The 72089-nt window shown below is 43.4% G+C and overlaps 2 protein-coding genes across 4 annotated transcripts; both read right to left on the bottom strand.

Moving 5' to 3' along the window:
* Positions 1–16187: 16187 nt before the first annotated feature.
* Positions 16188–22275, bottom strand: BCDIN3D (BCDIN3 domain containing RNA methyltransferase). Its single transcript, XM_072134573.1, has 2 exons — positions 22002–22275; positions 16188–19880 (listed from the first exon to the last, which is right to left on the bottom strand). The coding sequence occupies exons 1-2, from the start codon at positions 22194–22196 to the stop codon at positions 19308–19310; spliced, it is 768 nt and encodes a 255-aa protein (XP_071990674.1). The 5' UTR covers positions 22197–22275; the 3' UTR covers positions 16188–19307.
* A 1853-nt stretch (positions 22276–24128) lies between these two features.
* On the bottom strand, positions 24129–43999 carry FAIM2 (Fas apoptotic inhibitory molecule 2). 3 transcript variants are annotated; one of them, XM_072134581.1, is made up of 15 exons: positions 43867–43999; positions 43387–43541; positions 38895–39078; positions 36277–36380; positions 36018–36082; positions 34537–34590; positions 34353–34403; positions 31657–31696; positions 30551–30588; positions 29607–29694; positions 28947–29141; positions 27707–27802; positions 27555–27608; positions 25140–25298; positions 24129–24429 (listed from the first exon to the last, which is right to left on the bottom strand). In XM_072134581.1, the coding sequence occupies exons 2-14, from the start codon at positions 43399–43401 to the stop codon at positions 25149–25151; spliced, it is 1134 nt and encodes a 377-aa protein (XP_071990682.1). In that variant the 5' UTR covers positions 43402–43541; positions 43867–43999; the 3' UTR covers positions 24129–24429; positions 25140–25148. The 3 variants fall into 3 exon arrangements, with proteins under 3 accessions (XP_071990682.1, XP_071990681.1, XP_071990683.1); XM_072134580.1 differs by having other exon boundaries at positions 24129–25298; XM_072134582.1 differs by lacking the exon at positions 28947–29141 and having other exon boundaries at positions 24129–25298.
* Between the last annotated feature and the right edge of the window lie 28090 nt (positions 44000–72089).

Here is a 72089-nt window from a genome sequence, read left to right as displayed (position 1 = left end):
CACTGCTATTTATTGCTGATAAACTCAGTTATTATTATTTTTCTCAAAATCAACCTCAATCTCTGTCCATTTCTTTGAAAACCATAGCTGCCCTAATCGGTTTGCTCCCGAACCAGCACTTCGACTTCCGGGTAAAATCCACATCAAAGCTCTTTTCCGCCAGCTGTGACTTAAGCTGATGAATGAAAATCAATTATTATTCCTTTAATAGTCTCAAAATTAACCACAATCTCCGTCCGTCTCTTTGGAAACCATAGCTGCCCAAAGTGGTTTGCTCAGCCAAACTCCCAAACCAGCACTTCGACTTCCGGGCAAAATCCACATTAACCTTCATTTGCGTCAGCTGTGACTTGAGATGATCACTGATAAACTGAAAACATCAGAACACAAAAACCAAGTAACAATAGGGAGGGACAGCTTGAAGATGGCACGGGCAAGAGGAAGTGCACACCCAGTGCCTGCCCTTTAATGGGAGGGGTTTAGCAGCAGCAGGGAGGAGAAATGGAGCAAATACCTATTTAAAGTGCAAACATCCCATGTAATAAATTACAACACCAGGACACCCCAGTCCGTGGACACCCTCCTTATACAATCGGGGGCACCCTTCAGGACATGTGTCATAGCACAGAGAAATCATAATGGGACACATTTACTTACCCGGTCCTGTCGCGATCCCCGATCCGTACTGTCCGATGAGGATGAAGTCCGGCGCGATTCACCAAGATCGTGCGCCCGAGATCCTGCATGTGTCGCTTCCCCGCTCAGGTCCGCCAGAGTTCACCTTCTTCCCGGTGTATGTGAGTGCATGTCTTGCGAAACAATTTGACATGTTAAATCCCGCGCATTGTCCGAATCCGTCCACGAATTGTGTGGCGTGAAAGCCGGCGCCGATGCGCCAAAATCCGATCGCGTGTGCCAAAAAGCCCTTCTAAAAGCGGCGCACATCAGAAATTGTCGGATACCCCACCGATAGTGTGCTCCGCGGACCCTTAGTAAATGAGTCCCAATGTGTCTGCTTAGAAAGTCCCCACTCAATAAGTTAAATAAAAGCAATAAAACAGCAAAAGTAAAATTGTAAAGTAAGGGGTTAAAAATTATCTTTATTGTGTAAACATCATTTGGGGATTAAAATTTGAGAACTTTCTTTCAAACCCCTTTAAGACCAGCAGTAACAACTTGTGTACCGGAGTATTGCCTGCTGGTAACCTGTAGGTCAAAGTAAGACTGTACTAAACATTAGAAACATAGATGGAAGAGCCATGAGGCTGAGAGGTAACTTTTACCGTTGCCATGTCATTCTGCAAATTACTCATGAAAAGCAGAAGTGTCTGAAATGAAATTTCCCTATTATACGTGTGCTCTGAAAGAAAATGTCCACATTGCTGCATAACAATTCTGTACAGCACTAGAAAAGTGAGACAGGTTTTATACTTAAAGGGAACCTGTCATCATTTAACACTGAAGTCAGGGTGGGGAGCTCTGAACGCCTCCTCCGCTGGGAATGACATTGTGCATCAGACTTCAGGGTTAGTGATGTCTCTGGATACAGGACCATCAATTACAGTGCAGGGGTTTTCTGAGGAAGAGAGAGCTTGACTTCTGTGTTAAAGTCTCCACCTCCTTGACTTCACTTCAAAGTTGATTTTCTGGATGAAGCCGGGGTCATGAAAGAGACACAATCTGGAAGGAGTTAAGCTGCTTGGCAACTTACTGGTAGTGGTTTATAAGGTTAATTTCTGCTGACAGCTTCCCTTTGAACAAAATCTACCATGATAATTTAGGCACAACTACTCCTAGATCCAGGCCCCATGACAGTGGTAATCTTTTTATATTTGTTATCCATAGCCCCCTTCCTTGATGATGCCTGAGGGGCTCTGGGGCGTTACTAGAGCCCCTCAGTGCTGTAACTTCAAAGGCTGTTACAATGAGTAGAACATGTCTCTCTCATCCATGTGCCTGTGTAATCTAGCAGCAGCACAAAGTGCAGGGGGAGACCTGCTCTACTCATTGTATCAGCCAGTGAAGCTACAGCACTGAGGGGCTCTGGTAACAGTTGATTTATAAGGAAAGAAGCCATGGATAAGAAATATAATCAGATCACCACAGTCACGGTACCTGGATCTATAAGTAAGTGACCCTGGCTTATCATAGCTTGATTTTAAAGGTAGATTTCCTTTCACTACATAACAAAACTCTACACAGAACTGGCTATTCACAACTGCTTCCACAAATAAACAAGACATTCAGACATTCCCCGGAGCAGACAAACTATCTATGAATCTAGTCATCACGCCCTCGCCCCGAGTCATGAGCTCTTTTGTCACTTTTCATGCTCGGTGCGATAAGTTGCAGAGCACACAACATATTTTAGGGTACAGTCATACACACATCAGTGGTGGGAACCATCATATCACACTCTAACATCAAGGCGTACAAACAATGGTATCCAAATACTGATCTGCAGTACCAGACTCACCCCCCAGCAGCCATGTTCTTATGGCCAAGGTGTATAAGCCATACAGCACATATAGCTCTAGCCCATTGGTTTTGTAGACATCTACCAAAAGTTTAAAGGGAACCTGTCACCAGGAGACCCATTTTTAGCACTCCCCCAGTCCCCACAGAGCATAGTACATACACTGCCAAAGTGTTTTTGTATAAAAAATAGGTTTTACAGAAAAAAAGATATGTTATATTGTACCTTGCTGTGTGACTAGGCAGTTGCCAATTGGGAGGGGCTGGAAAGGAGCAGTTCCCCCCCCACCCTTGGGAAACATGTGACCTCTTCAAATATATGAATAACTCCCCTCACTCGGGATTGGCTGTAGAGGAGCAGGGGGCGTCGCTAAGCCAAGTGATGGGTGTTTTCATATATTTGAAAAGGTCACATGGAGAAGCTGTTCCCCAAGGGTGGGGGGGGGGACTGCTCCTTTCCAGCTCCTCCCAAAAGGCAACTGCCTAGTCACACAGCAGATGCTAATGAAAGGTACTATATAACATATCTTTTTTTCTGTAAAACCAATTTTTAATACAAAAACACTTTGGCAGTGTATGTACTATGCTCTGTGGGGACTGGGGGAGTGCTAAAAATGGGTCTCCTGGTGACGGGTTCCCTTTAAGACTTGTGCAAGGTAGTTGTCCTGGTAGTAGGAGCAGGTGGATTATAATATTCAACATTATATAAAGGACTGGATGGTTGTAGCTGGAAAAGGTAACAGAACTGCAAGAACAATAACAAAACGTTTAGCAAAATTGTTGCAAATTTAATGCAGTGGGTGGTGTAAACATCTAAAAAAAAAAAGCTGGGTTAAATTTCACCTCTGGCCAATCATAGCCATGGCTAGTTAAGGGGAGTCAATTTGCCAGATGGGCTGTTCAGCCACTAATTCGGCAATATGGCCCAGTCTAGCTGCCGAACTTGAACGTTTCGATCCACTCATCTATAATTTTGATGTAGCAAACCGGCACAATTTGTAGATGCTTAATTTTTCCCCTAGAGTCTGCTACAGTAATTGAGCTTTTGTGGATTTTATTTTCCTTTGCAGGTTTTTTTTTTTTTTTTTGGGGGGGGGGGGGGGGGGTTTGCAGCCTGTAGATAGGATTTGCATAAAACCAATCCAAAAGATAAATCTCTGTGGGTTAGTTGCTGGCAACTCGGCTGTGGCTAATCCCAGTGTGGGTGTTTAGGGGAGGCAAATTGGGCGTTTGCCCAGGGGCCCCTGTCCTAAAGGGGCCCCCTGCATGTGGACTTTTGTGGGCAGAGGCTATATTGTTCCTTTAATTTCCCTTGGTGGAATCCCCATGTGAAGATGCTTATCGTCTATCTCCAGTCTATATATCTATCATCCATCCGTCTAGTTATCTATCACCTATAATTTGTCTATTTCTTATCTATATATCTGCCTATCTATTATCTATCCATCTTTCAATCGATCAATCTTCAATCTCTCTTCTACTGTATCTATCTCTCATATCTGTCTATCCTCCATCATTTTTCTATGTATAATCTACTTTACATTTATGCAAGTTATCTATCCCCACTTTTAGTTTTGCCCACTTTGTCTGAAACCGGCCCTGGCTAATCCACAATGATCTTTCAGCATTTGTTCACAGACTTGGGGTTTACTCATAAGAACGTGCTCAGTCATGAAACAAGAACTATGATGTGGCCATGTGTGACAGATAAACACTGCTCTGGGAATGGGGCTCCAAGAATCATAATTTATATGATGCAAGGAGTCCCTAGAGAACCACCACTCGGTATTGTAATCATTTTCTCAGTACAGCCATCTCGTTCCCAGAGCAGTGTTAGGTCCATGGATAGCGGCCACTACAAGGACCGTGTTTCACTGACCAGGTACGTTTTAATGGATCAGTGCCCAGAGTCATGACTATAATGGACCATGCGTTTGATCTATTAGGATGTAGAGCATATCCTAGTCAGATGCGTTTTTTCAAGGATCACTCATATAGTTCATGAGGATCCATAAAAAACGGATGCCACGCTGATACATATCAGAAGTGAAAATAAAGAAAATGTCTCTTTTTCCCAGCTAATATTCGACACATTCATGTGCAGGTAGCCGAGGCTATGCTCATACGCCCGAATAATTTGGACGTATACTAGCCATTGTTTATATGGTAAGTGCACAACCCTAGGCTCTTCTATGGGCTCATGCACACAACCCTGTGTATGAGCGGGTCCTATTGGTGTCCAAGTTTGCAGCTAGGGCAATCTTTTATTATTATTGTCCTCGGTTGTGGCGGTGCTCACATGCCGATTATTGTCAAACCATAAACTAAGGACCAAGGGATCAATGTTAGTGGCCCCAGACACGCACATGTTTGCATGCAGGTAGGCAGAGGCTGCGTTCACATGTTCTATCTGAATTGCGCTTCAATACGCAATCCAGACAGAACAGGAGGGTCTCAGCCTGATCACATGGTAACATGTTACCGATCACATGCGTTTCTTTTGAAACGCTTCATACCAAGCCTCTCCACCTGGATTGCGTTCCAAAAATGCGTGAACGCAGCTGAAGACTACTCCATTCACTTGCCGCCAAGCAGTTCATGAGTACTGAATGAGTTAGGCCCGTTCCACACTTGCGAGTGTGATGCGATGAACTCGCATCACACTCGCAACGCATGCTGCCGGGAACGCACGGCCCGAACGCTGCACACCGGGAGTGAACTGACATGCAAGTGTGGAACGGGCCTAACTTGTGATCTTCCCACAAATGACAGGATCAGACAACAGAAAAACAATCTCTAAATGTCCTTATCCTGACATTTACCATTAAAATGGAGACGGGAGGGACCCTATACATTTTATATATGAGGCTGAACCCACCAGGATCAGCATGCGCATTATTTACAGTATATATTGTGGTGAAACAACAGCAATGAACTATGCATACTGTACCATCAGGAATACAAGGCTTTAATGGTGATATACCTTTAAAACCATGTTTGTTCTAATAAATCTCCCACAGGTGACTCACTGTGCTGCAGCAGAGGTAATCGTGTGTACAGAAAGGGCCCGATGAAAGAATGAAAGATGAGCACAGGGTGCGGCCAGTGCTGAAAGAAGGAAGTCCTACCTAGCCGGATCAAAGTACTGCTGACTAGAAGCGTGGGAGGAATGGAAGAGTAATGTGTCAGCTCTGCAGAATAAAGATGTCTCCAAATGACACAGAAAGCCTTGAATGTTAGGATACAGGGTAATAACAATGGTCCTGTAGAAGCAAAGAGACAGTGAATAAAATATTCTACACACTGGCTCAGATTTATCGAAGCCCATGCGCCAGTTTTCTGTGGGAGTTTGCGTCTTCTTTTCAGTGCAAACTGCTTGCACAGGTATTTAAGAAGCTGAATTACGCCTGACGCAACACAAAACTCTGCACTGAAAGGGTCGGACCGTGCGCCACATTTATCATCCAGTGTCCGACAGAATTGTGTCTGTGTTAATGGTGCACCAAAAAAAAAGTTGGTGCACTCTGTTGGAGCAGTGCAGGGGGCGCCAGATTCATGGAGAAGGTGCGCCTCAATTCATGAATTTGGCGCCCTCTGCACACTACATGAAGTGCAGTTGCTTTTCATAAAGGAGTTGCTGCAAGTCTCCAGCACCTTGAATTCTGGGGTGATACCCACAGTAATAAGTGACAGGTTTTAGTTGCAGCCTGTGCATGATGCTTGTAAAACTGTATTGCCAAACAGCTTATCAGTGGATACCAAGCCAGATACCAAACCTAAACTGATCACCGGCTCAGCCCCTGAGGGTGAAGACACACATGGCGTTTTTGGGGCGTTTTTGGGGCGTTTTTACTAAGTGCGTTTTCAGAACGTTAAAAACGCATGCGTTAAAAAACGCATGCGTTTTTTGAAAACGCATGCGGTTTTGTCCGTTTTTCCGAAATTGCGCAATGAAAACGGACAAAAACGCATGCGTTTTTAACGATCTGAAAACACACTTAGTAAAAACGGCCCAAAAACGGCCCAAAAACGTCATGTGTGTCTTCACCCTAAGGCCGCGGTCACACGTACCGCTAGATGTCCGTTCATAACGCGACGCTAGCGCACAGGGGGAGGTCTTCGGCCGGAACGCACATGCGTTTCCAGGGAAACGCATGCGATTGTTAAGCCGATCGCATGCGTTTCTTTGGAAACGCATGTGCATTCGGGCCGAGGACCTCCCCCTGTGCGCTAGCGTGGCATTATGAACGGACGTCTAGCGGTACGTGTGACCGCGGCCTAAGGGCACGTTCACACCGTGCATTTTGGTTGCATTTTGAAATGCATTAGAACAGCTGAGGTGATTTGCCTAATTACATTGTTGTTAACACTTGCGTTTACAAAACACATCGTAAAGGTGATGTTATTGCATGCGATGTGAACGCACACTATGACCTCCTGCAATGTTTTTCCTACGTCCTCAAAAAATGGCTCTATTGGCCATGTTTTAGGACTGTGTGTCAACATTATTTCTTGTGTGGCCGCAAAGTAGGCACATGTGCATTGCGATCGGGTTATCGATCGCATGTGTTTCTCTGGAAATGCATATGCGAGGGGGGCCTCGTCCCGCGCCCTGTGCACTAGCGTCGCATTATGAACACAACACTAGCGGAACAAGTGACCACGCCCTTAGGGTGCGTTCACATGTGGCATCAACATATGGATTTTCAAACACATCACAAAAGCTGAGAAGAAGAGATATTCCTTTTACAAAATGTGTGTGTTAACGCACTTGTTAACACAGGTGTTGACATTGCATAAACACAATGTTGACAGCAATGTAATTAGGCATATCTCCTCTTCTCAGCTGTTGTGATGTGTTTAAAAACACATGTGTTAATGCAAACTAAGCGTAACGCGTGAATGCAGCCTCAGGGCGCATTCACATCATGCGTTGCGTCACGGTTTTTGATGCATTCAAAAGACTGCATTTCCACTGCATTTGCTAAAACGCAATCAAGACTGAAGCTTTTTGAATGCTTAAAAAATGCATCAAAAAACGTGACGCAATGCATGATGTGAATGTGCCCTCAGGGATAATAATCTGATTGGTGGAGGTCTGATAACTGGATCCCCAACTGATCATTCTCACTAACTGCGGGAGCGGCAGGTCAAGCATGCCTCCTGCTGTTACATTCAATACTATGGTAGCATCGAAAATTGTAGAGAATAGCACTTTCTTACAGACAGTGAAAATATGTGTCACACATAGTCAAGCGCTGTGCTCAGCAACATCAGTATAATGTAAATGAAACAGCAAGACACGTGCTTAACCAGCAGCTCTGCCCCTGCGTGAGAAATGGACCTTCGTTCCTATGATCGGTCAGAAGAACCGTGGAAGAACAGGCGTTCTTATGGGTCCGCCCCTGTTTTTCTACCCCTAAAACGTTTTTAAGGCTTTTGCAGCATCATTTATTTTTGTGAACCTTTGCGTAGCAGAAGGTAACTTTGTAGTAGTAGCCTACAGCATAAACCACATACTGCAGCCTGAAAATCTACATTTTGATGGGATTTTTTTAAAAATGATTTTGTCACTTTGCTACTGATCATAGCGGTGGATAAGCTATAAATTAAAATTATGTTTGTGCCCCTGGCAATCATTCCTGTTATAATGGCTGACTGGTGGCTACGGGCAGCAAAACAAAGGCTCTATAAATCGTGATAACAGTGCGGCGGAGAAGAAGGGACAATTTCGTCGTCCTGTCCTCTACATTGTTTTTCTATCTGTGAAATCTGGCCATCGCACGGGTTGTCATTCATGGACTGACCGCGGTCATGTGATGCTGTAGAAAAAGGAGCCAACTACCAAAGAGATAAGGCACAGCCCCGAATTGTCTGGAATTCCCTCCATACATGCGCTGAGCTCTACACGTTCCCACAAGACTGGACGGCACAGCTGCCTCCCCGTCCTCCCCAGCATCGTTGTGACTCATAAAGCTGAACCTCCGCTGATATTTTTCCTGCTGTTACCTTGGATTCATAACAAGAATCTCTTCCCTGACAATCCTTGTCCCTCACTGTGACCCCTCACACCTCACAGCCACAGGCTAATATCACTGACCAAACCAGTTACCCACCCCACCCCATTCCATGGCTACTACAGATATCAGCCATACTTCACATTCACCCCGGGGGCACATACAACAAACATTACACACATATGTAAGCTTTCCCAGGACTTGCATGACTTGTAGGCCAATGCTACACATAGGGTGGGTTCACACTTCTAGTTTTGGATACGTCAGAACGCGTTCGTCAAAGCGTTTTTAAATGTTGCAATGCTATTCTGAAAGCGTTTCTCTTTATTGCCTGAAGTGTAGGCAGGTGTGAAAATGTTATCACAGCTGCTTACACTTACAGCAATGAAGAAAAACACTTCTATAGTAGCAAAACACATTGTAGCATTTAAAAACGCATGCGTTCTGATGTACGCGTTTTAACGCATCCAAAACACCAAGTGTGAACACACCCATAGAGGGAGATTTATCAGAAGTGTCTGAGGTAAAACTGTTCTAGTTGCCCATGGAAACCAATCAGAGCTCAGCTTTAGTTTTATAAACAGCTGTGGGGAAATAAAAGCTGAGCTCTGATTGGAGCATTTTTGCTCTTCGACACTTCAACACTCAGGTAATAAGACATTCAGGGCGCGTTCACACGTTCCACTATCGTCGCGTTTATAATGCGACGCTAGCGCACAGTGGGTGGGGCTCGGACCGATCGCATATGCGTTTCCCGGGAAACGCATGCGATTAATAACCCGATCGCATGCGTTTCTCTGGAAACGCATATGCGATCGCCCCAAACTCTGCCCCCTGTGTGCTAGTGTCGCGTTATGAACGCGGCGCTAGCGGAACGTGTGAACGCGCCCTCAATGTTCTTGTGAAGGGATTGTTTACACACTGGGAATTAGTTGCACACACTTCTAAAAAACCAGAGGGTTGTTTGCAGCAGGTAAATGTTATAGATTCTGAAACAGATATGTGTGAACAAACCCTTAGGGTGAAGACACACATGGCGTTTTTAGGCCGTTTTTGGGCCGTTTTTCAGATCGTTAAAAACGCATGCGTTTTTTGAAAACGCATGCGTTTTTGACAGGTTTGAGCAATTATCTTAATTCAAACATGCATTTTTAACGATCTGAAAACGCACTAACTAAAAACGGCCCAAAAACGGCCTAAAAACGCCATGTGTGTCTTCACCCTTAGGCCGGCGCCACACGTAGCGCTTTGTCTGCGCTTGCAAAGCAGACAAAGTCGCGCCCACCGGGGCGGGCCCTCGGCCCGATCGCATCGGCGTTTCTATGGAAATGCCTGCGATCGGGAACGAGCCGCTGGTGTTTCGCTCTAAATTAACGCAAAACACCAGCGGCTCGTTCCCGATTGCAGGCGTTACCATAGAAACGCCGATGCGATCGGGCCGAGGTCCACCCCGGTGGGCACAACTTTGTCTGCGTTTGCAAGCGCAGACAAAGCACCACGTGTGGCGCCGGCCTTAGGGCGCATTAACACGTTCCGCTAGCGTCGCGTACGTAGCCCGATGCTAGCGCACAGGGGGCGGGGCTCGGGTGATCGCATATGCGTTTCCAGAGAAACACAAGATGCGTTGCGTCACGTTTATTGATGTGTTTTTGACGCATTCAAAAGGCTTCAGCCTTAATCACATGTTGAAGTAACATTGCGTTTTAGCAAATGCAATGGAAAAGCAATGTTATTGCAACATGTGATCAAGGTTGAAGCCTTTGGAATGCGTCAAAAAAAACACTTAGGGCGCAGTCAACGAGTATGGGACTGTGAAAGTCACATGCGTTTTCACTGAAATACATGCAGTGTAAGGAATAGCAGATCCGAACCACAATGATCGGCTCACCTCCGCTGGTGTCAACCCTGTAAATGCTGCTAGTACAATTTATATTGTAATCCATTTTTGTCTGGTTTTCCCAATTATCTTAATTAAAAACAGACAAAAACGGATGCATTGTCAAAAGCGCATGCATTTTTTAATGGACTGATAACGGGTAATGGGTGCTAGTTACCGATTTACATGTGTAATATTTATAACATCAGCTGCGATGCAACATTACTGTGAATTTTTGCATTCATATTATTCCAGAAATTAGCGTGAATCACCCATCTTCTTGATATGGCCTGTTGTTCCCATGCTCTCTTCCCCGTGTAGTTCTGGGATTTTAGAACAATGATATCATGGTAGCACCACGCTGATTTATACTGGAGTCAGCACCTTCTCTCTGTAATTGTCTGGGGTGTCCCTACAAGATGAGGCAGGTCTGATGGGCTGTGTAGGGAATGTGAAGAATACGTGTGTACTAGGCCTGCTCAGACAGGATCTGACTGCTGAAAGAGGCCAAAGGATCTCCTAAATGGTTTCCATTTTTCAATGCAGAGTAAACTAGTTCCATCCTTCCTTCATTGTAATGCAAAGCTTACAGCGGCAACAATCCAAAACCCAAACGCTAAAAAGAAATGGCCTCCCTAACCATCTAAGCAGTTCACATTTAGGTGACATTTACATCTTGTTTTATAACTATACTATACAGATATACTGGCAGAAAGAGTCCATTTTTTTGCCTCCATCTGCCTACTATACGTTGGATCTCGCAGGAAAGACAGGATGGAAAGACGAAGAAGCTATTTTTTTTGATCCAACTGAGCAACATGTGCGCTCAGTGGAGGCCATAATTTGTTAAAGGGAAGAGATGCAACAGCATAGCATCCAATCCCCACCTCTGCTGAGCATAGTTATGGGAGGTCCCCAGTGATGAGACTGTCAATATAAGGACAGTGGGGGAGATTTATCAGAAGTGTCTGAGGTAAAACTGCTCCAGTTGCAAATGGAAACAGATCTCAGCTCTAATTTTAGAAACAGCTGTGGGAAAATGAAAGCTGAGCTCTATTGGTTGCAATTGGTAACTAGAACAGTTGTGCTCTCAGACACTTTTGATAAATCTCCCCCAGTGACATTACTGGGGAAGCACCCTGAGCATCGGCAGCAGCCAGTCACTGGCTTCTGCCTATGTTCACTCCTTCTTCTGGTTTCAGGGGGGAAGAGGTGGTGGCGGACAACATATCCCACTGTAAGAGCATACAGTGAGATATGTCCTAGCCTTCCATTTCCAGGACTCTGCCCAAGGGTACCTGAGGGTGCAGCCACACGTTCAGTTTTTCAAATGTAGTTTTCGAGCCAAAAGCAGGTGTGGAATATAATGGGTTGAGGCAACTAATTGAAATGTGCTGCTCCTCCTCCTACTTTTACTCCATTTCAAGTTTGGGCATCAAAAACTGCATCTGAAAAACTGAACGTGTGGTCACACCCTGAGGGCGCCCTCCCACGTGGCATTTTTCTTGCGTTTTTAAGACAAAAGTGGGAGTGTGGTCTATCTGAAATGCATCCGTTTCATTGCAAACGCTTATGTGCTTTGGTCAAACCCCCTCCCACTTTAGTTTTGGATGTGTTTAAAAACGCGAGAAGGACGCCACGTGGGAAGGCGCCCTGAGGGAGATCAATCAAAGGAGCAATGTAGAAGAAGTGGATCATTTCTCCAGATCAACCAACCACATTGTCAAACTTAGAAGCCATTTTTAAGATTGTATTGGTTCTATTGCACATGGCAATAATCAGGGCAGCAATTAAAGTAAAAGCGGCTTTCCAGGCAAATATTTTGATGGCCTCTATCTAATTGGAGCGGGGCTGACCCCAACAGCAAGCCAAAGGGAACCAACAACAAAGCAACAGGGTGAGCAGGATTGTAGTCAGTCAATGGCCGCACATACAATGCATGGAAGGGTCAGAGATACAAGAGAAGCTCTTAGGGTGATGCCACACATGGCGTTTTGAACCCGTTTTTGGTCCGTTTTTAAGCAGTCTGTCCAAAAACGCATAAGTTTGACCAGTTGCGTTTGACCAATTTTAATTAAGATAGTTGGTAAAACCTGTGTGTGGCATCACCCTTAGAGGGGAGTTGTCTCCATGAGATGGTCCTTTTAACATGTACAGTGTATATATGTATGTGCGTTATTTGTCTATTGGAACTTTTCTCATGCAATTGTAGACACTTGTTTTTAGAGTGACTTTGTCTTCATTGCAGCAAGAATGTAGTGATATTTAGTGCTTACTGGTGCAAATATAAAGCAAATGCTTTGAAGTACCGGTCCTTCTGCAGAATTACTCAGATTCCTCAGAGTTTTTTTGCATTTTTAGTTACCATATTTATAACCGGGTCCTCCTGCCTCTCACCTACGCCCTTTGTGCCTCTGCAGGTACCATGAAATTCTTGTTTACCCTGTCCTTGAAATGTTTGTCCATAAAACCCCGACCCTCAGGGATAGGGCTCCCTTTCTTTCATGCAGGTGACAAGACAATGAAAATTGTGTTCATGTTTATCTAAGCAAAGCGTGAAGACATTGTAAGGTCTGCACATATGATTTATTGCGGGGACAGCTGACGTTCTGGTGAATGCTTGTCAATTGTCCCTGCACATCCCATATAAACAAATGGCCTTAAATATATGGCAAGAAACAACCTTACTATTTTATTGTATACATGTCCAGCCCATTATGTGGAAGAAACTACGGTAATAATGTGAATATGTGTGTATGTATTGCAGGGGGGCGGAGGATAGCATCCTTGTGTTATACTAAAACTCACATATAATAAAGGCCAAGATCTCCAGACAGTTCTTGTTTTTATACCAGTTTTTAAAGTTTTCTCTGGAAAAACTGTTTAAGTTTACCTAATATTTCATCCTAGTGTAGGATTATGAAACACTTATCCTATTATTGTGCATGTGCCGTGGGTATAGCACCAGTGCAACGGAGCTGGATGTACTAGAGCATATACTAAAGACAGTCATCAGGTCACACCAAAATGAGTGGGTTTGGGTAGCTTTTCTCTTATGCCAATTGTCGCCTCTATAATAATTTCCTTTAGTGGTCCAATGATAACCACATAACATGTGTAAGGCTATGGTTAGGTTCACATTACGTCTTTTGTATACGTTCAGCATTTACCGCCGGAAAGCTCCTGGTATATTTTTAGCCTGCATCATATACAGTGGAAAACAAATTATGGAAAGATGCAGCAAGCTTAGTCTTTCCATTCTGCTCCCTCCTGCTAAGCAACATATACGATCAGCGGAGGCTGTTCGAGGCACAAAGGCACGGATGCAATGATTTACATCTCTCCACTGGCATTTACTGACTATATGCTCAGGGAGGTCCAGAGTAATGTCTCTCTACATATAAAGACAGTGACATCACTGGGGGGGGGATACGTCGCAGATCAGCAGCAGGCCAATCGCTGGCTGCTACTACTGTTCACTCCTCCTCCTCTAGGTTTAGTTGGGGAGGGGAGGGGGGGCAAGGAGCATTATGACATATCCATCCAGCGTATCCTTACAACAGGGGGCAAAAATGTGATTTGAACCCAGCCTTAGGGTGATGTCACACATGGCATTTTTAGGCCGTTTTTAGTAAGTGCGTTTTCAGATCGTAAAAACCGCATGCGTTTTGTCCGGTTTTCTGAATTTGCGCAATTAAAAACTGACAAACGCATGCGTTTTCAAAACCGCATGCGTTTTCAAAAATCGGATGCATTTTTCAACCCATGCGTTTTTTATGATCTAAAAACGGCCTAAAAACTCCCTAAGGCCCTAAGGGTGCAGTCACGAATTCCATTTCTATTGCACTTTGAAACGCAATGCAACCGGGATGAGAGGGGCTTGTCCCCATCATATCTCCTGAAACTAATGTGATTGGTAACTAACCCCATGTGTTTTCCATGTAAACAATGCAAAACACGAGGTACTGTTACCGGGCCCATACATTTCAGTGCCATTTGGGCCAGCCACCTCCCATGCAGATTGTATTGCGTTTTGAAATGGAATTCAACCTGAACATGTGACTGTACCTTTAGTAAGTAATATGAGCTCATTTTCTCTGCTTTCCCTTTAAAGATGTTTACAATTTTAATCTGTTTCTGTGTTCTGTATGTACATCAGTTTATCCCGAATGCCCCTTGACAAAATAGAAACCACATAGAAGTGATTGGAGCGCGGTCATACATGTTCATGGGTGCTTCATTCACCTGGCACATATGGACAAAATCTTGCATAATCTATTAAAGGAATTGTCCCACCGAAGACACCGTGGATAGTGGCTAAGTGTCAGATAAAAGGGGGTCAGGCCTTTAGGACTTCTTGTGAACAGGACCCATATTTGTCCCTATGCGCCAGGTGAATGAAGCACCCACTATATAATGGATAGGCTCCAATCACTTTTATGTGGTTTCTGCGATAGGGATCTCCAGCATCTCTACACAAATGAATGAGGTTCCAGTCAAGCGCACACACTGGCACTTGAATCACAAAGTCCTGCATGGAAACTGCATCTGCCATCACGATGATATGGGTAGGGGTTGGAATGTGGGCAATCCTTGTCAATAATCACAACACAACAGAGTTAACCGATACATGAATTGACTGCTTTACCTGGAATACATGAGAACGTAGCATTGCTTCAGTGATCGCTGTATGGCCACTATTACAGGTCACCTCGGAACCTTATTTGCATCCTGCCCATTTCTGTCCTTCAAACAAGGTATGGCTTGCAGCAAGCCAAATATATACAAATGAGTTTATTTGCAAGGATTATCTATCTCTATTAAGAAGAAAGAATGCAGTGTGCGTTTGGCTTGGATTCACCGTCAGTATCTACCCTGAAATAAACCTTCCCGTGCCAAATACTTGGGATATTTCTCATCACACCAATCCTCCTCCTTGCATAACCTTAGTTTGGGAGCAGTAACTAGGACGAAGGAGAGAGGCCTCATGCTGTGCCTAGGAGGGCATTACTTGGACATTCACGCCGTCCTGTGGTCATACTTGGTATTACAATCACCAGTTGTGAAAGTTTAAAGGAATCTACCTCCTACCCAAGTGTTAAAATCTTCTGGCAGGATGTTGTAGAGAAATGCACTGGGATTTCAAAAACCAAGTTTTATGACTTCTGTCCATTATACCGTTAATGAGAAATTGACAATTTAATATATATGCGAATGAGGCAGTTGGTGCACTCGGGCGTGTCCTTAGCACCCAGAGCTCTGCTATTCCTGCCTGGAATACATCTCTGTCGGATTAGTAGGAGATTGTCCTGCGAGAAGCATTGGGCAGCTCTGAATTACACAAGAACAGCAACGCTCTGAATGCTGGGGATGTGCCCCGGGTACACCAACTACCTTATCACAGTACATCTGTATATGCTCTTTGGACCATGTGTGAATTATACTCAAGACGCTGTGCTGTAATGAACCATGTGGCTTCTGCAACCTTTCATTTGATATGAATATAGGGTTAAGGAGATTTGTAAATCTCATTGTCAAGCCTACTGTAGAGTATTACGGTATTGTATTGTATTATAACCATGAGTAAATTATTTTGCCCCATTCATAACCACACAGGTCAGTGAGTACAACTCATGCAATGAAGGTATGCACTGCTTTTACTACATAGCTTGATAAAGCCAAAGGCGTGGAGGGGAAATATAATCCACGGCTGGCAAAGCAGCAACCATAATCCTGTTTGTATGGCCCAGCCTCACCTGCAGAACACGCTGGACTTGTTCTAGAACACTGGAGTAATACCGCCACCTGGTGCACATAGCTGTAGCATACACTCCTGTGACACGAGAAGGCGTTCACAGGAATAATAATTCTTTATTTATATAGTGCACACAGATTATGCAGCGCTGCACAGAGCTTGTCACATCAGTCCCTGTCCCCAATGGGACTCACAATCTAATCACCCTACCAGTATGTTTTGGAGTGTGGGAGGAAACCAGAGGGCCCAGCTGAAACACACGCAAACACAGAGAGAACATACAGACTGTTTTGCAGATGTTGACCTGGGTGGGACTTGAACCCAAAAGTGCAGCATCTGCTTTTCTATACTTGAATACCACTCAGCAGTGCCCATCTGGTTTGCTCATCAAAGTACGGTAGCAGCCTCTGGGAATCTATCTACCACTTCAAAGGGAGGTTCATATTGATTTACTACATGTGGTTCTATGAAATATCATAATACAGGGGTTGTCCACAAATTTTAAGGCGATCAATATTTGGTGAGCGAGGGACATGTAGAGATCGATGCTCTGGGTAGTAGCAATTCACCATTCGCTTCAATAGATGCCATGGCTGTGGTTGCGGCTGTAGGCCACTACACAAATTCATCTGCGTCTAGGTCCAAGCTCACGCTAGCTAGAAAAGGCGATGGTGTGGGGGGCACCTGATAAGATATTGATGCCCCCAGCCTGGAAACAGCCATTGGAGTGGAAGAACGGTAAATACACTTTATTTTTGTTTGTCAACCCCCGTCCAGACCCACAGGGAGAATCCATGTAAAATGTATGCGTATTTGGGTATTTCATTGTCGATATGACACAGACCAATCTTCAAATTTAATTTGGTAACAACAAGTGTTGTCTGAACTGCAAAGTTCGTGTCTGTAACTTTGCAAGTCTGTGCCCCAAAACCGAACTTCACAAAGGTCCGACTCAACACAAGGGCTAATAACAGTGATCGGAGCTCATGGTGACATCCTGGGGGAGTGCCGATCCACCACACATTAAAGGGATTGGACCATCCATCACCAGGGGACAGTGAGTGAACCCCAAACATTGGCTGGTCCGCTCTGCCATTGAAATTGATGGCTACAGTTTATACATATCACATGTATGTTACACTTACTGGAAACCTCGCAGATGATCTCTTTATACAATAAGCTTAGCTACAGCTTTCCTGACTTGAACCGGATGTGGTCACAGTAAAGGAAGTTATAAGCAACAGTCGGATGCCCTCCACCATGATACAAAACGATACAGAACATCTACCACCAGGATGAATTGTAAAACCAGCACACTGACATACTGGTGTGTATGAGCCTGTCTCATACACACCAGGCTCCACAAAACCGGGCTCCATAGGTTTTAATGGAGCCCCACAGGGTCATTTGCATAATTTTAACATTTTGTTCTTAAAAACAAGGGCAAAAAAAGCTTAAATAAAAGTGCCAGAGAGGACAAACCAATATGTCAGTTTGCTTGGTTTACAATCCTTCACCCTGGTGGTAGATGTCCTTTAATACTGTCTCCTATGGGGACAGTTTTTTGCCCGGTTGCTCATGTTTTGATGCCAGACATCTCCCTCCACTGGATGGAAATAAACGTTATATGCTTCTGCTGTGTCCTTATCAATGGAATAGGAGTCATCAAGCTAATAAAGTAAGGGGGATCTGCAAACCCCCACACACTGATCTGGCTGCACAAGTGTCATAGATCCTTCCCGGTGCTCTCTGCAATGGGAGTTATAAAATATAAGGTGTGTGATATGACTTCCCTTAGGAGATCATTAATTCTTTAATGCCAAAAGTAGTAGCAGATCACCATAAGGTAAAAGAGAATGTGAATAAGAATGCAGCTGCAAGAGTTACAGTCACAGATTCACTAAATTTTTTCAAAAGATTTGGGTCAGAACCGGGAGGTCTTGGGATCCATGACCAACCATCAGGAGCTCTTTACAGTATACAGTACAGTATCCTGGCACCATGGCCCAGTGCTGACAAAATATCTGCAAAGACCAGGGCTTGCCGTGGCTCTCTGGTTCCTCCTGGTGGTGGAGAGAAAGAGCTGCAGTTCCCATAAAACATCCTGGAAACTTGTATTTACTTGTATAATGTATTTAGCAGTTTTCCCTGCACAGCACATATTCCTAATTCCCAGTTCTGTCCAAGTTGCTGGACATGGACCTAACGACTGTGACTCCATCTCCCCCCTCCAAAGACTTGTAGGTGCTCTTTGCTATCTCGGAGATTCTTTCTTCTTGGCAAGATAGAAATCAGTTAAAACTTCAGAAACAAACACTTTTAAAGGAAATCCATCAAAATAAACCAGGGACGCTCACTCATAGATCCAGACACTGTGACTTCTAAAATCAACTTATATTATACTAATAAGCCAGAGAGGCTCTGGGGGCATAATCGCGCCCCTGGATGCTGCAGATTTGTAGGCTGTTACACTGTTCACAAGCACTTCCTCCTCCCACAGTGTGCTGCACAGAGATTACATCAGGCAAAGGGCAGGGGTAGGAAGATGTGCTGAGGCAGCAGCGAGGGTGAAACGGTGTAGCAGTTTGTGAATCTACAGTACTCAGGGGCTCTGGTTATTCCCCCCAGAGTCTTTCAGGATCATTAGCATAATTGTAAATTTGCTTTTTCCTGAAATTTTGGTTTTACAATTTATTAAATAACTTTTATACATTTCAGATACGGTGGACAAAAATGGGGGAGAGGGGGTTGTTTTACCCAAAAAAAAGTGCAGAATAGATTTTAGATTTAAAATCCCCCCCCCCCCTCTTTTAATGTGTTCCTCCTTTATTACTAGGGGGCAGCTTTAGCTCTTAGGGTATACGCACACATTGCTGACTATCTATGGCTTTGCAGTACATTGTTGTATATGGAATCAATGACTATCCCACACACAATGCTGGAAATTAAAATATGCAGCGTAAACGCCTTTCCGATTTTTCATCCCTTATTGCTGCGGATCGTGGTGCGAGAAGCATAGCTTATATAGTGGAATATTAGCCGAGTGGGACCTTTTCCGCACAAAAACTGCGCTACATATGATCAGCACTAACCCCAATATTGGAGTTATAGTATACAAACAAGCCAAACCCATAATAAAGACACTTCATGGAAGTAAAAAAAAAAAAATAAAATCATAATAAAATTATATTGAATGCTTCATCGTTCTCCTGACTTTAAAAAGTAAAAGACTTCTGTCCCAGTCCGTTTCCCCAAACTGGTGAATGAGCTCCGCGGTGCCATCTTTGGTCATGATCTTGGTTATTTCCTCTGCCATGTCCCCCCGGATGGATAGAGTATGGAAGTGATCAAAGTTTTGTTTGCCTAGCTTGCGTAGTCGGCGAGCCGCTGACCGATAACACTTCCATGGCTGAGGCTCAACCAGTAAATAGTCACACAATGTTTTCAGCAGATTCAGAAATTCTACTAATCCCTCGTCCCCGTGGTTTAAGTGGATCCACATGGTTATGGACATACAGAATCCAACGTGAAAGGAGGACTGGCCAAAGCGGTCCAAGAAACTGCCCAATGTGCCGCGTGATGAGGCGTCAGTGATGTCCAGTGTAGTAAATGTGATGGAATTAGGGCAGGGGTTTGCTGCCTGAGCTCTGGTGATCAGGTCACGGTCGATATCACAGCACAAGAAGTGGACATTTCTCAGGGCGTCCGGACATAACCCTGGCTGCAGGAGATGGTTATACAGAGCAACGCTCAATTCCTGCAAAACACAAAAAAGTGGTAAGAAAACTATGGCGTCTCTAAGTGACTTTCTGGTAGTACTTGCTATACACAGTGAAGCCAACAAGGGCGCAAAGAAGCAACACCTTATACACCTCACGCATAGCTCTCACTCCAAAGAAGCTATGATTACACGGCTACAGCAGGGTCTGTAAAAAGACGCATTGCTTTAATCCCACCAGGGTGAAGCCAGAAAGACAGCAGCGTTGTCCCCGACACGTTACAGCCAGGAAAGCGTCTGTGACAGAAATAAAGTCTTCCCTTTCAACATGGTGCCTTATAGTTCAGGAAATGGTGACATCTCGATCATTGGGAAGGATTCATCAGTGCTTGTAGAGCAGTTCTCTAGTGTACAAGACTATTTCGCCAGGTTGGAAGTGAAGGGAGAGGTGTGAATGGGGCCGGTCACGGTGTGGGTTGCATGCCCTGCGCACTAGGCAGGTGGTTGGAGCATATCACACACCGGCACATGATAATTCCCACTCCTGTGTAGGTGACTTAAACATTGGCCTTAAAAATCGTGTGGACCTATAGCATGTAGCCGTTGGGATCCGCACTGATTCAGTGGTCACTTGTTTTACCACATTTATTAGCGGTTTAGACCATTTTTAGGCAATTTTTTCTGACCCATTCAGTATCAGACACAGTGAGAAACATGGCGCTACTCTGCACTGGTGTAATGTGAATTGATGAATTTTTTGGCCAAAAACTGCCACCTTCCCCCATTTTTAGACTTATGGGTAGGGTCTCACGTGGTGCGCATGTTGCGTTTGCAAAGGCAAGTGCCTGGGGACAGGTCTTGGTCCGATCGAGTTTTCATGGAAACACATGCAACCAGTAGCCAGCACCCGGTGTCTCGCTTGGTTTCAATGCAAGACAGCGGGTGGCGATTGCCGATTGCATGCGTTTCCATGGAAACTATGCAATCAGACGAAGGCCCGACCCTGGGTGCTAGCGTTTATAAATGTAACACAAGCACCACGTGTGACCACACCTTAAATAGGACCTTCACCTATAAAGAAAAGAGGCAGTAGGTGCTTTAGTAAGCAGCTACTAACGGTACAACAGATGCAGCAGTGTTACACTGATAGCATTATCAGAACCCTCCGATAACGCTAGCAGACACTGCCGCGCTGTACACTAGAAATGCAGGACCGCACTCAAAGCGGTCCTGTGTATTCATGAGGGGGCGGGGCTAGAGTGCATAAAGCTTGGCAGTCACCGCTGACCTATGGAGCGGGAGGGGCGGTACATGGCAGAAGCAGAGCCTCGGACCACCCTCATATATACGCAGGACCACCTTGAGCATGGTCCAGCATTTCTATTGTACAGCGCAGCAGTGTCTGCTAGCGTTATCGGAGGGTTCCGATAAAGCAAAGAAGTGTAACGCTGCTGCATCTGTTGTAGCACTAGGAGCTGCTTACTTTAGTAATCAGCTCCTAGTTCCTTTTATATGGGTGACAGGTCCTCTTTAAGTCAACCTCTATAAACATGACCATCATGTTCTCCATGCAGTTCAAGACACGGGTGACAGGACCTCTCCCTGTCTATGAGAAAGCAACAAATTTGAACTGGCCTACTGGGTCATCAGACCCAGGGGTGCACCATCCATGAAGTGAATTGAGCCTGTTGCCTCAGGCAGCTACTATAAAGAAGGGTCTGACACCTAAAAATAGTGTCTCTTTACTACTGATGTCACCATGGATGTGAGAAAGGTGCACGGAGAACCCACTTTTCTGTGATGGTGCCAGAGTTTTTGAGAAAAGAAGCATCTGACGTGCACCCGGTAACATATTTCCTGAGGCCACGTCCTCTATAGCGAAGGCACATCCAAGGACCCCACTGTGACATCACACCATCTAAGCTGATGACATCACACCATCTAAGCTGATGACATCACACATGTTTCATGTGAATGCTGATAATGCAGGATGGAAGACCAAAAAATCTGAGAAATAAGTCCTAAAGTAGAGGAACACACATGGAATACATATTTCTATGTAGTCTGACTCTTCAATCACCTGTAACACACGCTTGTTGGTATAGAGCAGCCCCGGGCCCCTACACATCCCCACGTGTCAGCTGCCCTCCCGCCACTCACCCCTGTGTTACACCCCACATCCAGCGCCAGCAGCGTCTCCCTCACACCCCCATGTCTCCGCAGGAGCTCCAGCAGCAGGCCCGGGGGTAAGAGGCTTAGGCGGGTCTCGGGCGGGTGGAAGCTGTAATAATTGGGGAAGTTTCCATACTGCGCGGCTCCCGGCTCTTGCCGCTGATCGTCCCCGGAATTATCCATCTTTGCCGAACACAGCTCCGCGCCGCACTGTCTACTTCCGGTCCCCGGCCATCTTGCTACTCCCAACACGTGAATTATGAGCTAGCTGCCATGTTTCTACACCACCAAGGCTTCCCTTGATTACTTTTTACAAGTTTAACTTTCATTTAAAATTTGAGATCCCAGCCTATTTTAGGACCCAATAATTTTTTAAAAGAGGTTTATCCTTTGCTATAATTGTTTTATTTTGTACATTATTTATAATGCAGTGAAAATAACAACTTTATTTTTTTCTAGGAGTGAGCGTTAAAGGAAACCTACCACTTTATAACGGTAGTCACCGAGCTCTCGGGCACACTCGCCCCGGCGCAAATTCCCATGCGAAGCCGGCCGTACAAAGTTGCGCAGGTGCGAGTGTGCCGGCAATTCCTAATCAGGCACACGAGCGGTCGTGCGCATGGTAGCCAAGCCGTATCATTGTGCGCCGAAGCGTGCTAAGAATGTAAAGTATAAACAGTTTAATAAAGGAATCGGCGGTTTCTGGATTTAATGAAGATATGCTCCGGCACCAGCTCACCCTGAGCTGGTGCGAGGTATTTGAGGGTTAGAACTGCCATTATAAAGTGGTAGGTTTCCTTTAATGGGGGCAATACCCACAGCTTCCAACTTGCAGGGTTCAAAAGTGCTGAGCAAAAGAATTTTGTGCTGCAAGACACACCCATTGCCCTGCCCCTTTTTGCCTTCCCTCAATATTTCCACACTTGTGATGGGAATTCCGGCTCTGATGGCTCCTGAACAGCTCCCAATTAAATATATGAGGGTGATGTCAGACGTGCCATTTTGTCTGCGTTTGCGAACGCAGACCAAACCGCACCCACCGGGGCGGGCCGTGGCCCGATCGCATCAGCGTTTCTATGGAAACGTCTGCGATCGGGAACGAGCCACCGGTGTTTTGCATTAAATTAACGAAAACACCAGCGGCTCGCTCACGATCACAGGTGTTAGCATAGAAACGTTGATGCGATCGTGCCGCGGGCCGCCCCAGTGGGTGCGGCTTGGTCTGCGTTTGCATTTGCAAACGCAGACAAAACAGCACGTGTGCCACCACCCTAGGGAGCCTCAGTCCAGCCAGTCCCCCACTCTACACCACTTTTTTATCCGGTTGAAGAGGGCGTGGTGAGACAATCGGGGCGGGGTTAAGTGAACCATTGGCTCCCCGCATCAAGCTTTCATGCGACAGAAAATTGGGGGGCGGCCATCGGATGAGCCGCCATATTCGGACTGAGCACAGGATTTAACTTTCAAATTGTGTCACAAGACCAAGCAATTTCATACACCAGGAAGAAGAAGGTGAAATCTGTCTGACCTGAGCAGGGAAGTGACACATGCAGGATATCGGGCGAACGATCTTAGTGAATCGCGGCATTATCATAGGCCAATGCACTTTAGGTGAACTCAGTTGGACGGGTAAGTAAATCTCCCCTATTGTGATCCATCTAGTTCTGTGAGCTGACAATGTGCTTAGATTATCAGGTTTATATACAATTTCATCTGGCTTCTGACATTGTACTAGTATCTGACACAGAAAGAGAGACGAGACAGATCAGAGATACCTGCTGCACCCTAATGTTTCTCACACCTTTCTGTGGTCGGCTGGCCCCACTGCGCTGCCGGCTGGCATAAAGAGGATAACAGTCACAATGCCAGTTGGTTAACCAATGAGTTTGATGGTGGAAATATATCAGGACTTGTACGCCAGGTTTCTGGAACTGAAGCCATGAAATAATTGCAATTACTAGTGAACCAGGCCTGGGCCTGGCATAGTATTATATGTGAGTGGAAGCCGCCCACCAGAAACACGAGGGGCGCCAGCGTGAAGTAAATGCCTCTCAATAAGTTACCTACATGGTGGGTTATAACTAGTAGGTTAAAGAATGACACAATACAGAAAACTCAGAAGAATATAAGTCTTTATTGTACCAATCTGCATGTCAGCTAGTTATTCACCATCACTACAGCTCAGATGGGATACAAAAATAGATATCATGCACAATACTGATCTCACATGTGATCGTGCTGGTGTGATAGCTTATGCTGATGACAAGAAATACATAAGAAACTAAATAACCTACAAAGCAACAATAAATAGCAGTTAAAAGGGTTGTATGAGATAAAGGTGACATCTATACGAGTAATGGCACCGCTCTTGTCCATGCTCTGTGCTCCATTTTGCATTTCAACTCCATTCACGTCACTATGGTGGAACCAAAAACAGCTATTAATAGCCGTTTTTCAAATGTAATTTGCATAAAAATGTCACCAAACTGCAACTCTGTACAAAACCCGTGGACAACAATGGCGCTAATTCTGTTAGAAAGCAGACAAATTTTTGTAATCTTGTACAGACCCTTTTAGGATGATGGCACACGTGGCGTTTTGAACAAGTTGTTGGCCCATTTTCAAGCAGTCCGTAAAAAACCGCATGCGTTTTTGACCAGTTTCAATTAAGAAAGGGTGCGGTCACATGATGCATTCTTGGTGTGTTTTTAAACGCACTGTAAATGCCTGCACGTTTGGCTGGTTTAAAATGTTAAAATATCTGCTTACACTTCCAGAAATTAATGAAAACTGATTCAAACCAGCCAAATGCATGATAAACATGCAAAAACGTATCCGTTTTTTAGTGTGTTTAAAAACTCACCAAGAACGGACCAAGAACAGCCCAAGAACGCACTGTGTGACCACACCCACATTGCTCATTTACATAACGCTTTACTGGGTCTCCAGATCATATAGAGTATTTGGTGGTGCTGTGTTGGAAGTGTATGGCCGGCGGGTAGGTTACATTTATGTGTGTGCCTGTATGTTGTCGTATAGTTAGGCCTCAGTGTCTAGTGCCATGTTTCTAGGCAGAATGAATGAGATCTTAGCAGGCACAATTTTAGTATGTAATTATCCATTTACTGCAAATCTTCAGTTTTGGGATGTGCCAAACAACTGGAGCAAGAAAGTAAAGATGTAGATGATGTCCAGGTAGATATTTAGTGCTCCAAAAATGTACTCTTCAGGACTGAGTGCGTTTCGCCGGTTTCCGATCAACATCTGAGTGTCGAAAGCCAAAAACTAGAAGAGGGGAAAAAGGAAGAGAAACTTAAAATTGTTCACCACTCAGGTCCCGTCTCTATGACCTAGCGTGCCACTGTGATAGTACCACTGTGGGGGACATATGTAGTAACAGTACTAACAGCTAGTGGAAAGCGAGAGCATCTGATCAGGGTTATCTTTTATTTAGTTGTTTAGGCCTCGTTCACACATGGGTGCTCATTACTGATCACATCCATATCTATGGCCGATTTTTAACCCTTTATTTCCACATCAGTTTTTTTATCAGTTCCTAAGTTCTTGTTTTTTGTGGGGTTGAAATACAGCTTTTAATAGCACAATTTGGGGAATTCCTACGCTCTACTGGCGAACTTTTATTTACATGACCTTCCTTTGCATAATTAAATACTTTTTGGAGGAAATAAAATCATTTTGCATAGCCACTTTCCAAGCGCCATAACTTTTCAAATTTTTTTGTCAATACGGCAACACGGTCCATGTATGACCAAGGTGTTTAATTGGTTAAACACCCAGGATTGGAACTTTTCTAATCCCAGGTGTTATTTCCGGGGCAGAGCTGTGATACTACGGCCCGGCACTTGCATGAGTGGATGTCCTGAAATATTCTTCTGACGTGCGCCAAAGAAGGGAAAGAAGGCGCGTCAGAATAAATAGCCTTAATTACCGCCATGGAACGATAAAGCAGTTATCAAGGCATTAAGTAAACACAATGTTAATGTACTGTTAACACAATGCAATAGGCAAATCAACTCTCCACAGCTGTTGAATTAAAATGTGAATGCAATGTCTGACAATACCCTAAAATAAATCTAACGTCTATTTCATACCTTATAAATTAGGGTCACTGACTGGGTCCACAGAATCTGGCCTTGTAATTGTTTTTTATTGTCTCCTTTTCGTAAAAGAGATGCTTTCAAATATGAAAATGAGCTGCAAGGGCTTCTGGGGGCATCACTAAAGCCATTCAGGCTGCGGCTACACAGACAATGACACAGCCTCATGAAGCACTTGCATCTCATTAGCATATTTGAAAACCATAAAACACACAAGGCCCAGATCCTGCGGCAGATTCAGTCAGTGACGCTGCTTTATAAGGTGTAAGATCTCCTTTCATAATGAAAAATTGTCAAAAAAAAACATTTTCTTCCCAAAACATTTTCCTAGTTTTAGCCATCTAGGATGTCTTCCATCCACATAACATTTCCTGTAAACTTTTTTTGTAAATGGACTTCCTTGGAGAACAGCTCCTCTTAGAGGTCCTGTTACAAAGTGACTGCATGGAAGTCATGGGGTTTGCCTTGCTTATCTGAACCTTGTCTGTATTCAAATAGCTGATCGGTGGGAGAAATTTCCAAACATACAGGGTGATCTATAGTTACTGTCCTCTGTTATTGATAATTCTAATTTGGAAGTTAACCACTAATTTGATACAGCCAATTCAATATACCTTGCAGTAGTATAGACAAAATTTCCTTTAAAGGGGTATTCTCGACTGGGCATTTACATTCAATTTAATTAATCTGCCATGGATGTCATTAAAAAAAAACATATGTGAATATAATTTTCCATAAATGTAGCCCCCTATAAACGAGATTGTTGTTCTTGGATACAACCACCGCTTTTGGAGTAAAATAGTTTCTGCATATGAAATGGCCTAGAGTCACTGCATGTCCCACAGCTGTCCTGTGGTAATAAACAATGAATCCAAGTGGTCGGAAGCCTCAATGATGCATGTCTGACCAGCGCTGCAAGGGTGCGGTGGTGGTCGTATCCAAAGACTGCTATCTGGTTTCTAAGAGACAACATGACTTCATATGTATTAATATATATAGTATTATATTATTATATATATTATTTTATCTACACAAGTAGATTTCTATTAATAACATCCAATTGAAGAAATGTTTATATATGGCAGATGGAATTAGAATAAATGTGAATGCTCAGATGAGAATATCTCTTCACCACTTTTTTTTCCCATAAAACTCTAGTTCACTGTGCACAAAGCGGATAGTAGTAGCCGTGCAGCCATTAGCTGTTGGGGCGTTGGGTTACTTGGCTAATAAAATTTGTGCAGCTTTATTTCCACAACATTATCAATTTACATCTTATACCTCAACAAGAAAATGTCTAATATAATATCACTTTAAGTGAATACACATTATTCTACTATAGATTACACAATAAACCTACACAACTAACATCCTAACATCAAGCAATATAGTGATACATAGTCACTGCTTATTGGTCACTTACCAGGGTAAACACTATGGCCCCTAGAACAGCATAGATCACATGGAGCCACGGCATCTGTAACGAAATATAGTGATTACAGAAAGATTTATATAAGAGGAACATGTGTCTATTCTTTTACACAATCACTAGATAGAAGATGGCTGGATACTTACATATTGGAATGGAATTAAGACAACAAGGAAAAGTCCACTGAATAGAAGAACCATGACCAATGTAAAGAGGAGACCATGACACGAAGTGAAGTCAACCTGTAAGAAGAAATATAAAGAATATCAATTAAAATGACTACAGTCCTATCCTATTAGAGGCTTGATTTACCCACAATGGCCAATGGAGGCAAAATTTAGAAGGAAATATTCCACTTTAACATTAGGAATGAAAAATACAGGTTTTAGCATGCAGTTTTAGACATGAATCATAATAAGAGCTGTAAGCTCTTGCAGACAGGGCCCTCATTCCTATTGTTTCATATGACCATGTTATTACTGAGGAATATAATGGCGCTATATAAATATAGATTTATTTTTTATTATTGTTAGATAACCTGTACAGGGCAGATGCTGCATTTAGTTAACGAAACACAGTGAAGAACAGTGAACACAGTGAACTCAGGATCATTTTAGTGAAGAACACATTGAAAGAACACAGTGAAGAACACATTGCAGATGTTCCGTACATCTGCTAGCTTATCAGAAGACACGCGTGCCGAACGGTGTTCTTCACAATAGTATGTGAAGAACAATATGTGTGAAGAACACATTGCAGATGTTCCCATACATATGCAATGTGTTCTTCACACATATTGTTCTTCACATACTATTGTGAAGAACACCGTTCGGCACGCGTGTCTTCTGATAAGTTAGCAGATGTACAGAACATCTGCAATGTGTTCTTCACTGTGTTCTTTCAATGTGTTCTTTCAGTGAAAAATGCTCGAGTCTCCCATTGACTTCAATGGGGTTCGTTATTCGATACGATCCAAAAAGAAAATCCCCTGCTACACTACAAAAAGTGTCGCCATAGTTGCCCCGTTTGCCAGAGACTATACGTATTATATGTCAAACAACCAAAACAAAATAGGAAATTCATTTATAATGTTCATTTTGAGTAAATTTGAAAATTAAAAAAAAATACTAGAAAATCCTTTTTTTAAATTTTAACCCCAAATAAAAATGGAAAAAAAAAATGTTTACATTTTTATTACCGCTTTTACTAGCTCTATGTGTCCCGAAAAAAAAACCCACTGCAAAACATTTTAAAGGGAACCTGCCAGCAGGGACCTCATTTTCACTAAAGACAGTTTGTAAAAGCCCATGACACCTGCAGTGCAAAAATGTCTCTCTGCCTTTTCTAAGCATCTGCATTACAATATAATTGTGTGTTATAACTTACTCTTGCATCCTGATAAAATCCCGGGGTAGTCACAGGGGCTGTGCTTTGGTTTGGATGCATTTCAAAAAACAACATGTGATTTGTCTGAGCCGCAGGCTGCCTCCATCTTTGTGCTCCTGTACTGCTCCTCGCTCTCCCACCCACCGATGTCAGGCTCATCAGGCTGTGACCTCTGAGAAGGAGCAGGAGGTGGAGCTGTACAGGAGCACAAAGGTGGGGGTTAAGCTCTGAGGAGTGAGTAACACAGACAAGTCACATGTTGTTTTTTGAAATGCATCCAAACCAAAACCCAACCCCTGTGACTACCCCAGGATTTTGTCAGGTTGCAAGGTAAGTTATAACACACAATTATATTGTAATGCAAATGCTTAGAAAAGGCAGAAAGGCAGATTTGCACTGCAGGTGTGATGGGCTTCTGTAACCTGTCTTTAGTGAAAATTAGGTCCTTGGTGACAGGTTCCCTTTAAAGGTAGCAAAAGTAAAAAGTTATGGCCCTTAAACCGGCGCTTCCGAAAATTCGCTAAAAATGCCAGGTCGTGTCACTTAGGGGTTAAGCATCTTCGGAAGGAGCTGTAATATGGCGTCTAGAAAGAGACACCCCAGACAACTGGGATAAGCAGTTGTTATTATGGAAATGACTGTGCTATAATATTTTCTCACCTTAGTTTGGAAACTGAACAAGGTTACAGCCAGGCAGACGAGAGCAGTGATTCCAAGACACAGGATCACAGACTTTGTGTCATAATAGCTGAGAGGAAAAAAATATATGAGTGAAAAATATATCTACTTCTTGTAATAAAATACCAACTACAGTGTGCAGGGGAACGATTCACCAGAGCTTTTTTAGTTGATGTAATTGATGCTAGGCCAATCTTAATCTGTGTATAAAATCAGTGTGTACCCAAGCAATGATTGCCAGTTACACTGCATGTGCTTGTTGTTCATGCTCGCAGGTAGAGTGACTACTAATAATTTAGGAATAAGGAAAAGGGGGTAAAAGTTAGAGGTGTGTTTAAAACCTAGCTTTTATTTCTATAAGTATTATATTGTACATATGTTTGAAGCTTAATGTTATTGGCAAATAATCATTAGACATCCAGTCTACTCTATATCCGGGTGGTAATTTATGTAGGAGAAAGTCTCCAAATGAATGTCCTCCTGATTAATAGGGTCCTGTACAATATTATAGCCCTGTGTGCCTCTATTGGTGGATTTTATAATAAAAAGCTCACATCTTTTCAAAAACGCATTTGGAACGAAAAATCCTTTGCTTTTGCATCCCCAAATGTAGTAAATTGTAATAAATTTTAGTGCTTTTCTCTTTGGTTAGATGTGCAAAAAAACTTACATTTTTAGCATTTTTTTTGTATTATTTTCTTTTATGGTTTTCACTGTACTGGTGCAGTAATGATTTAATTTTATTGTAATGGACTACACCTTTAAATGGGGGTCCCATGGCTGAGCAACAGCGGGTAGCCACTCACATACAGTAGTTGTCACTCTGGCAGGGCTGGTCCAGTTATATGTACAACCTGTTATTACTGGAATACCCCTATAAAGACACCTCTTTTGAGGCAAACATGTTATGTTTTTAATGTACTTACCTCGCTATCATTCCTGTAACATAAGCCATGGAGAGAGTCTGCAAACAGAACAGAAGAATAAAATGTGAATATCTGTAGACAAGTGGCAGAACGTATGTGCCGGTTCTCTCCTCCAATATACTTATTAAAGCTACCCTCACAGGGCCGTTTATTTTGGACAATACCAGGCATGGTTTCTACTGCTACTACTACTTGTCTCTTTTACGGGACATTGTTTCTTCTTCCCAATGTATGAGGCGACTTCCCATGAGTTTGTGGCTCGGACAGTCTTTTATTATTGTCATTGGTGGTTCAGGCCACAAACAACAAACCACAGGAACGCATAGGAAGGACCTTCACACGTAGGAAGGTTTGGTATAGAAATCCAGTGTTAATATCCCAAAGACCTACAGGGATAATTCTACTAACTGGGGAGACCACAAAACCTATGTTGCAGTAAGTGACTAGCAGGGTTAGTCTCGGAATCACAAGAGGACATTAAAAAACGCTGAGCCACCAATAGAAAAAGTAGAAGATGATGTTTTTCTCAATTTCAGTAATTTGAAAAATGATCCATTCTATTTACACATTTGACAGGGCCTTAATGGGGACCTGTCACCAGTGGGGGAGGGACAAGCTGTACAGGAGCACAAAGATGGAGGCAGCCTGCAGTTTAGACAAGTCACATGTTGTTTTTTTTAAAATGCGTCCAAACCAAAGCCCAGCCCCTGTCACTACACCAGGATTTTGTCATGGTGCAAGAGTAAGATATAACACACAATTATATTGTAATGCAAATGCTCAGAAAAGGCAGAGAGGCAGATGTGCACTGCAGGTGTGAAGGGCTTCTGCAACCTGTCTTTAGTGACAATGAGGTCCCTGGTGACAGGTTCCTTTAAAGGTATTTTCCATCATCCCCATAGATCAGATATGAAACAGTGTGGCAGCTCTGTTCTCTGTGTAGTAGTCATGACAGCTCTCATCAGCTGTGGGGTGCTGGATTTTGGACCCCACCAATTTGATATTGAAGACCTATACCTCATCTAATTGATGAACCCCTATATAGAACTGGCAGCGTCTGAGTTGTAATATCAGAAACAAAAATATGTGTATACATCTATACTTACAAAGATAGTCAGGAGAATAAGGTTCCATGGGAAATACCTCCTATAAAGGAAGTGAAATGAATTAGACTTTACCATTGGACAGAACTTAAAGGGGTATTCCAGGAATCAGCATAATTCATATACAAGTGGGCACTCAAAATATAAGCTAATGTGTAATTAGTTGTTATTTAAAATTTTGCTCCCCTTAGCAGAAAATGCTGGTGACATAGACTGTAATGAAGAATTAAAATGCTACTGGCCCTTTAATCAGTCCGTTAATTTCCTCCGCGCGGTCCGTTGCAGAAAAGAAGATGGCCGCTGGTCACATGTCCACATCACATGTCCTGAACCTGCCTGGGCAGGATCATGTGATCACCACTAGGTTTGGCTGTAGTCGGTTGGTTGCAGTGCATCCAGTATGGTCAGTGTTGTGGTGATGGCAGTTACACATCATTACTATGGTAACAGAGCAAGAAAACCTGTTGCATCATCACTGTTAGAAGAGCATAAGTGGTAGGAGGAGTTACTGAGAACTAAAGGATCATGGAACTTGTAGTTTCCGGTGTCGGCCATCTTAGTGATAACTCCACCTACTTTAGAGAGGCCATAAATTTTGTAAATCATAAAATCATATTATTTTAGCTCCGTTTTGTGACTAATGACAATGAGTATTGTTGTATTCATTTATTTATATCATCAAGGGTTTTTGTGTCAGACGTTCATATTCCCGGAATACCCCTTTAAGGGTTTTTTTTCTAACCTGTATGTAAATATTGGGGAGAAGAATATAAGGTAATTTACCAATATATATCTAATAAACATGTTGCACCAATGTCCTGAAATATAAAGTGAACGGTAGTTGATGGGGTAAAAGACATTTCTGAACCATGGGCTTTAAATTCAATTCAAGAAAGCGGTTTCCGAACATTTAATAGATGTATATTGGTGAATTACCTAACAGTGTTTCTCCCACAGATACACACACTTTACAAAAATACATGAAGTAAAGTGGCCAACCCCTTTAATGTTATATTATTTTATAACTCTGCCTTTACGGTAATACACTTTTTTCCATATAGTTTGATTTGGCAACCATTGGATATCGATCACCTATCCATAGAGTAGGTTAGCAATCTTATATAGGGAGTCCAAGCTGAGACGGCAGCACAGCTCTGATCGCTTGATAGTGGCTGACTTGTCGTAATGCAGCTCAGATTTCATTCTCTTGAATAAGATCTGAGATGCAGTTCCCCGGCTCCACCATTACACAGAAACAGGGCTGTCCTTCTGTTTCCATTGTTTATTCACGCAAAGGCGGATGCCGGAGGGGATTCTCAGGGTCGTACTGTTATATTATTATAAGGTTCTACTCTATGGATCTAAGTCATCAACATCTCTAACATAGAAATCTCCTCTAACATTAATGTTGCCTCTGTAAATATGGTTAAACAAACTTCAAACTGAAGTTTACATAGAGCAGCGCAGACTTGAGTGACTTGACTTCCTGAGGCTGTACACTCCACAAAAACTTTTAATTGCGGCGATGCTTCATTGTGTTGTGCTTGAAGTTTCTTGCTTCTGTGGATATATTATATATTTCAAGGTATCATTAAAGGAAATCTACCATCTGAAGTAGTTCCCAATGCAGATTTCCCCTCCTTGCCCTTTTTGCAGAATTCTGGGATACAGCTGTTGCCGAAATAAACTTTGATAAAACAATATACCGTACTAATTAATTTTTGAGGCTACTGGGGGAGTTGTAGTAGCCTCATAGTGCTCAGGGGCTGAAGGCTACTCTACGCCTCCAGTAGCCATCTTATATCACACTACACACTCCTCATTTATTTCTTCATGCGCAGTAGCTTCTGCTCCTCTGGTGGAGTTGTGCCTGCTGTTTGTGAGCACTGCACAGTGCTTCCATGCTGATGGTGTCCTGCTGACTGCCGTATGTGATCTGCTGCATATACACAGTGCTCACTAACAACAAGCCATGTTTCCGGCAGAGAGGCCTGAGCTACTGCACTTGTGCTGAGCTCACTTGATGTCGGAGACGCACTAGAAGAAATATACAGGCGGTCCCCTACTTAAGAACACCCGACCTACAGACAACCCATAGTTACAGACAGACCCCTCTGCCCACTGTGACCTCTGGTGAAGCTCTCTGGATGTTACTATAGCCCCAGACTGCAATGATCAGCTGTAAGATGTCTGTTATGAAGCTTTATTTATAATCCTTGGTCCAATTACAGCAAAAATTTTGAAACTCCAACTGTCACTGGAGCAAAAGAAAAATATTTGTCTAGAACTTCAATTATAAAATATACAGTTTCGACTTAAATACAAATTCAACTTAAGAACAAACCTCCGGACCCTATCTTGTATGTAATCCGGGGACTGCCTGTATAATGAAAGGGTAGGCGGGTATGAAATGGCTACTGGGGGCGTGGAGTAACCTTTGGCCTGAGTGCTACGAGGCTACTACATGCCCCCACTAGCCTCTTAAATTTATTAGCATAATGTTTTATTAAAGTTTATTTCAGCAGCAGCTGTATCCCAGAATTAGGCAAAAACAGGATGCAACTGCTGCAGGGAAGGGGAAATCGCAAAGTACTACAAAAAGTAGTTTCCCGAAGGTAGATTTCCTTTGAAGAACTAGCTTGTCCTATCTTGATCCCAGATTGATGTTTCTCTAAATGATGTGAGTTTTAAGATTTTACCTTGGTCCATTGCAGCAGGCGAGAACCAGATATGTTGTGAAGAATACAGCACTGTGGATAAGAAGTCATGACATTAGATGAGGGTAAATTAGGCCTCAATGCGCTGAAGTCAGATTCTAAAATGAAAGGATTGTGTCTTATTTCACTCAGATTGAAGCCATACTAAATAGAGATGTATACTCACTAGGAAGCCCAGTACCATCCAGGGTTGTCTTGGACATACTCCTTTACTGGGTCACTGAAAGACAAGCAGATACATGGACACAGGATTGTATATTTGTGAATAGGTGTATTTTATGTACAGTAATTACTTGTAATTTTCGACGTATTATCATGGTTCTCCGGTATGTTTAAATATATAGGAAGTTAAGGCTTGTGTGTTAGGCACCATGAAAGCTTCTGGTGTATATGCTGACCATGCTGATATATATGCTGAGGCATCCTTTTTGCCTCGATCTGACCAGTATGCATTGCATATTGTGGAAAACACAGAATGGAAAGAAGAAGCTGTATGTGTCTTTACATCCTAATCCCACATGCTAAGCACGATACATGATACACAGTATAGTATTTCGGTAGGGTATCTGCTATATCTGTGCTGTTGTCTTCCTTGGTTCATGCTGGGAGACTGAAAAAATAATAATTTTCTATGTGTCTAGCTCTTATCCCTGCTGGGATTGACAGAGCTGTGTCCCAATCACCTGTGGTTAAGTTTATATTAAATATACTGTTAGCAGTATGTACAGTCCAGGTTAAAATGTACTTTATACCCTGGAGTGAGACTCTGCTATCTGTTTTCCTGGCATATTTCCTGAGGGATCAATAAAGCTTTATTGTATTGGATATTCTGATCTCGGCTTCTACTATTGACTATTCTCTTGTATCTAACTCGGCACCCAGTTACTGAACACTGCTTAGGGTGGACCACGTAGTCAGGGATAGTTTGGGGGTCCTCTGTCCATGTCTGGTCATCACAGTATCTTACTACAGATAATACCTCATTAATATGCCATCTAAATGAGTTTTCTAATATATTTCTCAAGTCTCATTTCATATGACTCAGAATAATAAATGTGAGAGGTACGATACTACCTGTTTTGGGATAATATTATGATTCTTTATGACTTGGCTATTGTATCAGTCCATAAAACGCCCTTATGTTAAACATATAGGAGCACATTTACTAAGTCTGCACAATGTGCAATTTTCTGTCTAGTGTACAGGGTGTGCCAGATTCAGGATTTGTAATGAATCTGGCGCCCCCTGCACTGCTCCAATGGTGCACCTTTAACATGGGGCGTGCAACACATTTCTGTTGGACTTTGCATGTTAAATCTGACACAGGGTCCGACTGAGCACTGGAACGCCTCCTTCAGTGCAGAAATTTGTGTTGCAAGAATAGTGCAGCTACGCCACAAAGTGTCTCGGACACTTATTAAATATCTGTACAAGCAGTTTGCACTAGAAAGAACGGGCAAAGTCCGACAGAAAACCGGCGCACGGCCATTAGTAAATGTGGGCCACAGAAGTAATGTAAGTAATGATGAAACTGTAAGTAATTGTTTGAATTTTATTAGCAAGTTTTATAGTATGCAGTGATATTATCTGATATAAATAAGTTATCAGCGGCTAAGCTTTAAAATAATACTGCCATATCACACTCACCAGAAGGTAAAAAGTGCTACAATCGCTACAGTAACCAGCAGCTGTAAGGAAAGGATAGAATATACCTGAAAGATAAGAAAAAAACTTCAAAAACTATCAAATTTATGCAACAGAACAAATACAATCCCGGGATATCACCACTATCACGTTCTCTCCACAAGAACAATAGCTCTGTGTTCTGCCTCATACAGTCTCCCACATTTACTCTCATACTGAGATCTCTTCACTTTACACCATGGAGCTCTTATCCCACACTTACCTTTCTTATAAATGAACGTCTTACTCTGTCGTCCTCCCAACTCATTGAGGTCAGCATCTCGGTGTCCCCAGAATAGGCTGCACTACCGTAGCCGGGGCTGCTGCCTGTAGGACAGGGTGACAGTTTACTGCCAACAGAAGGGCAGCGGGCAAGCATTATGCTGCCTACAAATGTTACTGAGAAAAGCATCTGATCTCCTTACCAGCCAAATACTCTCTTTATGTAACCAATTCTACTAGAAAAGCACAGAACAATCAATATACACACAAATCTCATCAATTAACGGTGCAATTGATTTAAGTAGAACTAAACTGACAAAATGTTATCACTAAACTTCAAAATATACTTTATTAAATAAAAACATTCCAGTGTCCTTCTTTTTCCCCTGCCTTTCTTCCTTCTGTAAGCAGTTTGTATAAATCAGTTCTCTGTCTTGAGAGATAAAGTAGCCCGATAAACTGTCTAACAACTTAAATGGGTATTCCAGGAATAAGCACAATTCATATACAAAAGGGTTGTCAAAATCTAAGATAATATGTATTTAGTTATTACTTGAAATGTTGCTCCCCTTAGCAGAAAAATACTGTTAACATACACTATAATAAAGAATTAAAATGCTACTGGCCCTTTAATCAGTTCCTTGATTTTCTCCGTGCGGAGCAAACATATGACTGAAGATGCCACTGGTCACATGTCCACATCACATGTCCTGCATCTGCCTGGGCAGGTCATGTGATCATCACTATCTTTGGCTGTAGTTGGTTGGTTGCAGTGCATCCTGTAAGGCCGGTGTGGTGGTAAGATGTCATCTCAGAGAGGTGATGTGCAGGGATGGCAGTTACACATCATTACTATAGTAACAGAGCAGGGCAGTCTGTTATATCATCACTGGGAGCAAAGCATAGGAGGAGTTACTCTATCTCTAAATCTGTAAAGGATCATGGGACTTGTAGTTTCCAGTGCGGCCATCTTGGTGATAACTCACCTACTTTAGAAAGCCCATAACATTTTGTGAATCAGAAAATTAAACTATTTAAGCTCTATTTTGTGACTAATGACACATTTGTTATATTGATTTATTTGTCGCATTCTTTTTATAAAGAAGGATCTCTAATCCTAATCATAATATCGCACAAAGATTTTTAAAGTTACAGTCATTAGTAAATTGAAACAGTTATAACTCTGGTTCTGTGGCACAATGCACAATCTGAATTTCGAAACATTGGGAAATCCAAATACCAAAAAACTGCAGTGGGATCCTATGCTGGTGAAGATAAAGCAGCAATAAAGAGAAGCCAGAAGCTCCAACATAGAGGGTTTGATAAGATGGCTTGTGTCATTGAAGAATTTATAGTAACAGATCGTAGTTCACATCTAGAGCATGTTGTGCTGGGCATTTCTGGCCTATTTACTAAACATTTTAAAAACTGTACACAGTGGGGGTATTTTATCATTAGATCCATTAGGCTCCTTACGACAGTTCTATGTCTGTCTTTGGAGTTCTGCTGCCCTCAGATTCATTAAAGTGGCTTTGGCCTTCATCTTCTGGCAGTGTCTTATGTTATGTGGGTTGTTTGCGACAGTTGCATGAGAAGTCGCAAAAAACCATCAAAAGTCTTAAAAGAAGGCCAGGTGGGGACCAGCATCAATTTGCGCCAAAACATGCACCTAAACAGAGAGACGCATATCATAAATTCGGTCCTATTGTGAAAACAAGTCTATGCAAATAATGAAGTTGGTGCGAGCAGGGTCTATGTCAAAGTCACTTTGCACTGTCCTATCTGAATTTGGCATGATGGAAAGTGGCAAAACATCATTTGCACCAAAACAACGGCAAACATAGCCAAAAAACATTGTTAAATTACCTACAGTATATGTGTGTTTTTGGACAGCAGCCTACTCAGATTTAACCACATCCAAAGAATCACATCCAAAGTGGAAATAAAACACACACACATACTTTTGGGGTTGTTGGTTAAACTTGTCAATCACATAGACAGGCTGTTACAGAACCATAAATTTGGATCACTAAACTATAAATGAGTCATAAAATTATATAAAATGTTGTTCAATGGGAACTACATCAATTGCCTACTTAGAAAAGACCACTGAAAACAGATGACTCACATTTGCCGATAATGAAAGTCACTTTCGCACAGTCAGTATTTGATCAGTATTTTGCATAAGTATTTGAAAGCAAAAACCAAAAGTAGACTGTTGAATTGAAAAGATCTGCATCTGTGTTCTGGACCCAATCTTAGGCTACATTTACTTGAACGTATGCCCGCCGGGCGCATACGTTTGCTGCGATGGAGAGGAGGAGTGATGACCCCTCCCCTCTCCATTGCGATGCATGGCGCACGGCACCTTAACATTTCTTATCTTTTCCCCCGTGTACGGAGTGGTATGGTGCTACACTTTATCACTCCGTGCGCCCATTGCCGTCTATGGGGGGAAATACTGACCATGTGAAAGCTTAAGTGAAAGGAGAAAATTACCTTCTAGATTATGAAAATGAATTAGGGGTCTCCTAACATTGGTAACAGGTGCAAGAGATCTGCCATAATAATCAAACTTATGATAAATTCTTAGTATAATACAATAATTTGTAGTTTTACCTGTGTCCTCTTGTGTCCAGTTGGGATATGGAGTCACAGTTGAAGATGTATTAAGAAAACCAGCCTTCTTCACGTCACCAGCTGTTGCTTCTTCATAAGAAGGAGGTGCAGAGGGGGCCACGGTGCTTGACTGCACATCGGCATTACCTCCTCCATTCTCTGGAGGTTTGTTATTGACTGTAACCTGCAAAGAAATGCAAGAAAAGTAGATAAAGCCAATTGGACAAGTTGAAGCAAATTCAGTGTGAAAGATCTTGGGCACTGTATTCCTGCTGTAGCTGCATTAAGAGATCTTGTCAATCTAAAATATTCTCCGCTATCGATGCTAGTACCAGCATCCATCAATGGGTGTTAGCAGTGGGGATAATTGTTCCCAAATTCAACTTTCAGGTCAGGTTTGGACGAACTAGGCAAAGCTGAACCTGAATAGGGGGTCTGCTTATTGATACTTTATTCAATTCCATTGTACAGAGATTGCAGTGTATTTGTCTTCGTCAGTCTTCTATAGCAGTGTATCTGGGACCATCTACACCCAAAATGTGTTATCCAGGGATCAGGTTAGGTAGCCCCTTATATGGTCCTTAAGAAAAAAAATTGGTCGCCCCACAAATACCCCATATCTAACTCCAAGTCATATAATGTGCAATATCCAGCAGCCACTGGTCTAAAATGCCCCTTTTCCTGCAGCTGCCTCCTTTTCTGTAGCCCTTCCTAGTGCTCCTTTTTCTGTCTTTATAAGAAGGGGCTACAAAGAGGGGACACTATAATACACTTTTTTCTGTAGGCTCCTACACACACACACCTATGATGTCCCATTGTCTATGGCCTTTTCACTATCAGGAAAAAATATATATATACCGTACTATACTTACTCGAGTATAAGCCAAGGCTTTTTTACCACAAAAAACTGGGAGAACTAATTGACTCAAGTATAAGCCTAGAGTGGGAAATGCAACTGCTACTCTTTAATAAAATTTCTAGCAGCCCCCCCCCCTCAATAATAACATGACCACAACAGCAGCCTCCTTTAATTTATCCAATGTTTACAGCAGAGCCCCCTCTTTTTAATGAAATATCCACACCAGAGCCCCCATTCGCTAAAGAAATGTCCACAGCAGAGCCCCCTTTAATAAAATGTCCACAGCAGAGCCGCCCTTTAATAAAATGTCTATCACAAAGCCCCTCCTCACTAATGAATTATCCATAGCAAAGCCATCCACTCCAGCATTAAAGAGAACCTACCACCACGATTCTACCTATAGAGGTAGAACGGGTGGTAGGTGGATGTATGGGATGTGAGGATAGCCCATTTTAAAGCTAATCCTCACGTCCAAGCTATCTTTTAGAAAACTTTGTTCCGCTGATATGTAAATTTTGTTAAGCGGCTACTGGGGCGTGGAGTAGCCGTACATGAGGCTACAAGTCGCGGCTACTCCACGCCCCAGTAGTCTCTTTTCTCCTCCAACCATTTTATCTCCGGCGCGCAGCTACGAGGAGCTGTGCGCCGAAGATTAAATGGTAGGAGGAGAAAAGAGGCTATTGGGGCGTGGAGTAGCCGCGACTTGTAGCCTCATGTCCAGCTACTCCACGCCCCAGTAGCCGCTTAACAAAATTTACAAATCAGCAAAACAAAGTTTTCTAAAAGACGTGAGGATTAAGGGATGTGAGGATTAGCTCTAAAAAGGGCTATCCTCACATTCCATTCATCCCCCTACCACCCGTTCTACCTATACAGGTAGAATCATGGTGGTAGGTTCCCTTTAAATGTCCACAGCAGAGCTCCCCTCATTAATGATATGTCCACATCAGAGCCCCTTTAAAAAAGATATAGAGGTGTCTCTGCCCGCTCAGCCAGGAAGAGAAGAAGCTGCAGGAGAAGAAGCCAGAGTTATAGAGGTTTTTTCCAAAGTTCTTTGGCCATGGCCTGGGACTAGGTGTTCCACAACCCGGTCTTGGTGACTTCCGTTCCTAAGTATAGTAACATATTCCTTTTTATAAGTACCTACAGAGCTTGCGTAAAGACATATATATATATATATATATGGTGTATACCCAGCAGTTAGCCTGCCACAAAATACACAGCAAATTGCAAAGTTTGAGGCTCAATACAGGATGAGTGATTGTCATATGGTACCAACTCCCACGTCACCAGCTTCCATCTGCTCAGAGGCCAAGGTGTTAGTCACAAGCTGTCATATCCATGGATACACAATTTTTTGGATTAAACATTCTGAAAGAGTCATTTGACTTAAACCTTTGCTGATCACATTAGTACAGCGCGATACACAAAGGAAACCTAGATAAACACTCATGACAGGAAGCACAGTGTTTGGCTAGTGAAGTCTGAAATTCCAATTTTACATTTCATAGAAGTTGAAGTAGAAACCCAATCGAAACAAACAATCGAAAATATTCACATGCTTTAGTATGTATCTGAATTTGCCTAAAAAATGGGTAACCAATAGTATTGACTGGTGTTGACGTAACAAAGTCACTCAAGTGAATTCCCAGCATGACATGCAAATTGCATGGGGGTACTACACTAATGGCGTAATGTGCCACAAGCAGGGGCGTAACTACAGCGGTGGCAGCCATAGCAGCCGCTATTGGGCCCACAGCGTCAGGGGGCCCCGTCATCAGTCCTGACACTAAAGAATGAAGAATGTGCACCATTATATACATATTACACTGCACTTTTTGGAATATATATTGTTTATGTGTGTGTATCTGTGATGTGTATATGCTGTATATGTATACGTTGTACGTGGTGTATAAATACAGTACGTTATGTGTGTATGTAAGCTGTATGTGTGTATATGTGATGTGTATATGCTCTATATGTGTGTAACCGTGTATAAATTTGTATGTATGAGTGATGAACTGTATGTTTATATGTTTATGTATATAGGAATGTAATATATGTATATTTTTAAGCCGGCAGGGGGTCCCCTTCAGAAGTCTGCTATGGGGCCCTGCCTCTCCTAGTTACGCCACTGGCCACAAGGATTTGAAGGCCTCAAAGCAAAGTTTAGAAGAAAAGTATTCTGCTGTGAGCAAGGCCTGCTAGTGAGCCGACCACAGGTGGTGACCCTTCAAATGGCGGCCCATTTAAGGGGAATTTAAAAGGTTAAAACCTGTGATCAGTGCCAGCAGGATCATAGGACCATAAGTAGTGTTGAGCCGTCTTGAACACCCAACACTAAAGCTACATTCACATGACCGTATGGGGGCGTATGTACGACTGCAAGGTTGCGCACTGAGCGATACGGTGCCGTGCACATTCAGTACCGTATAACTCCGTACACGGGGAAAAGATAGGACGTGTCCAATCTTTCCCCATAGTACGGCCGTACGCTAAGGAATGCCTGTGGAGAGGGCAGGGGTCACCCCTCCTCCTCCCCATGTTGTCGGACGTATGCCTGCGTGATCTGTGCCAGAACCTATCGCAGATGTTAGTGGTGGGTGGTCAAGTCCACTCATCCCTACTTATGATCCTACATTTCAACTACTGGAGTTGCTATGAGGAAAATAATCACCCAATCACCGCGTGCTCCAGCAAATCACCAGTTTCCAGCAAATCACCGGAATCTCTAATTTACAATAATCAGTTTTGTTTATGGATTTACAGAACTTACAAAACAATGAAACAAATTGATATTTACTGTATCTTACAGTAACACATGCTACAAAAATGATACAATTTTAATAAATTTAAAAGAATAGCCAAAAGTTACAAATGTGCACATATATTTCTGTATTTAGGTTTATCTACATCCCATCTCCCCTCTCCTTCTCCCAGTGATTCATAACCTATTTATAGATGGGTTTTTTTTAGTGTTCCATTTCTCTGTGACCCTAAATGTTTTTGGATATATAGACATGAGTTAGATAGATGGATAAATGATTGATAGATAGACATGAGGTAGATAAATAGATAGATAGATAGATAGATAGATAGATAGATAGATAAAAAGATAGATAAATAGATAGATAAAGAAATACAAATATGATATTGATATATAGAAATACATAACATACTCAGTGTACAAGAGAATTGCAGTACAGGGGTTAATGCACCACTGCAGGGGATAACATATGATCTTGTATATTTTGGCTTGTCACATGAGCGCTCTATCTGTTCTATCTACTTGACTGCTGAGTAGTTTTTGTGACGCAGTAATGCTGTTCTCTCCCGCAGCTTCTTTTACCTTTCTGGTAGTGACTTGATATTACATAATTTATGCATCCAGCTCCTCTTAAGTTACGTTTTGCCAGCAGGCACTGTTTAATCCAATATTTGCTATTTGGGAATTGTGTGCTTTTACGTATCCTTATGAATTGTACTTTGTAGCATTCTATGTTCTGGCAGATACATAATAGCTTATATAACACATACAGATCTAAAGATGGAAAGTACAGACGTTGTCGTGAGCTATGTCCTGTATATATGTATCATGCTGTGATATATGGGATGGTAGGATGTAGGGATTACCTTTCCCTGGGTCATGGTGCTGCGCTGTGGGATCTCTCCGGATGCCGGACGCTCTGATCAGCTCTGGACAGTAATGATGCTTTACATTCTAGCAACATCCAGCAGCCTGCAGGACTGTACCATTCCTCCGTAATCCAGGAGGGGGAGCAGTGACTCTGTTCATGTTTACAGGGAAGGAGGGAGGGAGAATTAGAAATCACATGCAAAAACAATACACTAGTAATTTCTAGAGAAACGTACGAATAATACAAAGCATAAGGATATATGGAATATGGAAAATAGTAAATCCCGACATAAAGTTTTATGCAAAGATTACAATATGGGAAGAAATTATTACAACTTCAGCTTCAACTAAAATTATGCAAACTATTATATCCTATAGGAATCCGCTGCAATTATAATGCAAAATATTGTGGCAATAGCTTCCCATATTAGCCTAGCAAATGCATCAGATACCTATACTTTCTATTAAATAAATACCTCCCAGCAGGACAGTCCTGGATTTTGGAGACAGGAGATATTTCCCGGGACAGGAGAATGAAGACAGAGTAGATCACAGTGATAATTCAGAGAGATGTCAGCTGACTCAACCGTCAGCTCTCTGCACCTCCTCTCTGCCTCTGGTAATTCTATGTGAGGCAAAGCTGGCAGGTGAGATGTGATGATGTCATCTGTCATCGGCTTCAGAGCTATAGCAGGAAGACAAGAGAGAGGAGGAGAGTTGCTGCCAGGGGATGGGGAGAGGTGAGTATCTGTGTTTATTATTTTTTTCACTAAGCAGCAACAAGGAAAGAAGGAGATGAAGGCCTCAATATCAGGGGGAGAAGCTGGGGGGGGGGGGATATGAAGGGAATCTACTGAGTGGGGGAATAATATAAGGGGAAGCTGCTGGGGGGCTACAATGTGAGGCACTGGAGAGGCACGATAAAAGGAGGAGCTGCTGGAAAAGCACAATGAGAGGGGGACTTGTTGGGCACAATAAGAGGCACAATCTGCTGTTGGTTAGTATAAGATAGGGCTTTCATATGAGCGGGAGTTGGGGTGAACTATGTGATGGGGAGGTGCTGGGGCAGCACAATATGAGGGGGAGCTGTGTAGCACAATGTTAGGGGGTTACAATGTGGGGGGCAGAAGGGAGACGCAATGTACCAGGGAGGTGGTGGGACAAAATGTGAGGGGGAAATTGAGGACACAAGGCAGCAATCATACTGTGTGGGGGTGGTGTGGGGGCAAAATATGTGGCTCAGGGCAAAAAAAATGTTCCTCTTTTTCTTCTACAAAAGTTGGGAGGTATGCAAATGGCCAAAAAAATAAGTTGCTTGAACTCCTCTATATATCTACATACACCCTTCCCGAGGGTGTTCTAGTGATATAAACAATAATACTCATCATATAAAGCTACAGAAAAAAACAGGAGAGGTGCCATCTACACAACTGCACATAGTACACACTGCAATGTTTGTAGATGCGCATCCCATGGCGTGCAGCAGGCACGATTCCCAGTGCCGATACCTATTCCAGTCTCCTCAGCTAGCCTTGTATTTGACGTCATACACTATTGCCGTAAATCCACATTTTGAAGACATTAAAAACGCTATTGAAACCCATTGAAGTGCTTGATCCTAATTTAACTATAGTTACCTGGGGTTGGATCACTGGGTCAATAGCACCAAGGTTGTGGAGACTGAACACAATGGGGCACATTTACTTACCTGCAATCCCCGACGAGAACACACAGCTGCCGTGATTCACTTACTGTGTGCGCCCCATATCCTACATGTGTTGATTCCCCGATCAGGTCCGCCAAGCTCACCATCTTCTTCCCGGGTTCATGTAAGTGCATTAAATGCGACAAAATTTTAAAGTTAAATCCAGCTGTTTGTCTGAATCCGTCGGCCCGTCTGTCGGCCTGCCCCCCGATTTGTGTCGTGTGAAAGTGGGCGCGATTGTGACACAATTCGATTGCGTGTGGCAAAAAACCCTGTTAAATGTGGTGCAAAACAGAAATTGTCGGGAAACCCGACGGAAATGGGGTCCACGGACCCTTAGTAGATGTTCCCCATTATCTGGTGGTTGAGGTTGAGTAGAATTGAATGCAACGCTTGACAAGGACAAGCTATCCTTGGCGGAAGGTGTCTCCTCTGTATCCCCTCAGCCATGCCCCAATCATGCCCAAGAGCTTCTCTGGGTGTAATCCTCCTCAAGAATTGTCCCCTGGTTGGACAGTGCAGTACTGGTCCAGCAATCCACCCTGAGAGCCATGTGGAGACTGGCCTTATACCTGGTCTTCTACTTCCACCTCCTGTGGCAGCATTACATCTTCCGTCATGGCCTGAAGAGCTTTACGAGCAGGCAAAAGATGAGGATGGTGGCACTGATGATGGTGTCATCTGTGCTGACCATTTGGTAACGTGTTGGTTTAATGCTTCATGCCACAAATGTCCCTCATAATTGAAGGTGAAGTGCTGTTGGTAAATACAGGGTCGGCCACTAAATAAAATGGGAATTTCCTGTTTGTGGCACAGGAGGGAGGGAGAAACTGTTCAAGATGGGTGTTGGCCATGGTGGCCATTTTGAATCCATCTTTTTTCTTCCAATGGGAAGAGGGTCATGTAACACATGAAATTTATTGAGAATTTGACAAGAACAATGGTCTGCTTGGTTTTAATGTAACTTTATTCTTTCATGAGTTATTTACAAGTTTATGACCACTTATAAAATGTGTTCGAAGTGCTGCCCATTGTGTTGGATTGTCAATGCAACCCTCTTCTCCCGCTCTTGACACACTGATAGCAACACCGCAGAAGAAATTCTAGCACATGCTTCCAGTATCCATTGTTTCAGAAGCTGCACTTCTGGTAGTTTTAGAGCATAGACGAGCAGGGTCTCCAGCACCCTGAATGGTATCATTTCAAAGGCCAGCAATTTTTATATGCTCCTATTCAGGAACATAGCTTGTGTGTGAAATGGCCCAAACTTCCGCTTTCTCTCCATTATTTGGTGGATTGATAGCTGAAAGTATGGTGTGAACAGGTTTACTGATGGTGACAGTGGTGCTGCTGGTGGTGGGAACCCAGTTGGCCTTGTCATTTGTCGAAGTGGTGGAAGAGGCTGAACAGGGTTGAGCATTGTTTAACATGGCCTGTCTACATTGGGCACATTTACTAAGGGTCCTACGGCCGTGATTCGTCGTGTTTTCCTGAATATTTCCGATTCGCGCTGTTTTGAGCCGAATTGCCTTGGGTTATTGGCACACACGATTGTGCATCGGCGCCGGCTTTCACGCAACAGAAATCGGGGGGTGTGGCCGTCAGACAACCAGACGGATTCGGAAAAATCACGGAATTTAAAAAACGATTTGTGTTGCAAGACACGCACTCACATGCACCGGGAAGAAGAAGGTGAACTCCGGCGGACCTCGGTGCAGCAGCGACACCTGCAGGAACTTGGCTCAAATGGCTCATCAATCTCCATCATATCGCTTAGGTGTGTCATGGATGTGAACATGAGGTCTGGTAAACTACACATTTTAAAATAAACTAAAATAAATTTGATACAACCATTAACAAGTACACATCTATAATAATAATAATAATGATGATAATAATGATGTTTAATAATTTAAATGACTCAGTGACCCAGCCTGAAAACAACATTGGAAATTCAAATTCTTTTCTCCATTTCATTTTCACAGTTCAAATGGCAATTTCAGTGTCAGTATCCTTTAGTGGTTAATACTAATTCTAACCTTGTGTATAATAAATATGTTTGATGACTTAGAGCCGACATATTTGTATTCCACCAAAGAGGAGGTGTGCAATCATATTTTATATTGAAAACAATTGGAAAGGCCAGGGATAAAGCTCTGTGCAAGTGAATGGAGCGATGTAGGAGGAGTGATGTAACCTGCTATTCTTCTATATAAAACAGAATTTATATTATGCTTTAATATATTAGATTATATGATTTTTTGGCTCACATACATTTTTGGGAAATATTTACTGTAAGTTATGAGTTCCCTATCAGTATTATTACTGGTCTTCTGTATCCTCGCATTACAGATTTAAAGAGAACTTCCTGTTACAAGCCGCATTTTCTGGACTAATTTTGCCACATCTGTGCCCAAGTCATCCTTTGTGCATAAGGTTGATATATCACTCTGTCATACTGTTTTTTAGTTTGTGTGAACACCTGTGTATTCCTTTCACTGACAACCTTGATTGATTCGCACCCGTTTCATCAATAGTTGACCAGTTGGTCCTGACAGACTCTCTACACTCACATTGTTCCCTTGCTATCTTGTCTGGATTTCACAGTTCTTCTTCCATCACTACCAGGGGCCAGGACTCTGACTACACATTAAAGGTCTGCCTGCCCTAAGTTCTTTACCTGCTGTAGACTTAGTTCTTTGTAAGCTCTTGATAACCTGCACTATGCATATTGGTATTTTGACCCTTTATTTTTATTCAGACTATCCTTATGCCCTGTGATTTTATACTGTGTTTGTTCACTTGGTTCTAACGTGACTCTGCTGACTATTCTTCTCTTATTTTACAGTCTCTCTCTTGTTCTGTCTCCGTGTTTTGCGCAACAAAGGAGCGTTGACAAGTTGTCCCCTACCACCTAAGCAATCAAGCAGGGATAACTCAGAGCTCACCAGTCCATTCCAAGATCCTGCATTAGTCACTTAACCAGTCTAAATTCCAAAAACCGCTTGTAATAGTGGATCTGAATTTAGCTGCAGGGAGATCACCAAGTTGATACTTCTAGAAGTGGTCCTGCTCTAGGGGATGGCTGGCCCAGGGCTAATAATGGGGTTGGGTAAAGGAAAAGTTTAAAGGAGTTTATGAAGCATTGAGTTCATCTTCAAGGAATGATACATAGGTTGAGGTTTTTTTAGGCAACAATGGGGGTCATTTACTAGGGGCCCGATTCGCGGTTTCCCGACGTGTTACCCGAATATTTCCGATTTGCGCCGATTTTCCCTGAATTGCCCCGGGATTTTGGCGCACGCGATCGGATTGTGGCGCATCGGCGCCGGCATGCACGCGAAGGAAATGGGGGGCATGGCCGAACGAAAATCCGACGGATTCGGAAAAACCGCCGCAAATTAAAAAAAAAAATGTGTTGCAAAAATTGCACTTACCTTCACTCAGTCCGGCTCGGTGTATTCCAGTGCGTTCCGATGCTCTTCAGCGCAACGTCGGAGGAACTACCTTAATAAATCCCGGCCGGACCCGAATTCAGCGCAGAGAACGGGTAAATGGACCGGGTAAGTAAATCTGCCCCAATATGTTTAAGATGGTCATTCCCTTATAGTATAGAGGTGGGAAAACCCTATACATGTAAACACATAATCTCAAAATAGTGTTGCTCAAATGCTTGTCAAATATTATTTATCACAGTTATCCTTTACTCTCTAATTTTCTCATGTAAATTTAACCCTGCAGGGTTCGATTGCTAATTCAATATACTGCAATACTACTGTATTGCAGTATATAGCAATTTTACTACGATTTCTAATAGCCTGCCATCTGCTGGCTATTAGAGATCATTGCACATGGGAAGCCTACGAGTCTCAATGAGACTGTAGGCTGCTATGCCAACTGATCGCTGCCCTCCTATGATGAACCCGACCGCGGCACTTAACAGGTTAACTACCCCGATCAGTGCCAGCACCTACCGCGGCAGAAACAGGTGGGCGTCAGCCGCTGTGTATGGCGAGAGCTCAGCTTGTGAGCTTTCTCCATACATCCTTCACTGTACTAGGACGATATAGTTTGTCCTCAGTCGCGAAGATGTTAATGTAGATTACATTTGTGAGAATCTCATTCCTCGCCCAAGGAGGCGCATGCGCACGGTGATAGCAGGCTGCGACACATGCTATAGCACTTCTGGGTCGTCGCAATGTTTCCTGTGACCATGCGCGTCCCGGTAAACATGGTTTGTGGCGCTAATCAGATAAGGTGAGCCACTGGTTCCTGAGGCCTCATACCCCTGAGGAAGTCGCTTGAGGTGACGATAAGCATGGGGAGGCTCCCACCCCAATCGGGATTCAGTATTTGGTGTGTTTGCTGTTGGGCTTGGTGATTCATAGCTTACTCGCATCCATTTTTTGTGATGCAGTAGAAAGGGATAATGCACTTGCACTTTATTATCATGAGTTTATATGCTATATACCTTAGCCAAGTCAGCTGGTTCATGTGAGCGCACATGCATTTCTGTGAATTTTTATACATGTTTACAAAAACAAGTGATTTGGGTCAGCAATACCTTTCGTGCATTTTGGTACTTACCTGTGTGATTTGTGTTCCATTCTGTTCCAACACTACCAGTCAGGGGTGGAGGGTGGAGTACAGTCATTGTACTTACTCCATCCTGTGTTCTCTGTGGTACTGATGTACTTTTAATTGATTTTTAATGTTATGTGTATATGTTTTCTATGAATGAATAAAGATGAGTTGTGATTTTTTGTTCCATTGTAGCACGCTCTTTTTCTTAGTGGTCATTATGGTATTCTTTAGTGTATGGACCTGGTGAATAGGTATTAGTTGTGCATGCTCCGTTGTTTCAGTGTTTCTGTAATCTACTTCTTGCAAGCAAGGCCTGAAATTTGTTCGAAGACGCGTCACGTCATAGTGCATATAGTACACACGGTATACCTTCCGTATTATGTTCTTACCCTAGTGTGTGACAACTAGGTGTCACTGCACGGACTCCCCTGGTCCCCTAAAGACCTGCGGTTTACAGAGGACATACAAGTACTGAGCTCAGGTTTTAGGCGTAAGCCTGCGGTCAGGATTTGACAAATACACCTAGATGGTCCGACACAGTCTTTTCCTCCTGGCTGAAAAGCCTATAAAAGGGTTAAATGCAAACTGACATTGAATAATTGCTACTATAGTTGCGCAAAAGTTCACATTGGCTTAAACAGCCCAATGGGTACAGTGCTTAGAAACGTTACATAAGGTTACAAAAACATAGTGGCTACTTTTAGTAGGAAAATAGCAATGTCCATTTCCTGAAAAGAAAGGCATGATATGTAGAGATGAGCGAGCATTAAAATGCTCGGGTACTCGTTATTCGAGACGAACTTTTCCCGATGCTCGAGTGCTCGTCTCGAATAACGAGCCCCATTGAAGTCAATGGGAGACTCGAGCATTTTTCAAGGGGACCAAGGCTCTGCACAGGGAAGCTTGGCCAAACACCTGGGAACCTCAGAAAAGGATGGAAACACCACGGAAATGGACAGGAAACAGCAGGGGCAGCATGCATGGATGCCTCTGAGGCTGCTTAAATGCACCATTATGCCAAAATTATGGGCAACAGCATGGCCATGACAGAGTGACAGAATGAAGCTAGATAGCATCTAAAACATCCAATAATTGACCCCGACACTATAGGGGACGGCATGCAGAGGCAGCGGCAGCAGCGGAAGGCTAGAGAGTGTCATGGCGACATACCCTAAATGGACTCAGGCTTCACCAAAGGAGGTGAGCAAGAAGCGCTGAAATGATTTCCTATGTGAACAAATGGTTGACAGTATATTTAGTCGATAACACAGCATGGTGGCGACATAGTGACCAAGTTCCATAACGTATCTGGTGAAACACCCGAAAAATGAGCCTATCACAGCTCTTTTGATAAAGGGACGACATGGGGAGGCAGCCATGGAGACGACTTCCATGATTAAGAGTGACTACTGGGGCATCCATATTGCTTCTATGATTGAAACTTCAGGTCTCCAGCATGGTGACAGATGGGCCGAGTTCCACTATGTATCTGGTGAAACACCTGAAAATTCTGCCTGACACAGCTCGTTTGATAAGGGGATGATGTGCTGCATATCCTCTCGTGCTCCAGCGTCTGGGGTATAGACAGTTGAAAGTTGCACATGGAGACATTGGTGGATGCTGTGGAGGATCGTGGAGGCGAAATGGACAGGAAACAGCAGGGGCAGCATGCATGGATGCCTCTGAGGCTGCCTAATCTTGGGATGGAGCTGGCGGTCCGCTGCCAGGCGAGCTTTCGCCTGTCCAAGCCCCTGTCTCTCGGCTCCTCCCCACCCAAAATGGGCCTGGGGGCCAGAAGCGTTTACTTTGAAAAAATTATAATTTTCAAAGCAGGCGGGGTCATTTGAATATTTCACCTAGGAATAATGGAATAGCATAGTGGTTCTATTTTTAATTGTTTTTTGGAAATGGTTCCATGATTAAGAGCGACAGTATGGGGCATCCATATTGCGCTGCTATGATTGCAACTTCAGGTCTCCAGCATGGCGGCGACAGATGGACCGAGTTCCACTATGTATCTGGTGAAACACCTGAAAATTCTGCCTGACACAGCTCGTTTGATAAGGGGACCATGTATGGAGGCAGTGAACTAGTAGTAGATTAAAGGTGCTGCAGTTAAAACTATGTTAGTTGGATCTTGGGATGGAGCTGGCGCTCCGCTGCCAGGCGAGCTTTCGCCAATCCAAGCCCCTGTCTCTAGGCTACTACCCAAACAGCACTTCTAAGAACCTTTTGTATAAGATCAAGTGTAGTAGCGTTCTTATAAGTTTGGGTTATGGCGGGTGAGGGGAATGTAAACAGATGCGCAAGAAGCACTGAAATAATATCGGTAAATGATAAAAGTTTGCCAGTATATTTTGTGGATTACACAGCAGGGTGGCGACAAAGTTAACAAGTTTGATGTGGAAGCCATGAAAACAACCCAAAATTCTGCCTGACACAGTTCGTTTGATAAGGAGACCATGTATGGAGGCAGCTATATGGACGACTTTTGGAGGCAGCTATGGCGATGACGTGTGAAGGTAGCAATGCAGACAACGTGTGGAGCCAGCTAAAAAAACGACATGTGGAGGCTGCTATGGAGACAATTTAATTTGGATAGTGCCTGTATGTGGCAGTCCAAAAAAGTTTTCAAACCAGAGGAGCAGGTAGGTGGTCCTCCAGAAAAATTAAATAGATTGAGTGCCTGTATGTGGCACTCCCAAAAATTGCTTAAAACAGAGGACCGGGTAGGTGGCCCTCCAGAAAAATTAAATACATAGAGTGCTATAGCTAGAGCCAGTTGGCCCTAGCAAAAAATAGCCAGTTTCCTCTACTTTAGTGTACAAAGAGGAGGAGAAGGAGGACAATGAGGAGGAGGAGTGCATACATTATTCAGGTTGAGCTTCTTTCACCTGGTGGAGAATGAAAATCTGCAGAAATCCAGGCTTTATTCATCTTGATAAGCGTCAGCCTGTCAGTGCTGTCAGTCGACAGGCGTGTACACTTATCGGTGATGATGCCACCAGCTGCACTGAAAACCCGCCCGGACAATGCGCTAGCAGCAGGGCAGGCAAGAACCTCCAAGGCGTACAGCGCCAGTTCTTGCCACATGTCCAGCTTTGAAACCCAGTAGTTGTAGGGAGCTGTGTGATCATTTAGGACGATGGTATGGTCAGCTATGGTACTCCCTCACCATCTTTCTGTAAAGATCAGCCCTACTCTGCCGAGACTGGGGACAGGTGACAGTGTCTTGCTGGGGTGACATAAAACTGGCAAAGGCCTTGTAAAGCGTACCCCTGCCAGTGCCGGACAAGCTGCCTGCTCGCCTACTCTCCCTCGCTACTTGTCCCGCAGAAGTACGCCCTCTGCCGCTAGCGCTGTCAGAAGGGAAATACTGTTTCAGCTTGTGCACCAGGGCCTGCTGGTATTCATGCATTCTCACACTCCTTTCCTCTCCAGGGATGAGAGTGGAAAGATTTTGCTGTACCGTGGGTCCAGGAGAGTGAATACCCAGTAATCGGTGCTGGAATAAATTCTTTGAATGCGAGGGTCACGGGATAGGCAGCCTAGCATGAAATCTGCCATATGCGCCTGAGTACCAACGCGCAAGAATTCACTCCCCTCACTGGCCTGACTCTCCATTTCCTCCTCCTCCAACTCCTCCAACTCCTCTTCTTCTGCCCATACACGCTGAACAGTGAAGGACTGAACAATGGTCCCCTCTTCTGTCTCGCCAACATTCTCCTCCTCTTCCTCCTCATCCATGTCCACTCCTCATTGTAGACTTGAGGAAGCTGACTGACCTGACTACCAGTTCTGGTGGAAGTTGACATCTGTCAGTCTACAATCGCTCTGCGCTGCTGGTAAACTCTGGATAACATGGTTAATGTTGAATTCCACCTCGTGGGCACGGCGCACAACAGTCGGTGAGCGGGCAGTTGGAGGCGGCGCTGCCCTGAGAGTGGCAGCATCTGTGCTGGACTTCCTGAAATGCGCACAAATCAGACAGATTGGGGTATGTCTTGAGGAAACTCTGAACTATGAGATTTAACACATTGGCCAGGCATGGCACATGTGTCAGTCTGCCGAGTTGCAGAGCCGCCACCAGGTTACGGCCGTTGTCACACAAAACCATGTCTGGCTTCAGGTTCAGCGGTGCCAGCCACAGATCAGTCTGCGCCGTGATGCCCTGTAATAGCTCTTGGGTGGTGTGCCTTTTATCGCCTAGGCTCAGCAGTTTGAGCACCGCCTGCTGTCGCTTAGCGACGGTACTGCTGCTGTGCCTAGAGTTACCGACTGATGGCGCCCTGCCCACGGATGGTAGTTCGGAGGAGGAGGTGGAGGAGAAGTGGGAGGAGGCATAGTAGGCCTTTGAGAACTGGACCGAGGTAGGCCCCGCAATCCTCGGCTTCGGCAGTATATGACCAGCCCCAGGGTCAGACTCGGTCCCAGCCTCCACCAATTTAACCCAATGTGCCGTCAGCGATATATAGTGGCCCTGCTCGGCAGCACTCGTCCACGTGTCTGTGATCAGGTGGACCTTGTCAGAAACGGCGTTGTTCAGGGCACGGATGATGTTCTCTGACACGTGCTTGTGCAGGGCTGGGATGGCACATCGGGAAAAGTAGTGGCGGCTGGGGACCGAATACCGAGGGGCGGCCGCCGCCATGAGGTTTCCAAAGGCCTCGGTCTCTACCAGCCTATAGGGCAGCATCTCCAGGCTAAGCAACTTGGAGATGTGGATGTTGAGGGCTTGGGTGTGTGGGTGGGTTGCGCTATACTTCCTTTTGCGCTCCAGCTTCTGGGGTATGGAGAGCTGAACGCTGGTGGATGCTGTGGAGGATCGTGGAGGCGGTTTTCGCACGGGAGTTGTTTGGGCCGTGGTCCTGGGCAGGGGGCTGACTAGCAGATGACACAGGGGAAGGAGCAGTGGTGTGCCCGGCCGGAGGTGAACGGGCTTGGTGCTATTGAGTGGGGTGTTTAGCATTCATATGCCTGCGCATACTGGTGGTAGTTAAGCTAGCAGTGGTGGAACCCCTGCTGATCCTGGTTTGGCAAATGTTGCACACCACAGTCCGTCGGTCATCCGGTGTTTCTTTAACCTCTTCCCGCTCAGCGTCCGATATATCGGACGCTGAGCTCAGTGACTTAGCGCTCAGCGTCCGATATATCGGACGCTGAGCTGATGCCGGTTTGGCTCAAGATCTGAGCCGAACCGGCATCGGGAAAGACGGGGTGCCGGCTGTGACTGATAGCCGGCACCCCAGTGTAACACCCGCGATCGGAGTTGTCTCCGATCGCGGGTGCTTAACCCGTTAAATGCCGCGGTCAGCGCGACCGCGGCATCTAACATGTATCTGGGGGGTCTTTCCCCCACGATCGCCCCCCCCGAACCGTTTTCGGGGTGCGCCGATCGTTGCTATAGTAACTCTGGGGTCCGATCTGGACCCCAGAGTTACCTGCAAGAATTGCCAGTAAGATGGCGTCTGTGACGTCATCTTACTGGCACAGTGCCAGCCTATGCAAGTGCATAGGCTGACACTGATAATACTCTGCAATACATGAGTATTGCAGAATATTATCATGAAGAAGCAATCAGATGATTGCTTCTTCATGTCCCATGGTATAAAAGTGATAAAGTAAAAAAAAAAATGTTATTCAATAAAAAAATAAAGTAATAAATCACTAAAAATGCCCAAAACCCCCAAAACATATAAATAGACATATAACTAAAAAAAAAGTCTAAATCATAACACAAACCCCACATATATAGTATCACCGCGTCCGTAACAACCCGTAGAATAAAAGTAAATCATTATTGAACCCCCACGATAAACGCCTTAAAAAAAAACTGCTATAAACCTTCCAAAAATTATGATTTTTAGCTATTCAATCCCACAAAAAATGCTATAAAATGCGATCAAAAAACCATGTGTACTCCGACATGATACTGGTGCAAAGTACAACATGTCCCGCAAAAAACAAGCCATCAACCAGCTCCGTAGCCAAAAAAGTAACAATGTTATGCCACTTGGAAGACGGCAATACATAAATGATAGATTTTTCCCCACATTAGGGTTTTGTTTGACAAATTTAGTAAAACGTAAGAAAATATATTCAAGTCTGGTATCCCCGTAATCGTATCGACCCATAGAATAAAGATAACATGATTATTAGTCTATACGGTGAACACCAAAAAAAAAAAGAGTAAAAAATCCAGTACAGAATTGATGCTTTTCTACTCCTGCCCTCAAAAAAAGTTCCTAAATTTTCAACAATAGGTGATACCAACCCCAAAATGGTAACAATGGAAAAAGCATCTCATCCCTCAAAAAAAATGGCATCACATGGCCCAAATAACGGAAAAGCGAAAATTTTATAGCCTTCAAAAGGGGCCAATGAGGAAACTAAAATCCTGGCAGCTGCAGGGCGCTCCTTCCCTTCTGCGTCTCGCTGTGCCCCCATAAAACAAGTAACGGCCACATGTGGGGGGTCTTTGTACTCAGGAGAAATTGCAGAACAAATTGTATGGTGGGTTTTCTCTTTTTATATTTTGGAAATGTGTAAATTTTAGTGCTAAATGAACGTATAAGGGAACAATATGACCATTCTAAATTTCACCTCCATTTTGATTCAATTACTATGAAGATCTCAAGGGGTTAACAATCTTCGTAAAAGCGGTTTCTGATAGCTTGAGGGGTGCAGATTTGAAAATGGGTTGGTTATATAGGGGGTTTTGATGCTAAATATGTAAAATTTCATTCCAAACTGTATTTATCCCCAAAATAGTCAATTCTGAAAATCCGGAAAAGCGATATTCTTTTTGTAAGCCGCGTGACATCAAAATAAATTATCCAGACATTTCAGAAATTATGAAACTGTAAAGTAGACAAATGGGAAATGTTATTCAGCAACTTATTTAGGTGGTAAATCTATCTGCCTGGAAACGCAATGATTTTTAATTTCGAAAATGGCAAATTTTTCAAAAAATTTATCATATTTTCTTTTTTTTTGTGAATAAACGCAAAACTTATCAGCCAAAATTTACCACTAAAATGAAGTACAACATGTGGGGAAAAAACAATCTCAGAATCGTTTTGATAAGTAACAGTGTTCAAAAGTTATAACCATATAAAGCGACGCAGGTCAGAATCCAAAAAAATCGGGCTGAGCCTTAACCTGCAAAATGGCCGTGTCCTTAAGGGGTTAAAGAACCTCCAGACTTCTGAAAATCTAGCCCTCGCCACGAGAGCTTGACTACCGGCAACATTTGGCGCTGATGCACCAGCTCTGGCCCTGCCTCTCTGTTTGGCCCCACCACTGCCTCTTCCAACCTGTTCTGCTATAGGACTCGCCTCCGTCTCAGAAGCACTGTGTTCACCCGGCCTATCAACCCAGCTTGGGTCTGTCACCTCATCATCCTCCGATCCCTCAGTCTGCTCCCCCCTCGGACTTCCTGCCCTGACAACAACTTCACCACTGTCTGACAACCGTGTCTCCTCATCGTCCGACACCTCTTTACACATTTACAAATTTTGCTGGGAGGGGGCAGACTGGGGGGAAGGAGGCTGAGGTGGAGGAGCTGGAGGAGTGCTGATTTCGGTGACATGGGTGGACTGCGTGGAAGACTGACTGGTGGACAAATGGCTAGAAGCATTGTCCGCAATCCACGACATCACCTCTTCGCACTGTTCTGGCTTCAACAGTGCTCTACCACGAGTCCCAGTAACTTGAGACATGATGAACCTAAGGAGTGTAGCTCTGCGGCGTTCCCCTGCTCCCTCATCAGCAGGTGGTGTCTCACCCCGCCCAGGACCACGGCCTCTGACCCCTGCAGTAGTTGGACGCCCACCTCCACACCCTCGTCCTCTACCCCTAGCCCTCAGGTTAAACATTTTCAAAATTAAAGTGTAAACTTCAAATTTTTTTTTTTGGTGTTTTTTGTGTTTTTTTTTTAAACAAAACGATGCTATCCTATTGCTATGGCTAGTTTCTAACCTACACTGACAGCACACAACTGGATTTTGTGCTGTGCCAGATGACTTTGAGTTATAAGATAAATAAACGTAAAAAATAAATAAATCAGCAGACTGTGCCTAATTCTAATCAAACCCCTAATAAATTGTCCCACTTCGGTGTTTGAGGTGGATATGTGTGTCACTAAGAGCTGAACACAACGGTCGCAAGTCCCCCTGCAAATTCCTCACAATATGGTACTAGCTGCACTACTAATGCCAGCAAGCCCAGCCACAAGCAAACAAAACAAAAAGGAAAATATAAAGCTATTGTAGGCCTAAATAAGCCGTTGGGGTTCTCCTATGGCTATTTTCTAGCCCACACTCAAAGCACACTGCTTTGGCAGATTACTGTGAGTTCTAAAAAGAAATAAACGTAAAAAAAAAATAAATCAGCAGACTCTGCCTAATTCAAATCAAACCCCTAATAAATTGTCCCACTTCGGTGTTTGAGGTGGATATGTGTGTCACTAAGAGCTAAACACAAGTCTCCCTGCAAATTACTCACAATATGGTACTAGCTGCACTACTAATAGCAGCAAGCCCAGCCACAAGCAAACCAAAAAAAAGTAAAATAAAACGTTATTGTAGCCCTAAGAAGGGCTGTTGGGTTCTTGTAGAATCACTCCTGCCTAACACTATTCTAATAGAACACCCTAACGCTTTCCCTGACCAGCAGCAGCTCTCTCCCTAGCGGCATCCAGACAGAGAATGATCCGAGCAGCGCGGGCAGGGGCTAGTCTATTCCAGGGTCACCTGATCTGGCCAGCCAACCACTGCTATCTACGTGTAAGGGTACCACGTCATGCTGGGTGGAGTGCAGAGTCTCTTGGCTTGTGATTGGCTCTGTTTCTGGCCGCCAAAAAGCAAAACGGCGGGAGATGCCATTTTCTCGAGCTGGCGAAATACTCGTCCGAGCAACGAGCAGTTTTGAGTACGCTAATGCTCGAACGAGCATCAAGCTCGGACGAGTATGTTCGCTCATCTCTAATGATATGCATAGTAGCATTATAGGCAGTTCTTTTGACCTGAAAGCGAAGGCAATCAAAATGCATGTTAGGATGTCTCTTTCCTGTAAGGGAATGCATAAAGTGCAAATAAATAAATAGGCTTTTCTTCAAAGCAAATTGACTATAAGTCTCTCAGAGAGTTCTAGTACAGAGAGTCCATCCTCTGGGCACAGTCCTTGGTGAAGGAGAAACACAAATATTCACAAAGGGTCTCCTTTAGATGTGAGGGACACAGTCCTTTGTAGAAGGAGTTGTTACTCTGCGTCAGCAGAGAGGGGAGCTTTCATAGCACAACTGGGGAGAAATCCAGCAATGTCTCTGGTTCATGAGCAAATGGAGGAGAGTCTGGGAGAGTCTCTGGCTCAATAAGGGTAATGGGCACAACCAAACTGGGAGAAAGATCAAATATCATATTTACACAAAGTACCTATTATGGGCTACAGCCCATCATGGAATTATTTCTTGTCTAGAGCAAGAGCTGAAGAGCGGTTCCCATAGACTGGGGTGCATTGGTAGCAGCAGTCAGCTGGAGACACTGGCAGGAACAGCAGGCATAGTTGGTGCGTATGTTGTATCAGCTGGGGTTGGAGCAGGAAGATCATCAGCCTGGGTGAAATCAGCAGTGGGAAAGGCATCGCAGCAAAGAAAGGAGGCAGGCACTTCTCTGAGCGACCTTCAGTAGCTGGGGACGCTGTAGAGCACAAGATGATGACCGCAGGAGCTTTAGATATTTCTTCATTGCTGACAGTTGGAGGAGTGTTATTCCTGGACTTACCTGCAGCTGTTGGGGGCACTGCTAAGCTGGTGGTAGCAACCTCTGTAGCTGGCAGGGTGTTCTCATTGGACAGCATGGGCCTCTTGGAAGGTGGTCCTGGGTACTTAGAAGGCTGGTCAGCATCTTTAAATAAGGGGTCAGGCACCTTTAAGAGAGTCCCTTTGGTAGTTGGGCATGCTAAGTGGATATGTTGGCCCTCTTCAGGGAGGCCGTACTGTACCCCAGCCAGGGCTAAGGGAGATATAATAACAATCACTGTGATTAGGGCCCCGGGGGCCATGGTACTCACATCCGCGGTGGTCCTCTGGAGGTCCGGAATCGGAGGAGGTAGCAGCTGTGGAGAATCCGCCATTAAAGACTGCGTGCAGAAGACAGCAGCAAGCGGTGCAGCAGATGACGGTGCCCGAGGCTCTTGGGCAGAACATGTGACACTTTGTTCCTCATTTCGGCAGATGTACAGCATGTCGGCAGCGAGTGGAGAAATCCAAGATGGGCGATTAACCCCTCTTATGCTGGATGGCGGCTGCCCTGACTCAGAGGTACCTTATAGGCTCTCACTGGCGTTGCAGCGCAGGAGAGTTTCGTGCCAGAGGGCTTGAGTCCTTCCCACCAGAAGCTGTGGGGGCTGAATTTTCTGTGCCACAGAGCTATGAGGCAGGATTCGCGCCATTGATGCAGGGGGCGGAACTTGGTCCGTGCAGACTGAGGGTTCCCGCCAGTGAGGAGTTTGGCGGGCTGGCATTTTTTACTGTGTAGCACAGTCTTTGCAGTGATTAACCCCTTTAGCTCTGCAGATGTAGCAGGTTTGATACTGCTCTTGGCAGGAGTTAGCTTCTTGGGTGCTGAGGCAGTGCTCTACAGCACATGACAGCAATAAAATAACACAGTCTTTCTTGTAGAGCAAAATCACTTAGGCCCGGTTTTTATACTCCCCCTGGTCAGGTGGTAACACCTCTCCAATCACATTCCAGCTTGCATAACAGACAGATGATTGGATAATTACATACACCAGTTAACTACAGCTGCAATTACACAACATCTTAGTTCTAAAAACATCCTAGAGGGTTCATGATTCCCCCTAACAGCTCCTGGAGGAAAAATCACAAAGAAGAAATTTCCAGCCGGACGTGAAGAGTCGGTCAGTAGGTAAAAATTGCTAAATTTATTTAATCCATTTAAAAAGAAATGTACAGCACAGCACGTAGGAAGGATAAAAGGACATGAAGGCAACAAGCCTACGCGTTTCGGTATAACATCTTATACTGTGTTACTAACAGCAGTATTACCTTATAAACCTGACTTCCGAATCACATTACCCTTTGGACAGATTTAACTCTTACCATGCTTTAAAAACATAAAAAACACCGATCGCGGGTGTTAACCTGTCGCCGGCGGAACTGAAAGCATGGCGGTGCATGGGCGCCACCATCTATCCACCGATCATCGCTCCCCCGAACGTCATTGGGGTGCGGCGATTGGTTGCCATGACAGACTCGGGTCTTTGTTTGACCCGAGGCTGAATGGCTTCTGCCTATCCATTACAATGAGCCAGTGGCTCATTGTAATATATAGTGTGCAGAAATGCCATGTACTGCGATACAGAAGTATTGCAGTATATGGTAGGAACAATCTGACCATCTAGGGTTAATGTACCCTAGATGGTCTAAGATATAGGGGAAAAAAAAAGTTTAAAAAAGTTTAAAAAATGTAAAAAATTTAATAAAATATTAAAAGTTCAAATCAAAAGTTCAGAACTGATATAAAACACAGACATATTAGGTATCACCGCGTCCCAAAATGCCGATCTATCAAAATATAAAAACGGTTATGTCCGGCGGTGACCTTTGAGATGGGAAATGGCACCCAAATGTCCGAAACGCGACTTTTACCCCTTTTTACATAAAAAAATCTAATAAATTATCAAAATGTCGCATAGTCCTCAAAATGGTAGCAATGAAAACGTTGGCTCATTTTGCAAAAAATGACATATCACACAACTTCGTACACCAAAGTATGAAAAAGTTATTAGCGTCAGAAGTTGGCATTTTTTTTTCTTCTTTGTACACATTTGTTTAATTTTTGAAAATGTATTAAAACGCAATAAAACCTGTATAAATTTGGTATCACCCCGATCGCACCGAACCAAAGAATAAAGTACATGTGTTATTTGGAGCCCAGCGTGAAAGTCGTAAAAACTGAGCCCACAAGAACGTGATGCACACATGTTTTTTTTTAATTTTTCCACATTTTTTTCTGGCTTCCCACTACATGGCAGGGATAAATAACATCACAGGAAAGTAAAATTTGGTACGCACAAAATAAGCCCTTACACAGCTCTGTACACAGAAAAATGAAAAAGTTATGGATTTTTGAAGACGGAGAGGAAGAAATGAGCGAAAATACCCTGCGTCCTTAAGGGGTTAAATCTTGTTTTTTATTTAGACCATATGGGACTCTAGTTTGCAATGTACATATCCAAAAAGTTTCATGATTTAGAAGTCACCAAACCCTTTTTGGTCTAATGATTTTCTCAATTCCCCTGCAACTAAGGACACGGTAATCACCCGCATGACAGTCTCTGACTTGTTTCGAAACTGCAGAAATCTTAACTGCACTCTCTGCGTTGACATCTGAGAGGTGTCTTCTGATGCACGTTTTAAGGCTATTAGTGGTACATCCAATATAATCTATGCAACAAGAAGTGCACTGAATTTGATACACTACATACTTGGTGTTCCAATTAATGAAATGTTTTATTTCAAATTGTGTACTTGTAGAATTGGATGAAAACCTTTTGCTTGAGACTGCAACAGAGCAACATTTGCATCGTGCGGCTCCACATTTAAAGAAGCCTTTAGAGCAGTGATGGCGCACCTTTTGGAGACAGATTGCCCAACGTAAAACCCACTTGTATGTCGCAAAGTGCCAACATGACAATGTAAGCAGTAACTTATTTTTTTTTTTTTTTTTATTTTTATTTTTTATTTTTTTATATAAATTTTATTTAAAGAAAAAGAAAGCATTACAGTTCAGAGAAACAACATTGACAATCATAAACATGCCATGTTTAAACATCTGGTGTGACAGGTGAAGCAGTTAGTATTCATGTTGCCGTGGTAGATCTGTTGGAAGTTGAACGTTGATGGTCAGTCCACCTGTTATGTTAAGTTTCCACTGCTTTGGTGTTATAGTAGATCATCAGATCAAGTAAATTTAAATCATAATATAACATGTAACAAATAAAAACATAACCAAAAACAACCTGTGTCAGTAGGGAGTCTAATCGACTAATTATGTACTTAGGGGTGGTGTTCTGTCTGCTTTTTAGCCAAATGTTTTGTTAGGCCAGATAAAGCTAATATCTTTGGTGCCAAACCGAATTTAGGGAATCATTGTCGTTGTTCCCTAGGGTACAGAGAAGGGGCTGTTTATCCAGCTCTGCCATGTATCTAAATATAAGTTGTGCTTGTTAGTTTGAAGTGATATTATTTTTTCAAATGTGTTTGTAGTGTTTATGGTGTCAAGAACTTCCTTGAAGGGAGGGGCGGCCAACTCCTTCCAGTGCCTGGCAATGACTAGTTTAGTTGCCATCAACAAGTGTGCAACTACTACTAAGCAGTAACTTATTGATCCCTGCTGTATCACAAGTTTTAATCATTTTGGTGTCCTGAGTTCACCAAAACAATAGAAATATGGATAAATTTGGATTGTAGCTTCCCTCCAGGGTCCCCTGAAGAGGAAGAATCAGGGGGCCTAGAGCAGTGGGTTTTTCATAAGGAAAAATGTGTACTGTAGTAGTGCTGGGGGTCTAAAAATTTGATATTTTTAGTTTGAACAACGCCGCACTTCCAAACCATATTCCAAAAGTTTTTGAATTCTACAGTGGGGTCAGACCGTAATTTTTTGTATGTGTGAATATCGTCCAAAGTCTCCAAATTTAACTTTCTATATAATTCATTTAGCAACACTATGCCTCCTCCTTAATCGGCCGAGCGAATAAAGAGATCAAAGTTCACTTTTAGTTCTCGTATAGCCTTCCGTTCTTGATTGCAAGAACGGAAAGCTGTAGGTGCATTTTTCTTTTTTTAGTTTGATGAGGTCCTGTTCTACTTGCTCCTGGAAAGTATCCATCACAGGCTATCGTGATGCTACAGGGTAAAACAGGGAGAGGGCGCTATTTGCAACTACTTATGCATTGGCAGGGGTGTTGCAGATCCACTTTCTACAAAGATAACAGTTGATCCCTTAGTGTGGCATTCAGTAAGGGAAAAATTTTTTCAAGGGATTTTTTAAAATCAGCTTGGAGGTTCTTTAAATATTCACCTCTCTAGAATGAGGGCCCGCTGATCCCCTTTCCGCAGTCCAGGCAGTGGAGAGTTGGAAACACTGGGGCACATTTACTTACCCGTCCTGACGCATTCCCTGAAAGTGCATTGTCCGACCAGAATGCACTCTGCCGCGATTCACTAAGATCGTGCGCCCAATATCCTGAATGTGTCGCTTCCCCTCTCAGGTCTGCCGGAGTTCACCTTCTTCTTCCCGGTGTATGTAAGTGCTTGGTCTTGTGACAATGTGAAAGTTAAATCCCGTACTCAGTCCTAATCAGTTGGATCGTCTGATGGCACGCCCCGCGTTTTCTGTCGCATGAAAGCCAGAGCTGTTGCGTCACAATCCGATTGCGTAAGACACAATCCCCATTTAAATACCGATGAAAGTGCGGCCAAGGACCCTCAGTAAATAAGCCCCACTGGGTCAGATTTTCTAAAGCCCCTGCACCAGTTTTGTGTCAGACTTTGCACATTCTTATTTGCGAGCTGCTTGCACAGGTATTTAAGAAGCATCTGCAACACTTTTGTACGGCTGCTGCACTATTTCTGAACTAAAAGGTGTGTTCCGGTGCTCAGTCGGACATTTAATATGAAGAACGAGCGCCATATTTCTGGAATCTGGCGCACCCTTCACAACAACACTGTTCTTGATAAATGCGGCCCACTGTGTGAGGCCACTTGCTACATCCAGGACTCCCAAAGACCTGAAAAGAAAGTGGTAGCTTATGTTCTTCATTCAGTCCAGCTGTAGAAAGGGGGTCCCTTGCTAACGGTATAAAGGTAGGAAATGCACCTATCATATATTTATGAGATGTCCTTGGGATCTGTCAAAAATACCAAAGACTACCCCTTTAAGTCTGTCTTTAGATATGATTCCACTATCTATGCCGGTGGAGGGGGAATTAATACACTATTGTGGCTGGAGAAAGTACACAAAATCTCCTTTAGTGTCTGCCAACTTCTGTATTCTGTATCCATTACCTAGAGGTCAGTGGTTTTATTCAGAAATGTTATTTTATTTGATGATGGATTTCATTAACTAAAGATCAGCTGGGGAAAGACTATGTCATGTCACAGGAGTTCCTTACCATCACATGATCCTGTGGTGTCCTCCCATCTACTATTTTTCTGTCTAGTAAGTTAAACTTTCGCTCCTTTTTCTGGTCTGCTCAGTCACAGTAAGCTTACATAAATAAATAGAAATTTCTTCCAGTGCTTCAATTGATAGAATAACGGATACATCTGGATCAAAAGGTGACAGTGATGAAATAATATCAGTATTTCTACAAGTTCCATTTCACCCTTCATTTTCCCATCTTATGGCAGCAAGGTTGAGGTGTATTTCCAGTTAAGATACTCTAGGTGGCAGTGTTGGACTATCAGTATGACTTAGTAGCAGCCATTGCCTTTTGGAGAGGTAAGTGAAACTTGTGTAACCAGTTTAACTGTTGTATAAGTTCCTCTAGATTCCCTTGATATTAAAGAAGGTCACTAACTAAACTTTGTTAACACATCTGCTAAAGGGTATTTCCGAAAAGTAGTTAAAAAATATTAAGGAGGAGGGAGCTATGAGTGAAAGTCTTGAAGACTTTAAATAGAACGTCCGCATAATCTTTAAACTGGTCTTTAGTTCTTCTTTTTGCAGATGGTCCCTTTTTGGTCAGCAAATTTGGATTTGTTAAAAAATATAGTTTTGGATTACTTTCACGGGCTCGATCTAAGTGACCTGTGTTTTTCCAACCTCTCATCCCTATACAAGGATCTGGACCTCAGTGTAATGGGGTCATCAGGTCCCTAGAAGTCTGGGTAAAAGGTACCTCACCTGGATAGGTCTAGAAATGCCAATGTGAAGCACCATGAGATCAGGTGTTCATAGCAGGAGAAGATCTAATGGATCCAGACGTCAGGTTGCAGGTCTTAGGAATGAGATACAGAACAGGGTCAAGGATCAATCCAGAGGCCAGGAAACATTCATAAAAAGAAATATATAGGATCATCGTATTCTGCAGCACTTTACAAATCACGAGCTAAATAGCAAAAACATAGTCACTTGAAACAATAGGAGTGAGGGCCTTGCTCACAAGAGCTTACAATCTATGCATTTATCTAACATTGAAACTCTGTGTGGTAAATCCATACGTAATAGGGATAGAGTGCAGGCAGCCAAAAACTTAAAGGGGTATTCCCATTTGAGCAAATAAATGTTATTCTTTGAATAAGGAAAATCTATACAATTTCCAATATTTTCTGTATTAATTCCTTATGGTTTTCTGGATCTCTGCTTGCTGTGCTGCTATAGAAAGCTTCATTGTTTACTTCCTGTGGACAGAAATCTGACCATGGTCACACAGGTGCACAGCACGTTATATCACACACATAATACCCAGGCCCTATATGAAGACCCACCTTCATAGGCGCATACTCTATGTCGGGGCAGTGTCACGGCCGTGTGGTGTCATGGTGTATGGGCCACACAGGCAGGAAGAGAAGAAGATGGATCTGCACGGCCGGGGAGAAGAAGCCAAAGGTGAGTATAGAGGTTTTTTTTCCAAGAGGGCCCTGTTGTGGACATTTATGTAAAGGGGGCTCTGCTGTGGACATTTATGTAAAGGGGGCTCTGCTGTGGACATTTATGTAAAGGGGGCTCTGCTGTGGACATTTCATTAAAGGGCATCTGCTGTGGATGTTTTATTAAAGAGGAGCTCTGCTGTTGACATTTCATTAAAGGGGTCTCTCCCTTGGACATTTCACTAAAGGGGCATCTGCTTTGGACATTTCATTAAAGGGGGACTCTGCTGTGGACATTAAATTAATGAGGTGCAGCTTCTGCTGGACATTTTATCTGAGTAGCTGCTGCATTTCCTACCATAGGCTTTATAAATAACTTTACCCATTTTTTTGTGGTTAAATTAGGCGCCTTACAGTATTGGGGAAGGGGAGTCAGCTGCAGGATACACAGAAGCCAGGCCAGGGGCAGCAGTAGCATCTCCTACACTGTCTGGGGGATCTGGTCTGGACAGTAGTCAGGGTGGAGGGTTTCATGCAGTTTGGGAATGTGATAGATGGGTTATAGGAGCAGGTGGGAAGTTTCATCATTAAATTACTTTTATGAACAGTACAAGATTAAAGATATAGAGTACCGTATATACTCGAGTATAAGCCGACCCGAGTATAAGCCGAGGCCCCTAATTTTACCACAAAATACTGGGAAAACCTATTGACTTGAGTATAAGCCGAGGGTGGGAAATGCATTGGTCACACTCTCCCCAGTATATAGCCAGCCAGGCTCTGCCCCAGTGTATATAGCCAGCCAGCCCCTGCCCCAGTGTATATAGCCAGCCAGCCCCTGCCCCAGTGTATATAGCCTGCCAGACCCTGCCCCAGTGTATATAGCCTGCCAGACCCTGCCCCAGTATATATAGCCTGCCAGACCCTGCCCCAGTGTATATAGCCTGCCGCCGCTGCCAGACAGATCGCACAGAAGATATACAGGGGTCACCGGAAAGGTGAGTTTAGATATATTTATTTTTTTGGCTCGAGTATAAGCCGAGTTTGGGTTTTTTCAGCACATTTTTTGTGTTGAAAAACTAGGCTTATACTCGAGTATATAAGGTATATAGAGTACTACTTAATTCCTAACATCCGGGAACATGTTGGTTTGGATGATGGGGGGGCCCTAGTTGTGTGAACAGCCAAGGCCCAATGGGACACTTAATCGGCCACTACCTCTCCAGTGGCGGATCCTAAAACTCATCTAAAGGAAATCTACCACCAACATCAAGGATTGTAAACCAAGCACACTTACATGTTGGTGTGTGCTCCCTCTAGCATGATCCACACCTCTTTAGGTTCTAATGCCATTGCTTCTTTTTACAAAACAAGGCTTTAAAAATTATACAAATAAACCTGAGAGGCTTTGGGCTCCATAGCTGTTAATTTAGATGGAGCCCTTTAGACTCATTTGCATAATTTGTAAATCTTTTTTTTTTTTAAAGGGCATTAGAAGCTAAAAGAAGAGCAGGTCCTCCCAGTTCGGGTGCGCTCCTGTATGTCAGTGTACTTGGTTTAGAATTCTTCATCCTGGTGGTAGATGTCCTTTAAAACACCTGTGGCTCAGTCTTCTGTGACTTTTTGACAATGGGACATCTAATTAAAGTGTAATGGTAACATTGTAATTTTAAAATGTGGATCAGAAGCCCTTTTAAAAATGACTACATCTCATCCATGTCTGTTTGTGGTCCAGCGAGGGACCAGATGTAAAACTTCAAAATGACACAGTGATGAATTATTTTAAAGGCATTTTATTTTTTCACAAAGTGGGTGGTATACGATGAGTGAAAATATTAATTAAAATCAAAGATAAGCTTCATTTAGAGGAGATTTCCCCAGGTGAGGCTTAAAGGTGGAGCTTTGTGAATGAGTTCGCATGGATGGGTCATTAGTTGGCTGCACATGTCATTGTCAATTTCTGAATGATTTCATTATGACTCCTAGTTAATCTGATTTGTTCTGTGAGAAAGACAGATCCCGTGCCAGTCCCACACATCACATAAACATGTAAAATAGGCAGAGATGAGAATATGGGGATTCAACCAAATAATTATCATGTTGTGCATAGCATTTTATGCGTAACACTGTGCATATGCCACAGGTTAAAGCCTCATCACATGACATTTTGTAAAATAAATTCACCTTGGTCTAATAGACAGAATGAACTAATCTTTTGCTATATATTCCCTTATCCCCGGGTAAATACATATCCAAATAAAGAAAACAGCAGCACTCCAATATAGTGAAAACTTGGTATTTATTCCACCTCCAGCAATGTTTCAGCTGTGTTCCCAGCCTCTGTCTAGTAATGTGTGTCATGGTACATAGAGATATATATAGTCGCAGTGTAGTGACATCATACATAAGGTAAACATCATATACGTATACAATGGGGGTCATTTACTAAGGGCCCGAATTGCGTTTTTCCGACGTGTTTCCCGAATATTACCGTTTTTCCCTGAATTGCCCCGGGTTCTTGGCGCACGCGATCAGATTGTGGATCATCGGCGCCGGCATACATGCGATGGAAATCGGGGGGGGGGGCGTGGCCATTGGAAAACCCGAAAGATCCGGAAGAACCGCCTTATTTTAAAAAAAAAAAAGTGTCACTTGACTCGTGCTTGGTGAACTCCAGTGAACTCCGACGGACTTCAGCGCAGCAGCGACACCTAATGGACATCGGGTGCACTATCTATCGGAGAACCCGATCGTAGAACCCGCCTCTGGATCGCGAATGGACCGAGTAAGTAAATCTGCCCTAATATATGTAATACTGTGCATCGTTAGTTAGATTTTTAACAATCTAAAGATAGTACATTAACATATCCTTAGGTGACATAAGAATATACATGTGATCAAACATTCAGAAAAGTATATTTCATTATAGATTGGTGTCAGAATTCCTCTGTGTGGGAACTTCCTCCTGGCCAGATTCAACAAACCAGACGCTATACGCATCTCCATAGTGCTACTGCGCATGACAGTAAAATGTAATGGAGAGCAGATCCTCTAGTGCGCATGTACGCATGCGCTTAACCTCCTAAGACCTCTACAAGCACCATCTTGGTTAAGGATATACCTCCGTACCATGTAATAGAAAATCAGTCCTCTAATGCCCATGTGATGCCTGCGTGTAAGCAACCTAGGTATCCGAAAATGGGTAAATACATAGCTCCATGGGGGGGCACAAATCTTTTACAGTTCTTTTATTAATAGTTTTAATTGTTTAAAAAGAATAACAAAATATACAATCCTACTGACCTCAGGAATAGAAATGAGCATTCCCGATGGTCGGTTTCGGTGTTCGGATTCGGTTACCTGCCGCTGACATATTGCCCAATTGCCAACTGAACAGCCAATCCGGAAAATTGACGGCCCTAGCAACTAGCCACTGGCTACAATTGCCCATAGGAAGACTTCCCGGCCAATCATAGCCATGGCTAGTTGCTAGTGGTGTCAATTCTTACCTTTTCTGAGAAAAGAAAGTTTTTTACATGACTTTGCATGAGATTCTTTATATGTAAAAGGGTGAGATTTCAAATAAAAGAGGCAATGCTAAAAAGCATATACAGGCCCCGGGTTACTTACAAGATAGGGTCCATAGGTTTGTTCTTAAGTTGAATTTGTATGTAAGTCAAAACTGTATATTTTATAATTGTAGATCCAGACTAAGTTTTTTTTGCCCCAGTGACAATTGGAGTTTCAAAATTTTTAGCTGTAATGGGACCAAGGATGATCGATAAAACTTTATTACAGACAATTTACAGCTGATCATTGCAGTCTGGGACTAAAGTCTTTAAATAGGGGTCGTCTGTAAGTCGGGTGTCCTTAAGTAGGGGACCGCTTGTATCATACCCTGACAGTCTTTGGGTTCTTTCTATTACACTCCACCAGGGAAGCCGCGTAGGTGGGGATGAAGCGCTCATGGGGATTGGTATAGTCTGAGCCCCAAGGGGCTCTAGTGATGCCTTCCAGAGCACTTATGTGTAATTTCTAAGAAAGTAAAGTTCTTTGTTATAGTAAAGGAGCAGAGCTTCTAATAAACATTTCCATTCATGCTGCTGGGACCGACCCAGCATTGTTAAGTGTTAAGTGTCTTCTACTAAAGAAGTGGTTAATTTTTCAATGTGATGTTGTAATGAATTATTCTTTCTGCCATTTTTCGTTTGGGGAGGGATTGTTACATACTTTTGGCCAATTATCCTCAACCTTGCAGGCTTATTTTTGCTTCCATCTGGATCAACTATAGGAATATACGTTGGACTTATGTCTTTTTTCAATATACAGTGAAATGATGATGCTATATGTTCTGTAGATACTGTGGTCCCAGTTCTTATGACTCTGACAATAGTATATGGAAAAGATATTGCTGGAAAACACACTGTCCTAGACAACTCAATGGGAGACCTCAATAGAGGATCATGTGAATATTTGTTTTATTCTTTTAATCAGGGTCGGTTTTAGACACATTGGGGGTCATTTACTAAGGGCCCGATTCGCGTTTTCCCGACGTGTTACCCGAATATTTCCGATTTGCGCCGCTTGTACATGAATTGCCCCGGGTTTTTGGCGCACGCGATCGGATTGTGGCGCATCGGGGCCGGCATGCGCGCGACAGAAATCGGGGGGGCGTGGCCGAACGAAAACCCGACGTATTCGGAAAAACCGCCGCATTTAAATGCCGAAAATGTGTCGCTTGGGGAGCGCTCACCTTCACCTTCTATGGGATGGTGCATTCCGGGGCGTTAAGATTATTTTCGGCGCTGCAGCGCCACCTGGTGGACGGCGGAGGAACTACCATCTTAAATCCCAGCCGGACCCGAATCCTGTGCAGAGAACGCGCCGCTGGATCGCGAATGGGCCGGGTAAGTAAATGTGCCCCATTGTGGCCTCACAAAACTATTCAATTAACAGTCACATTTCGTAAGAGCCTCCTTTATAGGAGATAGACAGGTGATAGGAAGATTGATTGTAGAAGATAAATATACAGGCAGTCCCCGGGTTACATACAAGATAGGGTCTGGAGGTTTGTTCTTAAGTTGAATTTGTATGTAAGTCGAAACTGTATATTTTATAATGGAAGTTCTAGACAATTTTTTTTTCTTTTGCCCCAGTGACAATTGGAGTTTCAAAATTTTTGGTGTAATTGGACCAAGAATTATCAATAAAGCTTCATTACAGACACCTTACAGCTGTTCATTGCAGCCTGGGACTATAGTAAAGCATCCAGAGAGCTTCACCAGAGGTCACAGTGGGCAGAGGGGTCCGTCTGTAACTATGGGTTGTCTGTAAGTCGGGTGTCCTTAAGTAGGGGACCGCCTGTAGATGAAAGATGATAGATTCAGAGATAGAAGAATGTATGACTGATAGATGGATAGGTAATAGATAGGACATATATAAATAAATAGTCAAAAAGCTAAATAGATAAATGGTTAGATATTCAGATGTAAAGATAGCAAATAGACAATTATAGGAGATAGATGATGATAAATATATAGACAGAAGATAGATGATAAGTATCTTCACCCTGGCATTCAACAATGGGGTATTAAATACGCAATACATCCTAAGCCCACAAAAGCCCACATGCAGGGGGGCCCTTGAGGAAAGGGGGCCCTGGGCAAATGCCCACTTTGCCCCCCCTAACGCCGACCCTGCATTTAATAATCTTAATATTATATATAATAACAGTATATAGAGTACAAATCCTGCATGCATCAATCTAAATCATCATTAGTAATTACAGTAAT

Source organism: Engystomops pustulosus, chromosome 2, assembly GCF_040894005.1.
Source record: "Engystomops pustulosus chromosome 2, aEngPut4.maternal, whole genome shotgun sequence".
Lineage (NCBI taxonomy): Eukaryota > Metazoa > Chordata > Amphibia > Anura > Leptodactylidae > Engystomops > Engystomops pustulosus.
Note: the sequence above shows the minus strand (reverse complement) of the source record. Positions and strands in the feature narration are given on the sequence as shown.

Excerpts from the sequence above, each read along its gene's own strand:
- BCDIN3D (XM_072134573.1), bottom strand. The coding sequence starts at position 22,196 with ATGGATAATTCCGGGGACGATCAGCGGCAAGAGCCGGGAGCCGCGCAG. Across the intron at positions 19,881-22,001 it reads ATGTGGGGTGTAACACAGGG|GAATTGAGCGTTGCTCTGTA; the intron begins GTGAGTGGCGGG and ends TGTGTTTTGCAG.
- FAIM2 (XM_072134580.1), bottom strand. Across the intron at positions 31,697-34,352 it reads GCCTGCTGCAATGGACCAAG|GAGGTATTTCCCATGGAACC; the intron begins GTAAAATCTTAA and ends CTTCCTTTATAG. Across the intron at positions 29,695-30,550 it reads GTTACAGGAATGATAGCGAG|CTATTATGACACAAAGTCTG; the intron begins GTAAGTACATTA and ends TTTTCCTCTCAG.